This window comes from Nicotiana tomentosiformis, chromosome 8 (genome assembly GCF_000390325.3).
Source record: "Nicotiana tomentosiformis chromosome 8, ASM39032v3, whole genome shotgun sequence".
Lineage (NCBI taxonomy): Eukaryota > Viridiplantae > Streptophyta > Magnoliopsida > Solanales > Solanaceae > Nicotiana > Nicotiana tomentosiformis.
Genome location: NC_090819.1, coordinates 50,741,699 through 50,813,787, shown reverse-complemented (window position 1 = coordinate 50,813,787; position 72,089 = coordinate 50,741,699). Strand labels below are relative to the sequence as shown.

The window sequence follows — 72,089 nt, the reverse complement described above, 5'->3', positions numbered from 1 at the left end:
TACTCACATGTGTACTACACGCCTTGATTTGAATTGTATTTGTTGTTGACGAAGATGATGATATTTGAAATTAAAAAGATGAGCAGGAAATACTGAATATGGCCAACGTGCCAAGATTGATCTTATAATTATGGCCATTATTGCCAATGAAATGAAAAGATGTGAAAGTAATATGAAATGCGATGATTGATATAAAAAGGTTGATGTCTCAAATAAGACAGCCTAGCCGATCGGGTCGTGATCCGACACCATGCCACACACGTGGTGGTGATTGTGCTGGAAATTGTAATTGAAATGATAATTGTGGTTGATGTCCCTAATGGATAGCCTAGCCTATCGGGTGGTGATCGGACTCCGTGTTAAAGACGGTGGTATTGATATTGAGAGAAATTGTGGTTGATGTCTCTAATGAGATAACCTAGCCAATCGGGTCGTGATCGGACTCCGTGCTAAGAGTACGGTGGTACTGGTTATTGTGAATAATAGTATTGTGAATAATAGTATTGTGGACAATGGTATATCGATACTAAAAATATCCCAATGTGAGATATGGAAATTTATTTGAACAATGTCTTGATCCTAAATTGAGGTTTGATGTTGATTAAAGCTTCATTTGATATTATGATAATCTTGTTTGTATTATTTGTCATTCTATTGAGAGGATGTTTAGTTATACATACTAGTGTTATTCGACAGTACTAACGTCCCTTTTGCCTGGGGCGCTGCATCTTTCAATGGATGCAGGTGGTTCTACAGTATGAGATATTGATCAGTGATAGTAGTGCACCTTCTTCCAAGCTGACTTGGTGAGCCCCACTTCATTCCGGGGTCATGAATCTTTTGTACTTTGTGTATTCTGTTCGAGGTATAGCCGGGGCCTTGTTGCCGGCATTATCATTGCACTCTCCTTTATCTATAGAGGCTCCGTAGACATAGTGTGGGTAGTGTATTGGTGCTGGGGAAGACAAGCTATGCTATGTTGTGGTTGTATTACTTGTGCATTTGAGACTTTACAAATGGTGAAACTTATAGTAAGAAATTGGTAATTGCAGACATGAGCACTTTATTGTTTAATTAAGTAAAACATATATTCTCTTTATTCATGAATGAGTTTGGGTAGAAGGAATCTAACAGGCTTGCTCGGTCGGATTCACTCGGTTGAGCGCCGGTCGCGCTCCACGTCTTTGGGGCGTGACAAACTTGGTATCAGAGCCTAAGGTTTTAAAGTGTCCTAGGATGTCTCGGAGCCGTGTCTAGTAGAGTCCTTATTATCGGTGTGTTGTCGACCACATCTTTAATTAGGATGCTACATGGGCATTTAGGAATATTATCCTTCTTTGATATTCTGAATCGTGCGATGAAACTGGTTGTGAAACTAATCTTCCACCAACTCGTGCGTTAAGGTTCAAGGTAAGTTTAAATGCTCTTTTGGTTTATTCTAAGTAATGTTGTCATGTGACATGATGAAAGGGTAAAGGCTTGAATATTAAACAGATGGCACGTGTATCATGTTGAATGAATAATATGACATATGAGACAAGTATATCGTACCATGAGCATACTTTATATAAGAAGAGTGCTAGAAGTGATTACCCACCTCGAAAGAGGCAATGACGTGATAAATGAGACATAAGCTTAATTAGTACATGTGGATAGTGTGGGAACCATGTGTATGATTCTATGATGTAAACATGTTACATAGGCACGTGATATATGAAAGGCATGGCCTGGAGAGTAATGATAAATGTGTAGGTCTCTCATGGGAGACAAGAAGTTATGAAAGGAGAGTTGATTGAACCCACAATGAGAAGACCCTAGCACTATGAACGTTATAAGAATCCTAGGAATGTGCGAAGTGGTGTTACACTCCGAAAAGGATATTGACATGAGGGAGTTGGATCCCAAGCCTATGTGGATGAATAAGAGTAGAGAACGTATGAGGTTAATACCATGGTGACTTAAATCTCCCTAATAGTCGAACATATATATGAGGGATAGAGACATGAGACATATGTCCCTGAAGTTGCTAAATTCAAGACTTGTGTCAAAATGTGAATCATTTACCCCAAGTGGGGGAGGAAGGGCCATAGAGAGGCCACTTAAATACAATGAAACAAGAGTAAGACCATGTAGCTATGATGTTTGAATATTTTGTTGAAGACAGGTGTAGTCTAGAAAAGAGATAATGGGTAGCATAATTCTCTGAAAGGATATGCTAATGATAGAGCACTAGTACCCCAAAAAGGTGTAAAGTTAAGGAAGGTAAATTCTTCATACATGGCAATGTGAATGACAGGGTCAACGATCCTAGAAACTAAGAGTATGTTTACAAAGGGATTTTATAATTGTTAGGGGGTCAGGAACAATAGAACCCAAGGAAGTAAAATAGGTCAAATGTGAAAGGTTACGAGTTTTTAGAATGAGTTAATCATGGATTTGCGATTTAGATAAACCTCTAAGGCTTTAAAAAAGACAGAACGAGTGGGAAAGATAAATGTGATGTTATAATAACCCAAGAGTTCATCGATACTTGATGGAGAGTCTCTTAACAATCTTGCAAGAAAGGAAGTGTTAAGTGATACACGGATGAACACATTTTCCCACGGATATCCCAACAAGTGTCGAGAGGTGAGCAGGATGAATTCCCAACTAAGGGAAAAGACCACGTAACGTATGGAAGGGTGCATAGGTATTCAATAACTAGGGAGAATGAGGCGAGCAAAATTGGAAGAAAATCTATAAATTAAGATTGTCATGGTTATCACAAAATAGTTCGTATCAGAATGGTGGACTCGCCACAAGTGTTAATAGAAGATATAAAGGATCAACTGTAACGCAGCTGACTTGAGTGACGCCGAATATCAACTAAAAGATATAGAGAGAGTTCATGTCTACTTATCAAATTGGAAAGTGAGACTAGTGGTGATGAAGTGGTGGTGTTATAAACTCAACAAACCAGACACAATGATACTACGAGTTCATGGGAGGCAAACAAGTGTGTGGCACAATAAGGTTGTCAACTATGAATTAAGGGCAAAATAGGATGGGATTGAATGCTCTAGTCAAAAAGGAAATATAGTATTAACATATTGTCTAGACCAAAGGGGAAATGTTTAAAATAGATTAAGAGAGGATGAACACTTATTATGAACCAAACATGTTTAACATGATAGCTCTTAGGCTGCAATTCCAGGAAACACTATTGGTAACTACAATACGGGGAATAAGGTGAGTTACTCATCGAGGATGGAATCAGGTGGACTAAGTCCTACACTTATAAGGAAAACAAGAAGTCATCGTTGAAGAATTTAGGAGGATCTCAAGTTTCAGAAAAGGCCCTGTTCGGGTTAAATATATATAAAGGATATCGATATGTGTTTTGGGAAGTGTTTAGTAGTAAAGAGGAATCATGAGAATGTTCACTAGAGAAGTATAGTTGTTTCTTAAAATCCTATAAGACTTATAATGAGGAAAGAGGATGGCTAAGAAAGGTCTGAGCATGATATTGCTTAACATATTGAGGCAATGCCATGCAGGTTTATGTTATCAGGGTGAGCGCGCAAGCTAGTAGATGCTATTCATTTGAAACAGATGGTCCCATAAGAAAACTATCCTAGTAATGTCTCTTGTTGAGAAAATTGAAAAAATAAGTTGCAAGTACTAATAAGATCGTAACCGTATCAAGGTAATTTTTGTAGAACTCAATTTCTAGGAGGTCATATGAAAGAGAAATCTGATATAAATGTTCCACTAATGATGAAATATGGAAAGATAATCATTTATACCTCTAGGCAAATCAAGAATCGTGAGAAAAACAATCCAACACATGACTTAGGACTTGCGGCTGTGATTTATGCATTAAATTTTTGGCGTCATTAATTGTATGGGGTCCAAGTGGACATATTCACGGACCAAAAGATCCTTCAATATATTTGCAAAAAGAAGAAATTGAATTTAAGGTAGAGAAGATGTCATAAGTTACGTAATGATTACGATGTCAATATTCTATATCATCCGGGGAAGCCAATGTTGTGGCGGATGCTCTTACCCGAAAATCAATGGGTAGCTTAGCACACTTGGAGGCATATCAGAGGCCATTAGCCAAGGAAGTTCACTGATTGGCTAGTTTGGGAGTTCGTCTTGCGGACTCTAGTGAAGGAGGGGTAATTGTGCAAAATAGGGCTGAATCATCGCTTGTTGTGGAAGTCAAAGAGAAGAAAAAGACAATGATCCATTGTTGGTGCAGTTGAAAGAGGGGATTCATAAACATAAGACCATGGCCTTTTATCTTGGCATGGATGATGGTACAAAAAGGTACCAAGGGCGACTCTGTGTTCCAAATGTGGATGGTCTCCAGGAAAGAATTATGACTGAAGCTCACACTTCTAGGTATTTCGTGCACCCAGGTTCTACAAAAATGTATCATGATCTTAAGGAAGTCTATTGGTGGAATGATATGAAGAGGAATGTGGCGGATTTTATGGCAAGATGTCCAAATTGTCAGCAAGTGAAGGACGAACACCAAAGGCCCGGTGGGTTGGCACAGAACATAAAAATTCCAATGTGGAAGTGGGAAATGATTAATATGGACTTTGTGGTAGGATTACCGCGCACTCCGCGCAAGTTTGACTCAATTTGGGTGATCGTGGATCGACTCACGAAATCAGCACACTTTTTGCCGGTTAAGTCTACCGACATAGTGGAGCAGTATGCTTAGTTGTATATCAAAGAAATAGTCAGGTTGCATGGCACCCCAGTTTCCATCATTTCTGATCGGGGAGCAAAATTCACTGCTAATTTTTGGAAAAGCTTTCAGCAAGGTTTGGGTACTCAGGTGAATCTTAGTACAGCGCTTCACCCGCAGACTAACGGGCAGGTAGAGCGGACTATTTAGACGCTTGAGGATATATTGCGCGCTTGTGTTCTAGACTTCAAAGGTAACTGGGATGATCATTTACCACTCATAGAATTTGAATATAACAATAGTTATCATGCTAGCATTCAAATGGCATCGTTCGAGGCTTTATATGGTAGGAGATATAGATCTCCCATTGGGTGGTTTGAAATTGGGGAAGCAGATTTGATAGGGCTAGACCTTGTGCATCAGGCTATGGAAAAAGTTAAAATCGTTAAGGAGAGGTTGAAGACTGCTCAGAGTTGTCAGAAATCCTATTCGGATGTTCGTCGTAGGGATTTGGAGTTCCAAGAAGATGATTGGGTATTCTTGAAAGTTTCCCCCATGAAGGGTGTAATGCGATTTGGTAAGAAAGGGAAATTGAGTTCGAGGTATGTCGGACCGTACAAAATTATTTAGAGGATCGGTGAGGTGGCATACAAGCTTGAATTATCACTTGAGATGTCATTAGTACACCCGGTGTTTCATGTGTCTATGTTGAAGAAAGTAGTTAGACATCCGCCACTCATTGTTCCGGTTGAGAATATTGAGGTAAATGAGAAATTGACTTATAAAGAAATTCCAGTTTCCATTCTTAATAGGCAAGTCCGAAAATTGAGAAATAAAAAAATTACCTCCGTGAAAGTGTTGTGGCGAAACCAACAGGTTGAAGAGGCTACTTGGGAGACCGAGGAAGAAATGAAGAAAAAGTATCCTTATTTGTTTGAATGACCATGTATTTATAAAGTTGTGATCTAGGAATATTATAAGACTTACTTTCTATGAATTATATATGATTTGTACATTTGATGTTGAGGGTGTTCTGTTCTGGAAATATATTGCTTATAAGGCCACAGTTGGTGTTGTTTTGTATTATGTTACGTCGTTAGATTATGTATATGCTGTTAGAATGTGTTTCTGGGGCTCTCTGACAGGTGGATAGGCCTAGTTACAAAGGAAACTCTAGCGAATTATTTTTTGAAATTTAGGGAGTTAGTCAAATTTTGGGCTGCTAATTTGTGCTATAAAACAAACTAAGTTGCATAAGATTCTAATGACGGATTTTTACCCTCATTCGAGGACGAATGATCCTAAGCGGGGGAGAATGTTTCGTGGTGCCGAATTTCGAAGTACCTAAGTGTAAAGCCCCATAAAATTTTGCAAAAGAATGTAATGTTTTGTGATGCCGAATTGGTTTTACGTGTTGAGTATTATAGGAAAAATGCACCGGAAAGTAAAGGAAAATATTTGGCGGAAAGGTGCATTTCTGCGGTCCATTATGCGACCGCAGAATCACTCTGCAGACCGCATAATGGCCGCAGAGTGAGGCAGTTAATGGGGTCAGTTGGAAGCAATTATGCGGTCTACTATGCGACCGCATAACTGTTATGCGGTGCACTATGCGACCGCATAACAGTTATGTAAACCGCATAGTGACCGCAGACTCAGGCAGATTTTTGGTCATTTTGGACACCAATTATGCGACCGATATGCGGTCCACGTAACCATTATGCGCTAGCATATGCGACCGCAGAACCTGTTCCGAAGCTTCATTTTTGGGTTTTTAAAACCCGACCCTACTTCGTTTAATACACGTTTTGGGCCATTTTTAGATATAATCTGACATTTTAGAGGGAGAGAGAGTGTCCTAGAGTGAGAAAGTGTTTTTAAATAATTGTTCTTCAATTCTTGCTCAAGTTTTGGAAGATTAAGAAGGCAAGCTCACTAGGTCTTCATCCTAGAGGTAAGATTCTATACCCTAAACCCTAATTTCGAAATCATCTGAAAATGGGTAATTAGCAAGATAATATTTGGGCATGAGAGTTGATTATTTTACATGCATATGATATCAAGGGGTATAGGAAGATTGTTGAACTAAGCATGGAAAACATTTGGTTGTGGGATGATGGAGTCCTCCATAAAAAGACCTTGAAACCTTGTGCACACCTAGTGTTTGATAAAATGGTCAAATGAGCTAGAACCATTATCATATTCCTAATTTTGATTCAATTTGTTATATTTCTAAAATAGATTGAAGTTGCTAAGAATTCCGGAATGTTTTAGAGATTAAGGAAGCTCAGTTGAGGTATGTTGGCTAAACTCTTCTCTTCGAATTGAATTACATGATGTTGATGAAAAATATGTAAGTCCCGAGTGGTTCATTATAAAATTGGCTATTCCGAGTAAGATTGGGTTGAACGATATATATATATATATATATATATATATATATATATATATATATATATATATATATATATATATATATATATATATATATATATTCAACAAGTATCTCAAATGCTTTATTCATGTTATGTTATCAATTGAGGATGTGTTAAAATATGGTTGTGCATTAATAATATTTCGACTTCAAGTCAAGTTCAAACGAAGGCTATTATGCCAAATTTTGTGGAATATCTCTATGTGCCTTAGACTCTAAATGGCTTACATGTGTACTACATGCCTTGATTTGAATTGTATTTGTTGTTGATAATGATGATGATATTTGAAATTGAAAAGGTGAGCAGGAATTACTGAATATGGCCAACGTGCCAAGATTGATCTTATAATTATGGCCATTATTGCCAATAAAATGAAAAGATGTGAAAGTAATATGAAATGCGATGATTGATATAAAAAGGTTGATGTCTCAAATAAGACAGCCTAGTCGATCGGGTCGTGATCGGACACCATGTCGCACACATGATCGTGATTGTGCTGGAAATTATAGTTGAAATGGTAATTGTGATTGATGTCCCTAATGGATAGCCTAGCCGATCGGGTCGTGATCAGACTCCGTGTTAAAAATGGTGGTATTGATATTGAGAGAAATTATGGTGGATGTCTCTAATGAGATAGCCTAGCCGATCGGGTCGTGATCGGACTCCGTGCTAAGAGTACGGTGGTACTGGTTATTGTGAATAATGGTATTGTGAATAATAGTATTGTGGACAATGGTATATCGATAATAAAACTCTCCCATTGTGAGATATGGAAATTTATTTGAACAGTGTCTTGATCCTAAATTGAGGTTTGATGTTGATTAATGCTTCCTTTGATATTATGATAATCTTGTTTGTATTATTTGTCATTCTATTGAGAGGATGTTTAGTTATACATACTAGTGTTATTCGACAGTACTAACGTCCCTTTTGCCGGGGGCGCTGCATCTTTCAATGGATGCAGGTGGTTCCACAGCAGGAGATATTGATCAGTGATAGCAGTGCACCTTCTTCCCAGCTGACTTGGTGAGCCCCACCTTCTTTCAATGTACTTTGTGTATTCTGTTCGAGGTATAGCCGGGTCCTTGTTGCCGGCATTATCATTGCGCTCTTCTTTATCTATAGAGGCTCCGTAGACATAGTGTGGGTTGTGTATTGGTGATGGGGAAGGCAAGATATGCTATGTTGTGGTTGTATTACTTGTCCATTTGAGACTTTAAAAATGGTGAAACTTATGGTAAGAAATTGGTAATTACAGACATGAGCATATTGGCTTCCCCGGATGATATAGAAATTGGTAATTAAGGAAAACATATATTCTCTTTATTCATGAATGAGTTTGGGTAGAAGGAATCTAACAGGCTTGCTCGGACGGGTTCACTCGGTTGAGCACCGGTCGTGCTCCCCGATTTTTAGGCGTGTCACATACTTGAGTCGATTTTCTTCACAATCCCTCTAACACAAGCCAATCACGACGAAACACGTAATAGTGAGATCGAAATAGGGGACAACTCAATGAAATGCTCGAAGCAATAACGTTGCTATTGCAAGATCATCTTTGTTGAACCCTTCATTTGGAATTCAGATAAGAGTGTTCCATTCTTTTGTTAGGACTACACAATAAGACTATTTCTTGTTCTTGATTCAACTTAAAAGGTTGTATACCAATAAATGCAAAGCTGGTGAGATTTTTATGGTTCATAAGATATAAAAGAAAAATTATGGATATATGCATATGGCACATTTTCGTACGTCCACATTGTTTAAGCAAGACATAAAATGTAAACCACAAATGAATTCGGAAAGAAATTTAGAAAGGGAAAATCAACGAAAATGAGGCATCCAACATATGATCTCTCTTTGTTAGAAATGTCTTTTGTTAAAATTGATGTGGGCCCCACCTTGCAAGGTGACTTGGCCACATAATATATATATAAATGTGCCACCTTTCACTCATATATAAGAGTCATAATGTTAGGTCTTTGATCCTTGTCACTTGCTGCCACGTTTGGGAAGGCATACCAAACTAATTCAAAATCATTAATTAACCCACCAAAATCATTAACTATCCAAGATCCAATATTAGCTAATCCCCCACGAAAATTATTAATTAACCAATTACCCACATAATCAAGAATTATCTCAAATTACTTAAAATACTACTAACTTTTAACATACCTTATATACCTTACTATCATGGTCATGTGGTACCTTGTATTATAGCTTAGACCGTATTTTATCCCAAAACGTCAAACTTCGGCGAAATTTATTTTCCTTGATTTGTTTACCCTCTCACCTTCACGAACTTTTTCGTTACTTGTTTGAAATAGCGTAATACTTATAATCCCAAAATAATCTCATTCCCGAATTTACGTCGATTAACTTACGACAAACTTTAACGTATGAAATGCGGGATGTAATATCTCATTTTAAGCTTTCATCAATTTACTTATGGCGTATTTTTACGTACGAAAATATGGGGTGTAACATCATTTCCCCCTTTGGAACATTCGTCCTCGAATGTTGACTGATGCACTTATCATTCTCATAACCCATAGCTCTTGCAAATACTTTAATACTCTTCTTGCAATTTAGGCAACTGTTCTTTGAATAAATCCAAAGGCCAGGGTATTCCCCCCTTTAGGCCTCTTTCTCACACCACGGTCTGTGGTCGGAATTCTTCCAACATCATAACTCTTGCTACCTTCTGTCATGTAGCCTGTACGAATTTTTCCTTGTATGTGCACCTATGCGACTCTTTCTCCTTATTCCTCCAGTTTTTAGCCAATCCCTAGGCCTCACTTTGTAAGCATACACAGAGCTTGATAAGATATCTCTCTAGCATCTATAGGTATACTGAAGTTCTTTGCTTGATACTTTGTTGAACTTACAAATATTGCTATATCTTATTTCATAGACCCGGTTATCCATTCGTATGACTTTACTGCATCTAGGTAGGTCATACTTAACCATAACTCTTACTTCGATTTATCGTTAGTAAGGTCTGCTACCGAACTCCAGGTTACTTTCGTTGCTTATCCCATATATATAAATCTAAGTCCTTTATTGCTTCATCATTACTGTTCATCTTAAGAATGACGGCCTAATATCATCTCATACTTTGTGACTTTTGTCTATCCATTGTTGATTCACCTCAATATTGATCTACAATATACTACTGATAACTTGAAATGTTTTACGTAATACCTTGCCACTAGGGCTTACGTGCATTGAGGAATATTTGAAGTGATTTTCCTGAACCACTTAGCGGCGATACTGTACTTCAATAACCGTATTTTATAGCATCCCAATGTGATTCACTAACGTGGGTATTTTAATCCCGTATAATTCATGAAATCCTTTTCAAATCATTACTCAATCGAAGGCCCAATCGTCATCCTTTATCTATCACAATTACACCCTCATTGTACTATCAGGGCGGCATTCCATCTCTTCTAAATGCCATTAGTCTTAGACTTCTTTGAGTTCATTCAGGCTATACTGAGATTTCTATAACTTAGAGAAATCATCAGCTCTCTTGTTTTCATGGGCTTAATCCTGAGGACTTATCCATTCTCGTCACCTTCTCACTCGCCCTTTCTTATCTTTACTCTTGTCTTCTAAAACCTTGACGCTTTACCATACTTTAGCTTGCGACCTACACATATCTATTTATACTACTCGCAACCTTCCAACTTGCTAGCATCATAGATTTCCTTATGTGATTTTGGAACATCAAGCAAGACATCACATAGTCTCTAACTCTTCTTTACTCTCTTGGCTAGATCTCTTTGTACCTAGAAACCATAGGCTGGAAGATATGCTACTGACGACGCCGCTATCATTCCTGGATATTGAATCCCCACGCTTCTAGCCTTCTATTCAAGTATCTCGTACGTTGAGTATTCACAACCTTCTGCATTTGAGTATCTCGTACGTTGTTCACCTTTACCTTACTTACCTTAAAGTCTCACATCACATCTTCTATCTCCTTCATGACCTCCCTTCTGTATAGGTATAATTCACATCCACAACTTGAACTTCTATCATAATAATACTTGCACCTCTTTACATGATTCGATGAGAGCTTTATACTGACTTCTTATGAGGCTGGTATTCTTCTAACTGGACCTCTGATATTAAGAGTGACTCTGCAATTTTCTCAATCACGATGTCCATAATTTTCTGGGTCCAATAATTAAACTCCTGATTTACTTAGTTAATGTATCTCCTTAGGTTCCTCTTTCCTCCGATCAACCTTTATGTAGGCTTAAGCTATCTTCTGATCTGCGGCTCATGGTATTAGTTATTACTTTAGCCCTTCATGGATGCTATGGCACATCCAGGATACAATCTTGTAATAATTTAATCCTTGTTTATGCCCTGGGCTCAATTCTCTCTTTTAACTTATACCGGGGTCTTCTACAGCTGTATGATTGTCAACATATATGCTGCATGGATAATACTCTGAACTCTTAAGTGGAGCTAACTTTGGATCATTGATCGAATAATTCCTTTTGTTCCTTCTCAGCTTTCTTTAAACGTAAGCTATTACTTCTTCTGGTCGTTCTGCCGCTTGTTGCGTGCCTACTTAGCTTATCTTAGTTCCCACGCATGCCGTAATTTTCGTGCAACTCATACGATCTCAAGTATTACTTTTGATTATACTTCCCGTTCATTAGCCACGGTAAGTGCCACTTTCTTATGGAGTTCATACAATGTTGTTTTGAGACTATTGTTATAAGACCATTTCCTCTTTAGGTCACTGAGTTTAGGTTGAAGCCTTCTTCCTTATTTTCCTTAGCTAGTCTTTCATTGTAGTACTTAGGGAGGACCCTCTGTCTCTTGTAAAGCTGTGAGCTTATTACATTGTATACTCGACAGACCTTTTGATGTCCTTCCTTACCTATACTTATCCGTAGTTACTTACCTCCACGCCCTTGTGCCTGTAGGGTTGCTTCTGAACTAATATTTTGACTGGCTTCACAGTGACACTCTCTTTTATTTCCGTAACACTCATACGGTACCTTTTTAACTTCCCCAACTCCTATATGAATATATCTCAAGTATTATAATGTCATAACTGCGAGGGCGAATTCCCCATGTTGGGGTTCACTCTGTTTATATTGCACGATCTATTGATTTGTCTGTATCGTCTTATCTAGCCATAACTAGGCTCTTCCTGAATCAACTACTAACCATTCATTGGCCCACTCTCATATCAATTTCCGTGTACTCTTTCTTCAGTTATTTCCTTTGTCTTAACTTACCTCTCGCACTGGCTCCTTAATTATCAATAACATCACAGGCATGAACCCTTACTTCCTTTCCTTGACGTCGTGTTTGCATAATGTTCTGAAATTGTAGCATATCTGTAGGATTTGAATAAGTGCAATTTCGTTCCTTTCTCATTTTTATCGCATTCTTTCTTTACAATTCCATAGTTACTAGAACCACTTAATCCTGACTTAATATCACATCACTCCATATTCCCCCCTTTAGGGGTGTACTAAGAGTTAGAGCTACGACAATCTGCCTATAGATGTTTTACCTCTTCATTTTTGGCATCTTTTCACATTATCGATGACCCTTACTTTCTTTGCGGTAATCCTTCTGTACCAAGGATAACAAAATTCCTTACTCATGAGGGTGACACTTAGTGTAACTGGCACACATAGTCCCTTAAGCTTAACTTTGCTCACATTGCTTGCTTTATGGAAGCGTCTTCCTGAATTACCTTTAAGGGTTATTCTTCTGCCGTCCATTCTATTATTGCTAGAATGCAATCTCTGAAATTCTCATGATGCCGACTATTACTCAGTCCCTAGTTCATATTTAGTTTATCTTGTTCACCAGTCCATACTGATTTCTGTTACTCTGGGGTCTAATTTTTCCTTATGGTAGTCACGTTGGAGTCACGAACTGATTTCTCGAAATGAGGATATGACTTTATTGCCTTTACTCTTTTGTTGTCTCAAGGACTGTCATCTCTTGTCCTTTCCTTCACTTGACTATAGACTATGTAATACAGTCATCTTTTTGATCTACCGTTGTCATTCATGTATCACATCTTACTCATAATGCTTCATTAACTCTCTTCTTATTTCCTGTTAACATTTATGTCTATCACTTTATTTTAAAAACTCGACAAAGACATTCTTTTGTTTTTAGCTCCCCTTGCTCCATCTACTGGCTCTTCGGGTTGCCTAACATTCTTTTTCTAATAGAGACGGGAGCCACACTAAGGTAATATTTATCCCTTCAAGGCTTCTAGTGCCTATCCTTGTAGTACTCATATCTAGCTGTACTATTATAGAGTGCACCATCTGGGTGTCTCACAAGGAGATTTATTACCACATTTGAAATATCCTTCGGAAATGTCAACTAACACAAATAATCCATTCACCATTTTGGGTTACTCTAACCCCAACCGGATCCTGATATCCCATCATTCTCTTAAACTACACCTGTCAGCCCCCGTATGGCATAAATGATATGGGTGTGATCAATTGTATATACCTCTGTTACTATAGAAGGTAACTCACAATGCTTATATTTTTCTGCCGAAGTTGAAAATATCGATAATCTTCATTAACTAGGTATCTCGTACCCTTCTCATCTTGCTCCTTTTACTTGTTGAAACTTGTATCTATCTTCTGAATCTCTCATTGACTTTCACCATAGGAGTGGATAGATATTCTTTGCCTTAAGGCTCCTTATCAAGAGGCTTACACGTCTTAGTACACACATGATCTACTGAAGACCTTACATTTACTTATCATAAGCATGATGCAAAATCGAGTTCCTCTGACTCAACTCTTCCACAGCTATATCTCTTACCAACCGTCTTTCTAGATGTAGGCATCGTCGTATTATGAATAAGATAAGAGTTTAGGAAATTGAGTTCTTACAACTGAGCTCTACCATACGATCTAGAGTAAGAAGAAAGAGTGACAGTCCTGAATTCCATGTAGCCTCCTGCTTATAAGTGTGGTGTATGACACACCCATAAACAAGACTCTACTAGACATGACTTGTAGACTCCCTGTGACAGAATTGCTTTGATACCACTTTGTGATGACCCAAACTGATGGGCCGCGACGGGCACCCGATACAATACTCAACTGAGTACCAACATAATGTATCTTTCGTATCATTCCATCATAGGTAAATGAACCGGAGTAAAGCATGAGGGAATAAACTTATACATATGACATACTGCCTATAAGACCAAAACAATCACTTGTACACTGAACATAGGCCGACAAGGCCATACAATCTTTCATATACATGACATCTGTCTACAAGCCTCTAAGAATACATAATTGTCATAAAGGTCGAGACAAAGCCCCGCCATACCAAACAATACACATCTAAATCATACTGACAAAACAAGCAACTCCAGAGCAAATGGAGTGCACCAACATCTTCCGCTGAGCTGATCGCCTACTTGAAGGACTCTCGACCTATCTATCGAGACCTGCGGGCATGAAACGTAGCGTCCCCCAGCAAAGGGATGTCAGTACAAATAATGTACCAAGTATGTAAGGAATGAAAATCAGTAAATAATAGACATGAGAGGAACATGGAGTAAAAGACTTGACATGTATATCTAAATAAATCTGTGAATCACTTCATATTTATAATGTCACACATATGCATATAAATATAATACCATGCATAGGTATATGCGTTCATAACATCATCAAGCCTCTGAGGGCATCCCATCATATCATTTCAGTCACTGTGGGCAGATCATCAACGTATACCAGCTGATCAGGTGGTGGTGCGTATATAACGCCGTAACCTTTTCACATATCCCATATATATAATATACGCGTATATAACGCCATCTGGTCATGGGTCAATGTACATATATAAATGCATGAAATGCATAAGAAATACGTTAATAAGATTTCTCGGAATGTCATAAAATCAATATGCCTTACGGATAACTTTATCAAATATGTATTTTTCTGAGACGCATGAACAGATGATAGAATAATAATTCACATGGGGAATCAAGTATATAGACACCCCTAGTATTTCTATGAATAGAATCATTTATGAAAGTTGCTTATTTTGTTCGTTCCATTTGTATTATTTGGATCATGCCAAAAGGAAAGGAGGGATATCCTTAACATACCTGAGTCGATTTTCTTGACAATCCCTCTAACACACGCCAATCACGACGAAACACGTAATAGCGGGATTGAAATAGGGGACAATTCGTATGAAATGCTCGAAGCAATAATGTTGCTATTGCAAGATCATCTTTGTTGAACCCTTCATTTGGAATTCAGAAAAGAGTGTTCCATTCTTTTGTTAGGACTACACAATAAGACTATTTCTTGTTCTTGCTTCAACATAAAAGGTTGTATACCAATAAATGCAAAGCTGGTAAGATTTCTATGGTTCATAAGATATAAAATAAAAATTGTGGATATATGCATATGGCACATTTTCGTACGTCCACATTGTTTAAGAAAGACATAAAATGTAAACCACAAATGAATTAAGGAAAGAAATTTAGAAAGGGAAAATCAACATAACTGAGGCATCCAACATATGATCTCTCTTTGTTAGAGATATCTTTTGTTAAAATTGATGTGAGCCCCACCTTGCAAGGTGACTAGGCCACATAATATATATATATATATAAATGTGCCACCTTTCACTCATATATAAGAGTCATTATTTTAGGTCTTTGATCCTTGTCACTTGCAGCCACGTTTGGGAAGGCATACCAAACTTATCCAAAATCATTAATTAACCCACCAAAATCATTAATTATCCAAGATCCAATATTAGCTAATCCCCCTCCAAAATCATTAATTAACCAATTACCTACATAATCAAGAATTATCTCAAATTACTTAAAATACTACTCACTTTTAACGTACCTTATACACCTTACTATCATGGTCATGTGGTACCTTGTATTATAGCTTGGACCGTATTTTATCCCAAAACGTCAAACTTCGGCGCAATTCATTTTCCTTGATTTGCTTACCCTCTCACCTTCACGAACATACTCGTCACTTGTTTTAAATAGCGTAATACTTATAATCTCAAAATAATCTCATTCCCGAATTTACGTCGATTAACTTACGACGAAACTTTAATGTACGAAAATGCGGGATGTAATATCTCATTTTTGAGCTTTCATCAATTTACTTATGGCGTATTTTTACGTACGAAAATATGGGGTGTAACATCGGGGCTCCAAACCAAACATCCACACAAGTCTAAAAATATTATACAAACTTGCTAGTGCGATCAAAACACAAAAATAACATCTAGAACTATGAATCGGACATCAAAACGCATAAATTTCAAAGAAAAGTTAAAGAACCTCTAGAATTGCAACCAAGCGTCCGAATCCTATCAAATCAACTCCAAATGACACCAAATTTTGCAGACATGTTCCAAATAGCAATGTGGACCTTTTCCAAGTCCGAAAACCAAATTTTGAATACGTTAGACAAAAAGTCAACCTACAATTAAATTTGGAAAATCTTCTAAACCTCACATTGCCAACTTTCGGCAAAATAAGTCAAATCAATATATGGGCATATGAATTCAATTACGGTCATATACCAGAGTACCAAATTATGATTCAAACCTATCGAAGCCATCAAAATACTGTTTCGGAGTCATTTTCACAAAAGTCAAACTTTGTTCAACATAAACAATTCAGGCTTCTAAAACAAGAACCAAAGGATCAAAATCAACCTAAAGCCTTGACGGAATGGAACTAATCAACCCCGCAAGTCATAAAATCATGAATACACATGTGTGGATAATCAAAAGGGAAAACGGGGCTCAAATACACAAAACGACAGGTCGGTCGTTACACAAATATGTTAAGATATGATGTAAATAATGAGGACTGATGATACTTGGCTGCCGGCAAGCCGTTATTTGGGATGGGGGCGACATGATATTTGAATATGAATTCCCTGAGCTCTAGAACATTATTTGGGATGCCGAGGATGGGCCTTTGAATTTGACTTGATTGTTAGTCGGGTTGTATACTATTCCATAGTTGTCGGAGTTTTAAGTCTCCACGCAATAGGAGTATCTCCACGCGTTCAGAGTAGTTGACTTGAAAAATGTAAAAACCTCGGCGCGATGGGAGTAGTTGACTTTAAATGTAAAAACCTCGGCAAGATGGGAGTAGATGACTTGAAATCTAAAAAGCCTATAAGCTGCATAAAAAACGTCAAAACATTCAAGATAGAACAAAGAAATAAAGGGAGCATGACCAATAGATACTCTTGACTGCGAAACTAAATTGTGGTCATCGATCGACGAAACGTATGGCGGAATTGGATGGTCAATCCTTTGATTGGCGAAGTCGGCGATGAAATTTGCAACTATTTACTTGGAATCTCCGATAATGCAGAGTGACGATGCAATTTGTGCGAAATGCTCTAGTCGGCGAAGCGAACAATTTGTTATATACTGGGCTTTGATTGACGGGGCCGGTGGCTCGATATATACAGGGTGCTCTGATTGGTTTAGCATGTGGTTTGTTATACAAGCCTCTCATTAGTGGGGCCAGTGGCTTGATATGTACAAGGTGCTCTGATTGTTTGAGCATACAGTTTGCTATATACAACGTGCTCTGATTGGATCAAAGACTTGGTTCTAGAATACCTGCAAAGAATTTGAAGTTAGTCCTTAGCCATATGAGAAAAAGATCTGAGTAATGAAAGAGAGATAAGGGCTCATGAGATGGTAGCGGGTCCATCATTGTTCCTAGTATGCTCAAACATCCTTCGATTCATGTCAATCCTATGCTCAAAGAAAATTTCTTAGTAGGGGGGCGTTGGTTTGTGTTGATTGCAAGCCTGGCCTTGCCCCGGATCTAGTGGATTTTGCCGCGAATTTCGGTAGGCGAAGAGATAGAATATTCTAAAAACACTTTGAAAATCATTTTTTTTTACAAAGAAATGTCGTAGTTCCGAATTATGACATGTTTAGAGGTTCCCTTTGACGCAAATATTGTTTCAGGGTGATTCTGCCCCGTTGATGACATTTCTTGGAGATGCCTCTGATAACGTAGCTTCTTGCCCTTGCGATCGCGTCCTATTCTAACAAATTCATTACAAAGGTTTTCCTAGGGTTATGACCGAACCTTTTTAGCTTGCTTAATTATCCGAACAGAATCAGGTTTGAACGTAGTTTGATTACAATAGATGCAAAATGATAATAAATCGAAATGAAGTGGCCGAGTTTGACTCAGACTGCCTATGTATCCAATATAGAATCAGGCCAAAAAGTAGTTCAATTACAATAAATGACTGAATTTGATATGGATTGCCTACATATTTCCGCCAAAGGAAATCAAGTCGTGCCGTAGTTCTGAATACATACAAAAATGATATTTGTATTTTCTATTACAAAAAGGGAAAGGTAGATCGGACCCTACGTGGGTTGCTTACATATCCCACCATGGGAAGTCTGGTCGAGTGTAGTTCCCTTACAACCAAACCCTAATTCTACTGTCTTCAAATGTAGTATCTCTTGATCGCGTCTGAGTTGATAGGCTTCGTGCTGACTCTGCCATCCATTTCTGCTAAGATTAATGCTTCTTCCGACAACACTCGATAGACTACATAAGGACCTTGCCAGTTCGGCGCAAATTTTCCTATGGCCTCTTCTTAATGAGGGAATACCTTCTTCAAAACCAACTACCCTAGGTGTAAATTGCCGGGGTTTCACCTTTTTGTTGAACACATTGGCCATCCTATTTTGATACAGCTAACCATGACATACTATGTCCATTCTTGCTTGAGATGTATCCATTTTTCGTCATCTAGTTTAGCTTCCTGAATGACTCTTAAAGATGGTATCTCGACCTATACGGGTATGACAACTTTTGTGCCATATACCAAAATGTATGGTGTTGCCTTAGTGGACCTTCTCATAGTAGTGCAGTAACCCAATAACGCGAAGGATAGCTTCTCGTTCCATTACCTGTGATTTTCCACTATCTTCCATAAGATCGTTTTGATATTTTTTGTTAACTGATTTGATCGCTCCATTCATTTGCGGCATGTAGGCTCTGGAGTTGCTGTGGACGATTCTAAACTTCTCGCAAATCTCCCTCATGAGATCATTGTTAAGGTTGGTAGCGTTGTCGATTATGAATTATTCTAGGATCCCGAATCTGCAGACTATGTTATGACGGACGAAATCTTCCATGACCTTCTTCTTGATGGCTTTGTATGCAGAAGTTTCGACCCATATAGTGAAGTAGTCAATGGATACCAGGATGAAACGGTGTCCGTTTGATGTGGCAGGTTCTTTAGGTCCAATCACGTCCATGCCCCAAGCGGTAAATGACCAAGGAGAACCCATTATGTTCAACTTATTTGGTGGAACCCAGATGAAATCCCCATGAATCTGGCACTAGTTATGCACGTAATGGATACTATCACTTCCCATGCTCATCCAAAAGTATCCGGCTCTTAAAATCTTCTTGGCTAGACTGTAACCATTCATGTGAGGCCCACACTTTTCTGCATGTAACTCTTCCAGTAGTCTTGTTGCTTCAATGGAATCTACACATGTTAACAGACCCAAGTCTAGGGTCCTCTTGTACAGGACTTCCCCGTTAAGGAAAAAGTGATTTGCTAGTCTTTTCAGTTCTCGCAAGTGCAAAAATTTTAGTATGAGTAGAACCGACCCATGTATTTAGTAAGTATCCTGACTAACCTTGGTAAAGTAGTGACGACTCAGGTCCAGGATACTCAATGCTATATATATATATATATATATATATATATACACACACACACACACACACACACAACTCAATAATGTAAACACATAGGGAGGATGTGTGCAAGTCTCTTAACAGTTCAACATATAAAGAAGATATGCATTTGATATCCGCTATCATGTCAACAATATCATATAGAAAAAATATGCACAAATACTACTCAAGTTTAACAACTCAGCATATAGAGAGGATATGCGTCCAACAACATTGAATCATCAAAGCTTGCATATAGAGAAGATATGTGTAAAGTATAAATTATGTTACACATCATGTTTTCGTACGTTAGAGTACATCGTTAGTCAACTGATGTAAGCTCAGAAATGTGATCATCTTTGAAAGTATATAAAGTAAGTTAATCATATTACCATGGAGGTTACAAATATTTAATATCGTGAATAACAAGTACCAATAGGGTTGGAAGGCTTAGAAGCTAAACGAAATAAAGAAAATAAGTCTCGTCAAAAGTCGACCAGTTAGGAGGGTTATAACATGTACTTTTGGGGTGAGACTAGGGTGACTAACATTATAAGTAGGTTATGGTATGAGTTATTTTAGTCATATCATAGTCATGTGTTATGTTTTCAAGTCAAGAGAGTTGTGGAACAAAAGTTTGCAAAGGTCATCAGAAGTTACATTCATAAATATGATGAACATTAGGTCACATGTAGCTGAGCTTTTCTACAAATATACTTAGAATTACGGGATGATACACATATAAAATTGACTATCTACGAGTTTATTTTCTAACATATTAAACCGTTCATCGATACGACATCGGAGTAGAGAGATATTTGCAGTTTTGCGAGACTACACAGGTGACAAGTAGGTGTGTCACTAAAGCTTTTTGAGGAATACATTTTGTGTGTTATATGAGGTCTTTTTAGGACATTGTATTTACAAAATAGAAGGTATTAGAATGTATTTTCTAACGCTCTTAACCTTTCATTCATACGACATTCGGATAAAAATATATAAGCATCGGAAGAAGGGCCGATGTTAGGGTGCCAAGCTAGCACCTCTTTTACTTTTAAAAGTTGATATATATAGGTTTTAAATCGTCTTTATTTTCATTTTTTCATAGAACACGACCTGAGAACCCCCAAAAACTTACCCTTAAGCTCTCTACAAGGGTTCCAAAGAAGATTAACATCCCGGGTACGAAATCAAGAAGCGATAACATTAGAACGATCCCTACGACGTAAGTAGCACTATACTGCCTCTCTTTTTCTTTGTAGCTTGAGTGTTGAAAGTTAATTCATAGTTAATAAAATGCTTACTTTTTGTATTTAATCTTTTAAATATCAAGGAAGGTTGATACATTCATTTCCAAGTAGTTAGAACTCACGGGACCGTGATCGGAAGCAGTGAGTTTGATTTATTTCACTTTTAGTGGGCTATTTTATAGTCCACTCGTGTTGGCCTATTGTGCTGCTGATTTATGGAGTTTGGAAGGATAAAGGGCATGGAGAAATGCCACATGTGGTAGGGTAGTGGGCTAGTCGCTCGTCATTGCAATTTCAGGAAAATTAATAACTTGTTTGATTGGGTGTGTTATTGTATGCTTTGGTTTTTGTTGTATTAAAGGTCCCGAATTATAGTTAGGTTGTTTTTGAGTTGCTGGTTGTATTGTGTTGTTTTATCTCCTATAGTTTGCTTGATGGAATAGTAAAATCATGGGAAATACTGCCCGTTTTATTTTAGAATCGAGTTATTGTTTGAGATACGTGATATACTAACGCCATCTAATGGTCCCGGTAGGTCCGTATCGTAATTTGGGACCTGGGCGTATGCCCGGAATCGAATTCCGAGGTCCCTAACTCGAGATATGGAATTTTGATGAAAAATTAAAAGTTTAAAAGTTTAATAATTTTAAGAAATGATTGATGTTTGGTTTTGCTGATATCCGATCCGTATTTTGGTTCCGGAGCCCGGTACAGGTCCACTATAATATTTATGACTTGTGTGTCGAATTTGGTGAGAAACGGAGTTGATTTGATGTGATTCGGACGTTCGGTTGTGAAAATAAAAGTTTTAAAGTTTTCTTGAAAATTTCATTTGATTTGGTGTCTGATTCAGAGTTCTAGGCGTTATTTTGGTGTTTTGATCACGTGAGCGAGTTCGTATGATGTTCTAGGACTTGTGTGCATGTTTTGTTTGGAGCCCCGAGGGCTCGGGTGAGTTTCGGATAGGCTACGGGGTAATTTGGACTTAGATAAATCTGATTTTTTGCCTCAGTTGATATCTGGTGTGTTCTTCTTCGCGTTCGCGAAGGTACTCTCGCGAATGCGAAGAGTGAACTGGACTGGGGAAGATTTTCTTCATCGCAAACGCGGTAGATGGGTCCCGAACGCGAAGCAATGGGGTCCTTACCCTTCGCGAACGCGACCAGCTTCTCGCGAACGCGAAGCTTGAGGGACCTGGGGGAGGGGGCACTCATTCTTCTACGCGAACGTGAGCACTGGCTCGCGAACGCGGAGGCCAGGGGAAACAGCTTTCGCGAACGCGAAAGCCATTTGGGCTGCTGCACATCGCGAACGCGGCATGGCCTGACGCCCAAACCTTAAAACAGAACCAAAACGGGATTTTACCCATTTTTCATAAACTCTCCATTAGAGCTCGGCCTAGGTGCGATTTTAAAGAGAAAACTCAACATCAATTCATAGGTTTGTACTATTTAACTCATTTTCTTCCATTTCTATCATCACCCATTAAATTCCTAGCCCTAATCTTTGTTCTATCATGGTAGAAAACTAGGGATTTAGGAAGAATTGGGGGGTTTTGTAAATTGGGGATTTAGACCTTAATTTGGGGTCGGATTTCGAACTAATTATATAATCGGGCTCGGGGGTGAACGGACAAATAGATTTTAGTCCGAACCTTGAGTTTTGACCAAGAGGGCCCGGGGTCGATTTTTGACTTTTTGGGGGAAAGTTTAGGGAATCTAAAATTATGAATTGTAATTGATTTATTTAGCAATATTTGATATTATTGAGTCGTTTGTGGATAGATACGAGTGGTTTGGAGGTGGATTCTAGAGGAAAAGCAGTAATTGAGCATTGAGTGGCCTTTGGAGCGAGGTAAGTGTTGTGTCTAACCTTGACTTGAGGGAGTAGGACTTGTTTGTCTATTTGCTACATGTTTAAATGCTGGGAAACAACGTATATATGAGGTGACGAGTACTTTGCGTTGTACTCGGGTTAAAGCATGCGGGCGGGGGCTTGGTTTCTTGCAATTATAGCTTCCTTTGTTCATGTTATCCATGTTTAGACTAGTATTGTTAAATTGGTCGTTCTTATCATGTTTATGGGCCTTATGGTGATAATAGAGTATGGATTCCGAAGTTGAGGTTGATATTGTGGGACCAAATATTGAAGTAAGGGTTGTACTTATTATTCTATCTCCCTATTGTTAATTGTTCATTGCATTATGGTAAGGGAGAGTGTTAATGCACGAAGGGTGATGCCGTGCCATATGGTGAGTGTTAGTACACGAAGGGTGATGTCGTGCCATATTGTGAGTGTTAATGCACGAAGGGTGATATCGTGCTACATTATGAGGGTTAATGCACGAAGGGTGATGTCGTACCGTTCCTATTGATCTGATGGTGAGATTGAGAGAAAAGCATGAAGGGTGATGTCGTGCATTTTTCCTTTACTGTGTTTATTGATTCTTATTGATTCATAGTACATTGACTGTTCAAGTTAACATTCTACTGCAGTTCTCTATCTCGTATTTCCCTCAGCATGTTTCCCCCCCAATAGTACATGTTTAGCTATTACTGTTGTTTTCTTGTACATATACTGTTATTTGCACAGATTTATTATGTGGGTGTCTTGTCGTAGCCTCGTCATTACTTCGTCGAGGTTAGACTCGACACTTACCAGTACATGGGGTCGGTTGTACTGATACTACACTCTGCACTTCTTGTGCAGATTTTGGTACCGGTCCTAGCTGATCGTGAGGCTTAGCATCTTGTATTGCTGTCAGGAGACCCAAGGTAGATCTGCTGGCGTCCGCAGACCTTGGAGTCTCTTCCTAGTTTTTATCATTTACTGTTTCCTTACTCCAAAACAGTGTATTTGTTTCCTTTTCAGACTCTGTTTGTAGTAAATCATAGTAGCTCGTGAGTTGTGACTCCAGATCCGGGTGGTAGTAATTAACGAAGTTTTTATATTATTTCGCACTCGCTGTATTCCATTTTAGCTTATTTGTTGTTATTTCCTGAATTGAATAAGAATTGGCTTAATAATTCTCTAACGTCGGCTTTCCTAGCAAGTGGAATGGTAAGCGCCATCACGGTCCCGACGGTGGAAATTCCGGGTCGTGACAATGAGGCACATATATTTTGTATGGTTATAAATCATTGCATAAAATTATTTCCAAATAGGAAAAATGTTCATTATTTTTGGCACGGACAAAAAAGAAAATACGTTCACATAAATTCAAAGGGAGGGAGTTGTATTTAATTATTTGCAATGAAATAATAATAGTTCGTGTATTTTGTAAAAATAGGAATAATTATCAACAAATTGCATAAAAGTTAAAAGATGTGCAAAATACTATATTTTATCATTTTTGACTAGGAAGCATGCATAAGTTAATTTTTAAATACCGAGGGCCAAAATTAATTCTTAACGACTGTCACGACCCCAATTTTCCTCGGTAGGATGTCGTGATGACACTTAGTCTCTAAGACTAGGTAAGCCTAACACTTAATGAATTAAATGAAAGAACTAAACCAAAACAACTATTAAACATAAACCATATATTTCTATATAAAGCCAACAATCCCAACATGATACAATATCCCAAAGCCGGTAGTACAAGTCATAAGCTCTATTGAGTTCACTAGAAAAATTTCTAAGTACCACTTTTCCGAAATAAAAATAAACCGTACAAAATAACTTCAGAAGGTGACTCTAAGGCCTGCGAACGCGATGGCAGATATACCTTGAAGTCTCGACAGCAATATCTGATCAGCTATCTAATGATCAACAAACTCCGAAGTACCTGAATCTGCACAAAAATGTACCGAAAACGTAGCATGAGTACACCACAATGGTACCCAGTAAGTATCAAAATTAACCTCGCCGGAGTAGTGACGAGGAACAGTCAAAACACCTACTAGACATAATAATATGTACAAGTATAAATGTGAAACTAACAGGGAACAATATCAATATAAGGCTAAGCATGGTAAAACGACAATAATACTTGCAATATAAAACTAGAAGCAATAATTACCAACAAGGAACAAACAGATAATAACGCTGTAGAGTAAGCTGAATACAGTCAAGGTCCGGTAAACAAATTAAGGAAAACCAGGTAGCAACCAAATAAACAACTGCTTTCACACAAGATTTATACAAGAACTTTCCCGAGGTACCACACCTTTTCACCATAATTCGCGGGTCCCAAATCACGAATCCTTATCACTTGGCATCTTGTGCCCACATTACAAATCACAATCGCACGGACAACTCACATGTTGCACGGACAACACACGTGCCAATACCATTAATACCTCATATCTGCACGAACAACTCACGTGCTAAGGGAGTGACAATACCTCATATCCGCACGGACAACTCACGTGCAAGCAATAGCAATAACTTATAACCGCGCGGACTACTCACGTGCCAATAGTACAACTCTCACACAGAAGGCAAGTACCCGAGAATATATGTAAATGATCAATACACATCAGGGTTCATCTTCTTAAACCGATATGAGTGGTTAATTACGTGTATGTTTGTGCAAGTGTTCTATCAAAACTCGAGTCAACAGCTGAGAATATAGACAACAAATGACACAAAGTAAATAACATAAAAAAGCATAAAATGCATGACTCACACAAGGTAGACACACCACTACACAAATATCATCAAATAACAATGCCCCAAGGCCATCACAAATCATCCCCGACATAGCCTCTTTGTCTCGCCACGTGCGCAACAATAAAGTAAATACGCGTCTTGTCTCGCCGCATGTGTATAATAATATTCTCGCCTTGTCTCGCCACATGCGCAAACCCACATATATATATAGCCCTCCTTGTCATACCGCATGTGCAAATATCAATAATAACAATAGCACGGATAACTCATGTGCGAACACCCCGACAATCGTCTCAAAAGTATCACGTGTGCCAAAAATATAAGAACACAATATAACGCATCGCACCACATATGCGCATATGCCACAATATTTCCTTAAAATAATTTCAATACCATAACTACACATAGCCCCTGGCTCAACAACACTGAGTTCAACAACAACAATTGTCACGACCCGGAAATTCCACCCTCGTGACCGTGATGGCGCAAAATATTTCACTTGCTAGGCAAGCCAATGTTATAATAGTTTATCCATTTTTAACACTTCAGATTAAATAATAATAAAGAAAGCGAAATAACTAAAATAAATCTGAAGAAAAGTGCGGAAAACCATAACAACTGAAATATCTAATACAACTCGGAATATGGTGTCACAAGTGCACGAGCTACTAGAATACTACAGATAAAGGTTTGAATAAAAGTAAAGTTGTCTAAAAGAAAAATACATAGCTAAGACAAAGTAGGAGGGGACTTCAGGGCTGCGAACGCCGAGCAACTGTACCTAAAGTCTCCACACTGATAGTCAACCCGAGCAATCTACTGACCGCCGCTGGGACTGACTCCAAAATCTGCACAAGAAATGCAGAGTGTAGTATGAGTATAATCGACCATATGTACTCCGTAAGTGCCAATTCTAACCTCGACAAAGTAGTGATGAGGCTAAGGCGGGCCACTTACAATAACCTGTACGCAGTATACAATAATGACAGGAAAGAAAAATACGGAAACGAAAAAAGGTAGTTAACACATGAAAACAACTCAATCCTCGAAAAAACCAGTAAATGCCAGAAATACCAATCCTTAGAGTCTCGTATGAAAGTACCGAAGACAACACCACACAATAAGGAATAGAAACACATAAACTGTTGCGGCGCAACCCGATCCCACCGTACAACACTATTCTCCCTTATTCCACCATATAAATATCAATAATAGTAAGTAAATATATGTTGCAGTGCGCAACCCGATACCACCATATAATCAGAATCAATATCATAATTCACCCTTATTTTACTATATCAATCCACCCTTATTTCACCTGTTTTGGAGCGCAACCCGATCCCACTATATCAATGTAAAGCCTCCCTTATTTCACCTGTTACGGCACGTAACCCGATCCCACCTTATCAACATAAATAAACCAATACGTGCAATCAATTTAACAACTCGAATCACAAGAATCTCTACGATTAATCCAATATGAAAACAACACATCAAGAAGGAATCTCATACCAAATCATGAAAGGCTATACTTTATACTGAGCAACAAGACAATCAGATATATGATGGATAAAGGGGTACAAGTAAGACAATTAAGGCAAATATCAATTAAGCATAGAGGCATGAAGGAAATTAACATTTATAATGCGAGAATAATAAATGACAAGTAACAAGTTAAGGCATGGGAAGCAATTAAGGCATGTGACAATCAAGACACGAAATGCTATAATTAATGAAATATGGGTAGACATGGAAACAAGCAATTGACGGCGTATAGACACTCGTCACCTCGCATATATACCGCTACTCATGAAATTCACATAGCACATAGAATTAGGGGTTCCTAATTCCCTCAAGTCAAGGTTAGACCCAACACTTAGCTCACTCCGCAATCCACTCAAAATGCAATCATGTCCTTGCCTTTGGAACAAGCCTCCAAACAAACCAAATCTAGAAAATTATTAGCCAAACGATTCAAATTAAGCTTTAGATACTACTCACGGGTGAAAGAGGTTCAATTTAGATCAATATTGAAAAAGTCAACAAACGTCAACCTCGGGCCCGTTTGGTCAAAACCCGAGATTCTGACCAAAACCCGATCACCCATTTACCCCCAGCACGGTTAAACAATTATATTCGAAATTCAACCTCAATTCGAGGTCTAAATCCTAATTTTTTTAAAAAAACTCAAATTCTACCAAAATCCCTAATTTCTACAGTGGAAATCCTAGATTTGATGTTGAAATCTTATGAAATGTAATGGGTAGTTGAAAGAAAGTATATTAAAGTCACTTACCAATGAATTTAGGAAGAAAAGCTCTTGGGAAAATTGCCTCTAAGGTTTTTAGGGTTGAGAATTTGGAAGAATGAGCTAAAATCCTGTTTTTTCCCACTTTTAGTTGCTGCAGATGTCGCAATTGCGATATTCTTTTCGCAAATGCGAGAAAGAGGTTGCAATGCGAACCCTTCTCAGAAAAGACAATCATCGCAAATGCGATGTTTTGGTCCCAAATGCGAACCCATGACCTCGCAAATGCGGACCACCCTTCGCATATGCGAAGATTGCCCTGAAACACGTTGTGTCCCAAATGCGACTCTGCCTTCGCAAAAGCGGAAGAAGCAAGTTCACAAATGCAAACTTTCACCTCGCAAATGTGAAAGTCCCCCAATCAGCCCATGCTCGCAAATGCAAAGCCTTGTTCACAGAAGTGAGGCTCGCAAATACGAGCCAGATCTCGCAAATGCGAGACCTGCAGCAGAGCACCAGTAACAACTGGTTTAAACGGTTATCTATATTATACTATTGCCACACTGGTTCATCATATTCATCTTGTATTTCTTAATTCTTAAATTGGTGTTTAGTTTTCATACTAGTACTATTCGACGGTACTAACGTCCCTTTTGTCGGGGGCACAACATCTTTAAATTGATGCAGGTGGTTCCACAGTAGGAGACATTGATCAGTGATAGCAGTACACCTTCTTCCCAGCTGACTTGGTGATCTCCACTTCATCCCGGGGTCATGTATCTTTTATTCTTTATGTATTCTGTTTGAGGTATAGCCGGGGTCTTCTTACCGACATTATCATTGTACTCATCTTTATCTATAGAGGCTCCGTAGATATAGTGTGGGTTATGTACTGGTACTGGGGAAAGACAAACTATGTTATGTTGTGGTTGTATTACTTGTCCATTTAAGACTTTAAAAATGATGAGACTATTGGAAATGAATTGGTATTGTAGACATGAACACATTTTTGTCTAATTAATAAAAATATGTATTATCTCTAATCGTGGATGAGTTTGGGTAGAATAAAATATAACAGGCTTGCTCGGTCGGGTTAACTCGGTGGAGCGCCGGTCGCGCTCCTCGGTTTTGGGGCGTGACAAACTTGGTATCAGAGCCTAAGGTTTTAAAGTATCCTAGGATGTCTCAGAGCCATGTCTAGTAGAGTCCTTATTATCGGTGTGTTGTCGACCACATCTATAATTAGGATGCTACATGGGCATTTAGGAATAATAGCCTTCTTTCATGTTCTTAATCGTGCGATAAATCTGGTTGTAAGATTGTTCCTCCTTTAACTCTTGCGTTGCTCTAATTTTCAGTACATGACACCTAAGAAGAAGGCAAGAACTGGCCAAAGAGCCAATGTCACCCCAGGAGTGGCAGTTGATCCTATAATTGATGATGCGGGTGTGCACCCAAGGCGTGAGAATATTCCTCCAGTTACTACACTGCCTGACTCTACTACAATCGATCAGACCGCACCTGTCCCTACACCTACAGAAGGTGCAACGGTTCCTCCAACTGATATACCAGTTCCACCTCCAGCTCCAGCTTCCGATTCTGGTGTGTCTGATGTTGATCTTAGGGGAGTCATACAAATGTTGACACAGATAGTGGTTTTCAGGCCCAGAGATCGAGTGTTGGTCTTACTTCTTCCAGTCATCCAGGGGAACCTGCTAGTTCTAGGGTGAATAAGTTTCTTCAGTTAGATCCTCCAGTGTTTACGGGTACTGATCCCGAGGAGGACCCCCAGGACTTCATTGATGAGATGCACAAAACTCTTCGGGTTATGCATGCTACAGAGACGTAGGGAGTAGAGTTGGCCTCCTACCGCCTGAAAGGGGTGGCCTATTCTTGGTTTGAGTTATGGGAGGAATCCCGTGAGGAGGGAAGCCATCCGGCAAGATGGGGTGAATTCACAGATGCCTTTATAGATCATTTCTTGCCTGCCGAAACAAAGGCAGCCCGTGCCGCGGAGGTTGAAAGTCTGAAGCAGGGTAGTTGAATGTGTGGGAGTACTATATGGAGTTTGCGCGCCTGTCCAAGTATGCTATTCACATATTGCCCACTATGGAGGCTAGAGTGCGCTGGTTTGTACAGGACCTTAGCCCTTTGGTTATCAATGAGGCCTCTACAGCTGCCTTGAATTCTGATATGAACTATGGTAAGATGGTGGCATTTGCTCAAGCCACAGAGACCAGCAAATTGAAGAATAGAATGGAGCGAGAGTAGCAGCAAATCCCGATCCGCGGGCAACTTTGGTGGTTCTTCCGGTGGTGGTGGTGGTGGTAGGTCAGCATTTAGGGGAGCGTCATTAGGACCATCCCAATCATTCGCACAGTCATCTGGACCCAGTCAGGGCAACAAGGGACCCCACCAGCAGGGTCGACCCGACAGAAGATTTTGGTAGCGGAGACTTCCATGCCATAAGTATGGAAGGATGCACTTTGGGTCCTGTTTTATAGACCTACCAGTATGCTATGGGTGTGTTTGAGGGGTCACATTCAGAGCGATTGCCGCTCATCCCGCCGAAATATGGGCAGAGGTGTAGCACAGTCATCTAATTATGCAGCTACTACATCCAAAGCACCTCCAGCTCGAGGCACCCCAGCGCCCGCAGGGCGTGGTGCAGCTAGGGGTGGTGCACAGAACTCGGGAGGACCCAGCAGATTTTATGCTATGCGAAGACGTGGGGAATCAGAGGCTTCTCCAGATGTTGTCATATGTATATTGACTGTCCAATCTCATGATGTATATGCTCTTATTGATCCTGGTTCCACTTTGTCATATGTCACTCCTTATGTTGCTATGGAATTTGGGATAGAACCAGAACAGCTTCATGAGTCGTTCTCTGTATATACTCCGGTTGGTAAGTCTATTTTGGCCGCGCGGGTTTATAGGGATTGTGTTGTCACGTTGCATGATCGGGGCACCGTGGCTGATCTTATGGAATTGAGAATGGTCAATTTTGATGTGATAATGGGGATGGATTGGCTTTATTCATGTTTTGTCAAGCTTGATTGCCGAACTAGAACTGTTAGGTTCAAATTTCTAAATGAGTCAGTTATTGAGTGGAAGGGTGATGATGTAGTGCCGAAGGGTAGGTTTATTTCTTACCTTAAGGCCACAAAGATGATCAAAAAGGGATGTATTTACCATTTGGTCCGGGTTACGGACACCGATGCTGAGGCACCTACACTTGAGTCCGTGCCTGTTGTGAATGAATTTTCGGGAGTCTTTCTGAATGAACTCCCTGGGATCCCACCAGACAGGGAGATAGATTTTGGGATTGATATGATGCCAGACACGCACCCTATATCTATTCCACCCTCCAGAATGGCACCGGTAGAATTGACGGAGCTAAAGGAACAATTGAAAGATTTGTTAGAAAAGGGTTTCATCCAACCTAGTATGTCGCCTTTAGGCACACTTGTTCTCTTTGTAAGAAAGAAAGATGGGTCACTACGTATGTGTATTGACTATCGGCAGCTTAATAAGGTCACAATCAAGAATAAGTACCCACTGCCAAGGATAGATGACTTGTTTGATCAATTGCAAGGTGCCAGGTATTTCTCCAAAATTGATTTATGATCCGGGTATCACCAGTTGAAGATCAGGGAGCGGGATATTCCGAAAATAGCTTTTAGAACCCGGTATGGGCATTTTGAGTTTCTAGTAATGTCTTTTGGGCTAACAAATGCCCTAACAGCCTTCATTGTTCTTATGAATCGCGTTTTTAAGCCATTCCTCGACTCTTTTGTGATAGTGTTCATTGATGATATTCTTGTATATTCACGAAGTCAGGAGAACCATGCTGACCAGCTTAGGGTAGTTCCGCAAACCCTGCATCAGCACAAATTATATGCAAAGTTTTCAAAATGTGAATTTTTGCTTGAATCAGTCATATTCTTGGGTCATGTAGCTTCTAGTAAGGGAATTAAGATTGAACCTCAGAAAATTTCAGCTGTGAAAAATTGGTCGAGGCCTACAACTCCAACAGAGATTCGCAGTTTCTTAGGCTTAGCTGGATATTACAGAAAGTTTGTAGAGGGGTTTTCTACTCTTGCCTCTCCATTGACTAAATTGACGCAGAAGGCAATTAAGTTCCAATGGTCAGATGCTTGTGAAAGGAGTTTCCAGGAATTGAAAGCAAGATTGACTATGGCATCGGTGTTGACTCTACCAAAGGGTATAGATGGATTTTTGGTGTATTGTGATGCTTCAAGAATCGGTCTTGGGTGTGTATTAATGCAACATGGGAAGGTGATAGCTTATGCTTCTAGGCAACTAAAGAATCATGAAAAGAACTATCCAACACATGATTTAGAACTTGCGGCAGTGGCATTTGCATTGAAAATTTGGCGTCATTATTTATATGGGGTCCATGTTGATATATTCACGGACCATAAGAGCCTTCAATATATATTCAAGCAGAAGGAATTGAATCTGAGGCAGAGAAGGTGGCTTGAGTTACTCAAGGACTACGACATTGATATTCTATATCATCCAGGAAAGGCCAATGTTGTGGTTGATGCTCTTAGCCGGAAATATATGGGTAGTTTGGCTCACTTGGAGGCATATCAGAGGCCATTAGCCAAGGAAGTTCACCGATTGGCTAGTTTGGGAGTTCGTCTTGCGGACTCTAGTGAAGGAGGGGTAATTGTGCAAAATACGGCTGAATCGTCGCTTGTTGTGGAAGTCAAAGAGAAGCAATACTACGATCCATTGTTGGTGCAGTTGAAAGAGGGGATTCATAAACATAAGACCATGGCCTTTACTCTTGGCATGGATGATGGTACACTAAGGTACCAAGGGCGATTATGTGTTCCAAATGTGGATGGTCTCCAGGAAAGAATTATGACTGAAGCTCACACTTCTAGGTATTCCATGCACCCAGGTTCTACGAAAATGTATCATGATCTTAAGGAAGTCTATTGGTGGAATGATATGAAGAGGAATATGGCGGATTTTGTGGCAAGATGTCCAAATTGTCAGCAAGTGAAGGCCGAACATCAAAGGCCCAGCGGGTTGGCACAGAACATAGAAATTCCAATGTGGAAGTGGGAAATGATTAATATGGACTTTGTGGTAGGATTACCGCGCACTCCGCGCAAGTTTGACTCAATGTAGGTGATTGTGGATCGACTCACAAAATCAGCACACTTTTTGCCGGTTAAGTCTACCCACACAGTGGAGCAGTATGCTCAGTTGTATATCAAAGAAATAGTCAGGTTGCATGGCACCCCAGTTTCCATCATTTCTGATCGGGGAGCATAGTTCACTGCTAACTTTTGGAAAAAATTCCAGCAAGGTTTGGGTACTTAGGTGAATCTTAGTACAGCCTTTCACCCGCAGACTGACGGGCAGGTAGAGTGGACTATTCAGACGCTTGAGGATATGTAACGCGCTTGTGTTCTAGACTTCAAAGGTAGCTGGGATGATCATTTACCACTCATAGAATTTGCATTAACAATAGCTATCATGCTAGTATTCAAATGGCACCGTTCGAGACTTTATATGGTAGGAGATGTATATCTCCCATTGGGTGGTTCAAAATTGGGGAAGCAGATTTGATAGGGCCAGACCTTGTGCATCAGGCTATGGAGAAAGTTAAAATCATTAAGGAGTGGTTGAAGACTGCTCAGAGTCGTCAGAAATCCTATTCGGATGTTCGTCGTAGGGATTTGGAGTTCCAAGAAGATGATTGGGTATTCTTGAAAGTTTTTCCCATGAAGGGTGTAATGCGATTTTGTAAGGAAGGGAAATTGAGTCTGAGGTATGTCGGACCGTAAAAAATCATTCAAAGGATTGGTGAGGTGGCATACCAGCTTGAATTACCACCTGAGATGTCATTAGTACACCCGGTGTTTTATGTGTCTATGTTGAAGAAAGTAGTTGGAGATCCGACACTCATTGTTCCGGTTGAGACTATTGAGATAAATGAGAAATTGACTTATGAAGAAATTCCAATTGCCATTCATGATAGGCAAGTATGAAAGTTGAGAAATAAAGAAATTACATCCGTGAAAGTGTTATGGCGAAACCAACAGGTTGAAGAGGCTACTTGGGAGGCCGGGGAAGAAATGAAGAAAAAGTATCCTTATTTGTTTGAATGACCATGTATTTATAAAGTTGTGATCTAGGAAAATTATAAGACTTACTTTTTATGAATTTTGTATCATGTGAACAATTGGCATTAAGGGTGTTCCTTTCTGGATATATATTGCTTATGAGACCACATTTGGTGTTGTTTTGTATTATGTTACGTCATTGGAATACGTATATATTGTTAGGATGTGTTTCTGGGGCGCTTTGATAGGTGGATAGGCCTAGTTACAAGGGAAACTATGGCAAATACTTTTGAAATTTAGGGAGTTAGTCAAATTTGGGGCTGCTAGTGTGTGGTATAAAATAAACTGAGTTGTATAAGATGCTAATGATGGATTTTTACCCTCATTCGAGGTCGAATGATACTAAGCGGGGGAGAATGTAACACCCCGAAAAATTTTGAAGTTCTTAAGTGTAAAGCCCAATGAAATTTGCAAAGAAAATAATGTTTCATGGTGCTGGACTAGGCTTACGTGTTTGAGGATTGTAGAACAATGCACGAAGGAAACTTTTTGACAAAAAAGTGCATTTATGCGGTCCATTATGCGACCGCATAATCACTCTGCGGGCCGCATAATGGCCGCAGAAGTGAGCAGGAGAGGGCCATTCTGGAAGCAGCTATGTGGTTGACTATACGACCGCATAACTGTTATGCGGACCGCATAGTGACCGCAAACACAGATAGTTCTTTTGGCTATTTTGTAACCAATTATGCGACCGGTATGCGGTCTGCATATCGGTTATGTGATCGCATACCTTATTCCGGAGCTCCATTTTTGGGTTATTAAAACACGACCCTACTTTGTTAAATACACGTTTTGGGTCATTTTTGAGCTATAATCTGATATTTTAGAGTGAGAAGGTGTACTTCAATAATTGTTCTTCAATTCTTGCTCAAGATTTGGAAGATTAAGAAGGGAAGCTCACTAGGTCTTCATCCTAGAGGTAAGATTCTACACCCTAAACCCTAGTTTCGAAATCATCTGAAAATGGGTAATTAGCAAGATTATATTTGGGAATGAGAGTTGTTTATCTTACATGCATTTGTTATTAAAGGGTGTAGGAAGATTGTTGAGCTAAGAATGATAAAGATTAGGTTGTGGGATGATGGAATCCTCCATAAAAGGGCCTTGAAACCTTAATGCAAACCTAGTGTTTGATAAGAAGCTCAAATGAGCTAGAACCATAATCATCTTCCTAATTTTGGTTCAATTTGTTATGTTTCTAAAATAGATTGAAGTTGCTAAGAATTTAGGAACGTTTTAGAATTTAAGGAAGCTCAATTGAGGTATGTTGGCTAAACTCTTCTTTAAGAATTGGAATTCCTATTATCCTTGTAAGTTCCAAGATATAGATTACAAACCGAGTATTCCGATAAGTTTTGTGATAAAGATATATGTTCAATTTGTGTTTCAAATGCTCTTATCATATTGCATTATAAATTGAGGATGTAATTCAAACTATGGATTGTGTATCCACATGTTATAATTTCAAGTCGTGATTTATATGAAAGTTATTATGCCAAGTTGTGTAGAGATTGGGATTTTGATACACCTCCACCCACATATATTGGGGTGAGGCGGCTTGACCGCTTTGTGTAGGGATTATGGTATTATGGGACTGCACCTCCAGCCGCATGCATTGGAGTGAGGCGGTACGACCGCTTTGTGTATAGTTTGGTATTGTTGTGGCACCACCACTCACATATATATATTGGGGTGAGGCGGCATAGCCGCTTTGTGTTGGTATTGGTATCGTTGATGCATTTCCACCCGCATACATTAGGGTGAGGCGGCATAGCCGCTTTGTGTTGGTATTGGTATCGTTGATGCATTTCCACCCGCATACATTGGGGTGAGACGGCATAGCCGCTTTGTATTGGTATTGGTATCGTTGATGCATTTCTACCTGTATACATTGGGGTGAGGTGACATAGCCGCTTGTGTAGGTTCTTGGTACTGTGGTTATACATCCACCCGCAAACATTATTATATATACACCTCCACCTGCGTACATCGGGTGAGGCGGCGGGGCCGCTTTGTGTGAATATGGTTACAGAGGATCTCATCTTAAATCCTATAAATGTTATTGATAGCTCTTAATAAGCTTGTTCTGGTTTAAATGGTTATTTATATTATACTATTTCCACACTGGATCATCATATTCATCTTGTATTTCTGAATTCTTAAATTGGTGTTTGGTTTTCATACTAGTACTATTCGACGGTACTAACGTCCCTTTTACTGGGGGCGCTACATCTTTAAATGGATGTAGGTGGTTTCACAGCAGGAGACATTGATCAGTGATAGCAGTACAACTTCTTCCCAGCTGACTTGGTGAGCCCCACTTCATCCCGGGGTCATGTATCTTTTGTTCTTTGTGTATTCTGTTCGAGGTATAGCCAGGGCCTTATTGCCGGCATTATCATTGTACTCATATTTATCTATAGAGGCTCCGTAGACATAGTGTGGGTTGTGTATTTGTGCTGGGGAAAGACAAACTATGATATGTTCTGGTTGTATTACTTGTCCATTTGAGACTTTAAAAATGATGAGACTATAGGAAATGAATTGGTATTGTAGACATGAACACATTTTCGTCTAATTAATGAAAATATGTATTATCTCTAATCGTGGATGAGTTTGGGTAGAATAGAATCTAACAGGCTTGCTCGGTCGGGTTCACTCGGTTGAGCACCGGTCGCGCTCCTCGATTTTGGGGCGTGACATATGACGCAGGCTAATTTATTTTTAGTGGACCCAGCCACATCTCCGGTAGAAGAGGGAGCACAGACTCTTACCGCTCAGGCTCCAGGGTATGATGTTGTCGTCTATCGGACCCCAGGTACCCTACTTGTGGGCGGGGTCCAGCCAGTTATAGCGGCTATGCCAGAGCCTGGACCAGTCGCGACAATTGAGAAGCAGAAGCGGCTGGACAGGTGGAATAGGTTTCGCACCCCTGTCTTTTGGGGTGAACAGTCAGAGGAGCCACAAGATTTCATTTACTGGTACAAGGAGAGGCTACGTAACATGGGGATATTAGAATCCAATGGAGTGGACTTCACCACCTTTCAGCATGAGGGGAAAGCCCACAGATAGTGGTTTGAGAGTTTTCAAATGTATTTCCTTTTGATCTACCAGGTATGCCATCAAATCGGTATATCAATTTTGGCATTGATTTGTTGCCAGGCACCCATCCTATCTCTACTTTGCCTTATTGCATGGCTCCAAAGGAGCTGAGGGATTTGAAGGAGCAGCTTCAAGAGTTACTTGAGAAAGGGTTCATCAGACCAAGTATGTGGCCTTGGGGCACACTGGTGTTAGTTGTGAAGAAGAAGGATGGGAGTATGCAGATGTTCATTGATTATCGCCAGTTGAACAAAGTCACCATCAAGAATAAATACCCATTGTCGCACATTGATGATTCAGCTACAAGGTGCTAGAGTGTTCTCGGAGATCGACTTGATATCTGGGTATCAACAGCTAAAGATTCGTGCTTTTGATGTTCCGAAAACGGCTTCCCTGACCAGATATGGGCACTTGCATTTTTAGTGATGTCCATCGGCTTGACTAATGCCCCGGGGTGTTATGGACTTGATGAATAGGGTTTTCAGGCCGTATCTTGACTCATTTGTCATTGTCTTCATTAATGACATATTGATCTACTCACGTAGTATGGAGGAGCACGAGCAGCATTTGATGTTAGTGCTTTAGACCTTGCGGGAATAGAAGATATATGCTAAGTTCTCCAAGTGCAAGTTTTGGTTAGACTACGTGGCTTTCCTGGGGCATGTTGTATTAGGAGAGGGTATTAAGGTGGATCCCATAGCGACCGAGATCAGGAGTTTCCTGGGGTTAGCAGGTTATTATCAACGGTTTGTGGAGGGCTTCTCGTCCATTGCAGAACCTTGGATTAGATTAACCCAGAAGGGTGCTCCGTTCAGGTGGTCCAATGGTTACGAGGCGAGCTTTTAGAAGCTCAAGACCGCTATGACTGCAGCACTGGTGTTAGTGTTTCCCTTCGATTCGGGGATGTATATTGTGTAATGTGATGCTTCACGCATTGGCTTGGGTGGTGTGTTAATCCAGGAGGGGCGAGTTATCGCATATGCTTCATGTCAGCTGAAGCCACACGAGAAGAATTACCCCGTACATGATTTGGAGTTGGTCGCGATAGTTCATTCTCTCAAGATCTAGAGGCATTATCTTTATGGGGTGTCCTGTGAGGTTTACATCGATCACCGTAATTTGCAGCATTTGTTTAAGCAGAGGGATCTTAATTTGAGGCAGCGTAGGTGGCTTGGGTTACCTAAGGACTATGATATCACTATCCTTTTTATCCGGGCAAGGCAAATGTAGTTGCAAATGCCTTGAGCAGAAAGGCTGAGAGTATGGGTAGTTTCGCATACATTTTAGCATAGGAGAGGCTATTGGGTTTTGACATTCAATCCTTTGCTAACACGCTTGTGAGGTTGGATATTTCAGAGCCTAGTTGAGTTCTTGCATGTGTTGTGGCTGAGTCTTCATAATTTGAGCGGATCAAGGCTCGCCAATATGGTGATCCACACTTGGTGGTTCTTAGGGAGACAGTGCTATGGGGTGATGCCAAGGAGGTTACTATTGGTGATGATAGTGTTCTGCCACACCAGGGTTGCCTATAAATTTCTAATATTGATGGTCTGAAGGAGACGATTCTATAGGAGGCACACAGTTCACGGTATTCTATTCATCCAGGTGCTATGAAGATGTATTGTGACATAAGGCAGCATTACTGGTGGCGGCGAACGAAGAAGGATGTAGTCGAGTATTTGGCGAGGTCTCTGAATTGCCAGCAGGTTAAGTTTTAGCATCAAAGGCCAGGTGGCCTACTTCAGCAGATGGTTATACCGGAGTGGAAGTGAGAGCACATCACCATGGATTTCGTAGTTGGGTTTCCGCGGACGTTGAGGAAGGTCGATGATTTTTGAGTCATTGTCGACAGACTAACCAAGCCTGCACACTTTATTCTAGTGGTGACTGCGTACTCTTCAGAGAGGTTGGCCCAGATTTAAATCCTGGAGATTGTCAGATTGCATGGTGTGCCTATCTCTATTAGTTCAGATAGAGGCCTTCAATTCACTTCACACTTCTTGAGAGCAGTATAAAGTGAGTTGGGTACCCGGGTAGAGCTCAGCATAGATTTTCATCCGCAGACCGATGGGCAGTCAGAGCGGACGGTTCAAATTCTAGAGGATATGCTTAGAGCATGTGTTATTGACTTCGGAGGGCAATGTGATCGATTCTTACCATTGGCCGAGTTTGCTTATAACAATAGTCATCAGTCCAGCATCGAGATAGCTCTATTCGAGGCTATATATGGTCGGCAATGTTGTTCCCCTGTTGGTTGGTTTGAGCTTGGTGAGGCTAGGTTATATGGTACTGATTTGGTAAAGGACGTCTTAGATAAGGTTACATTAATTGATGAGCGGCTTCGCACCACACAGTCCAGACAAAAGAGTTAAGCGGATCTGAAAGCACGTGACTTATCATTCATGGTGGGTGAGAAAGTTCTCCTGAAGGTCTCGCCGATAAAGGGTATCATGAGGTTCGGAAATAATGTCATGTTGAATCTGAGGTTTATTGGCCCATTTGAGGTGTTGAAGCGAGTGTCTATGCTCTAGAAAAACCATGCTGACAGGTCACATGTGTTAGACTATATCACAGTTTAGCTAGATGAGATCTTGGGTTATGAGGAAGAGCCAATTGCCATTGTTGACAGGCAGGTTCGCCAATTGAGGTCTAAGAAGATTGTTGCGGTAAAGGTCCAGTGGAGGGGCCAACCAGTCAAGGAGGCAACTTGGGAGGCCGAGGAAGACATGCGGAGCAAATATAAACACTCATTCAGCACTCCAGGTATGATTCTAGACCTGTTCGAGGACGAACGTTTGTTTAAGAGGTAGAGAATGTAACGACCCGACCGGTCGTTTTGCTTTACAGATCCTCGTTCCCCTATTTAACTTCCCGTATGTGAATTTACTATTTTATGACTTGCGGGGGGTGGTTGGTTTGGTTTTGGAAGGGTTCGGGTTGAATTCGGAACACTTAGTTCCATAATAGTGGCCTAAGGTGGCCAAGTTTGACTTGAGTCAAAGCTTTGAGTAAACGACAACGGAATCAGGATTTGAAGGTCCCAATAGGTTCGTATGATGATTTTGGACTTGGGAATATGTTCGTATCGAGATTTGGGTAGGCCGAGAGCGTTTCGGCGCTTATTATTGAAAGTCTGCATTTTGAAGGTTTTAGAATTTTCTAAGTTTGACTTGAAGTGGATTTTGGCATTATTGGTGTTCGTTTGGGATTCCGAGCTTGGCATAGGTGCGTATTGTAATTTTTGACTTGTACATAAAATTTTGCATCATTCCGAAATGTTTAAGTGTGATTCGGACACGTTCATCAAAATTATAAAGTTTGGAAGTTTAAAGAATTATTTTATCATCGATTCGTGATTTTGATATTAGTTGTGGCGCTTCGAGCCTGGGTTTAAAGAATGATTTTATTGTCGATTCATGATTTTGATGTTAGTTCGCGTGGTGATGGTCGCGAACGCGCTGAGTTAGGTTGGGTGGCCTGGGTTTGGAAGGCTGTTCGTCGTGATCACTTGGTCATGAACGTGATCATGTAGGGTAATTTCTAAGGCTTGGGTTTATTGCCTTCGCGTTTGCAGGGATTGGTTCGTATTCATGTAGGCTCGTCTGGCTAAGCTTCGCGATCGTGAGCTATTTATCATGTTCACGTAAGAGGATTTTGGGGTGAGGTTTATGTGACCTTCGCAATTGTGTGGGCTTTTCCGCGATCGCGTAGAAGGGCGCCTAGGCAGATTTAATGTTAGCAAGGTCAGGATTTTCTCATTTTCAACTCATTTCAACCCTAGCTTTCACGATTTTTGGGCAATTTAAAGGAGCCATTTTCTTCATCAATCTTGAGGTAATTGATTTCTACACATTGTGATCTAAAATCATGGATTATATATGGATCTAAACATGGAATTTGTTGAAATTTGGGGATTTTGAACGAAAACCTAGAATTTGATTTTTTTGGATTTTGACCACAAAATTGGAGAAGGGATTAGGAATAAATTATATATTTTAGTTCGTGAGGTCATGGGTGACGTTTTATTCAAAAATTTCCGAAATCCCGGCACGTGGGCCCAGGGGTGACTTTTATGGACTTTTCGAATTTGGTTGGGAAATTAGTTTGGTAGTTAAATTATGAACTTTTGAACATATATTTATTATTCTATACAACTTTTTATTAGTTTCGGATTGCTCGCCGTCATTTGAGGAGTTCTAGTGAGGTTAAAGAGCCGGATTGAGGACTTGGAAGCGAGGTAATTCTCTTGACCAACCTTGTAAGAGGTAATTTATCCCCTTAGGTGTTGTGTGCTACTTGTTGTGGGGAGATACGTACGCAAGAGGTGGCGAGAGTCCGTATGTATCTATATCTATGTTATGCCCGAGTAGACTTAGATTCACATCATGCCTTAATTGTGTTATACGTACTCATCCTACGTACTTGATTTCTTTAATTTATGACTGAGATTGAAGTTAGAATAAAATATTGTCTTAGCCTCTTACTATGGAAAATTGTGAATTACTTGATGAGCTATAGATCCATGTCTTCTCGACTCACATGTATTTTCGCAAGCGAGGTAATTTATCTACTCTTATGGGATCGGGATATTCACCCCGGCAGGGATGTAAATTACTCTTATGGGATCAGGTCATTAGCCTCAGCAATATAGTTACACTTTTCTTATGGGATCGAGTCGTTCGCCTTAGCAGTACTGAGTATCACTTTCTTATGGGATCGGGTCGTTCGCCTCGACAGCTTCATGCTTAATACTTGAGATATGAATTGGTTATGATAACAATTGAGTTAGAGCCTTCAAGGCTAGTTATGACATTTAGTAATTTGATATAGGTCCATCTTGGAGATTTATTATTGATGCTTTGTCTGTTTCATTGCTACTTGTTGTATATCCTCCATGTCCACTTTATGTATTTTATTACTGTTTGACAATTAGTAAGTGTCAACTCGACCCCTCGTCACTACTTATTCGAGGTTAGACTAGATACTTAATGGGTACGCATTGTTTTACGCACTCACGCTACACTTCTGCACTGAATGTGCAGGTACTGAGACAGGTACTTCCAATGGTCACACGGGCGCATAGCCGCACTTCCACGGAGACTTAGTGGTGAGCTTCTTGCCTTGCTTCGATCTGCAGCACTGAGTCTCCCTCTACATTGTTTATTGTTTCTCTCTATTATACTTTAAATAGTAGTTGTATGAGTTTTGTATATTCTCTAGATTACTCATGCAATTGTGGCACCGGATTTTGGGAGCTTCTAGTGTTTATGTACTGTTGTACTTATTATTACTATCACCATGGTTTATGTATTCCTCACACTTGAAATATTTTAGAAAGAGGTATGTACGGTTGCATGAGATCTTACTTATTTCGGTGTTTTAAAGGAAACTTCCATTTTTAAAAATTTAAAAAGTCATAATTAAGTTGGAGGTTCACGCGTGGGCTTGCCTAACGGCAGTGTTAGACGCTATCACGACCTATTACAGGTTTTGGGTCGTGACACAAAGAATATACGACTTGAAATATGTGACACAATGAATATACTACTTGAAGCATTGTGATACAAAGAATAGAAGTTGCAGTATTGGAGAACCTGTAATCCCTCAAGTAATTGATCATGTCCGCTATGGTTCGAACCTGAAGATATCCCTAGAATAGTCGCCATGTTGTTGTACTCTATTTTGCACAAGTCAAAACAACTTACAACATACAGTACTCTACAAGGTTATTTAAACTTTAGAGTACCCCGCAGGTGCGACCTCGCACCTACGCTTCTCATATGGAGAAGCAATAAACTCCTTGGCCACCTCATCTTCGCCAAAACGATAACCTTTCCGCAAAAATGGCATCGCACCTGCGACCAATCCTCCATAGCTATGAAACACCAGTAATAGCTGTCAAACAAGATCAAAATAATCTGAAACTCATCCGAAACACACCAGAGCCCCTCGGAATCCCATCCAGACATATCATCTAGCCCCAAAACATAACACATGCCTAATATAGGCCTCAAATCATACAAAATAACACCAAAACCACATACCGTACCCCAATTCAAATTTAATGAACTAATCAAACTTCAAACTTTCAAAACTCGTGCCAAACCATATCTAACCAACTCGGAATAATCCCTAATTTTGCACACAAGTCCCAAATGATATAAAGAACATGTTCCAACTCCCAGAACAACTATTCGAACCTGGTAGTCATATGGTCAACTTCGATCAAACCTATGAACCTTTTAAATCTTCAAATTGCCAACTTTCGATAAATAGAGTCAAATCCTTCTAGGAACATCCATAGTCAAATCCGAACATACCCCAAAGTCTAAAATAACCATACGAAACTATTGAAACCATCAAATCTCAATTCTGAGGTCGTTTACTCAAAAGTCAAACCTTGGTCAACTCTTTCAACTTAAAGATTCCAAAGTAAGAAAACACTCTATCAAATCAACCTCGAACCACTGGAAAATTAAAACCAATCCTGCACGCAAGTCATAATGCATCATATGAAGCTGCTCGAAGTCTCAAATCATATAATGTAATGCCAAAACTCAAAACGACCAGTCGGGTCGTTACAAAACCACAATAGGAGTCTGATAATACCAAAGCCAACTCCCGATCAAACCTTGAACTCTCCAATTCATCAAATTGCCAACTTTCGATAAATAGATTCAAAATCTTCTACATATATCTAAATTCAAATCCAAACGTATGCCCAAATCTAAAATCATGATGTCAACCTATTGAAATCATCAAATCCCGATTCCAAGATCGTTAACTCCAAAGTCAAACTTTGTTCAACTCTTTAAACTTAAAGCTTATTGAGACTCACTCATATCTAATCAATTCCGAACCTTGCAAACATCAAAACAAATTATATACACAAGTATTACTACATAATATGATGCTACTCAAGGCCTCAAACCATCAAACGGAATGCTAAAGCTCAAAACTACTGGTCGAGTCGTTACACAAACATAAGACTTAGATATTATACACCTTCAAAGCTTTTCAAGTATTTGTGTGTCTAACTTAGAGCCTTAACAAGGACATAGCACTCACCCTCGCATTTTCGAAGAACGACCAGCCCCCAACCCAAGTTTCCCCTTTGCGGTCGCGAAGCACAATGCACTAGACAACAGAAACAATAGTTTTACAAGTTCAAAATGGTCTGAAGCCTATCTGAAACTCACCCGAGCCCTCGGAGCTCCAAACCAAACATCCACACAAGTTTAAAAACATCATACGAACTCACTCGCGCGATCAAAATACCAAAATAACATCTAGAACCACGAATCAGACCTCAAAACGCATGCAATTCAAAAGAAAACTCAAGAACCTCTAGAATCACAACCAATTGTCCGAATCCTATCAAACCAACTCTGAATTGCACCAAAATTTTCCAGACAAGTTTCAAATGAAAGAATTGACCTATTCCCAGTCCCCAAAACCGAAATTCAAACCCGATAGCCATAAAGTCAACCTACGGTCAAGCCTAGGGTATTTCCAAACATTCAAATTGCTAACTTTCGACAAAACAAGTCAAATTATCATAGGGACCTCCGAAATCAATTTCGGGCATACGCCCAAGTCCAAAATTACAATACAAACCTATAGGAATCATCAAAACATCGATATGGGGTCGTTTACCCAAAATGTTGACCGTAGTCAACTCAAGTTATTTTTAAGCCAAAAATCACATATTCTTTAAATTTTACGTAAACACGTTCCAGAAAACAACACGGACTGCACACGTAAATCAAGAAATAACATAGCTAATAGAGGTCTTGAAACACGGAAATAAGGGCTAGTACTCAAAACGACCTACCGGGTCGTCATAGTTTGCCACCTCGCATTTACGTCGCTTCTTACACTTTTCAATTAGGCAAACAAAGCCACATCCTAAGAGTTATTCCTTCAATAAGATTAGGCAAGATACTTACCTCAACTAGGCTAGTCCGAAGTTCCAAAATCGCATTTCTTGATAAATCACCTCTAACCGGCTCAAATCTAGCCAAACATCAACCAAGGAAGTCCAACAATGCCATAGGAAACGACCCTAATCCATAAAGGCCTGATCTTTGATAGATTTCCAAAAAGTCAGCCCAAGCTCGTGCGGCCGAAATTCAGAATTAATACCAAAATTCGATGATCCATAACCTGTCGAGTCCAAATATATGCTTAAATTCCAAAACCGAGTCCAAAACGATACTCAAATCCTCAAAATACACTCTCTTAAAGCGTAGGCAAAAATTCCAATTTTTCCTTAAACATTTCGTGATTAAAGTTTGTAAATCCGTGGGAAATCAATGTATATAGTCAAAGCCAAGTAGAATTACTTACTCACAAAGTAGTAGTAAAAATCTCCTCCAAAATCACCTCTTACAGAGCTCCAAAACACAAATAATGAAATATAAGCCAATCCTCGAAATATAATAAGCTGCCAATGAGTCCACATCTACGGAAAATGACGTCGCACCTATGACCACACATTTGCGAGCCATTTCTCACATCTACGAATCCCGCTGAGACTACCCAACCTCGCATCTGTGGACCGAGCATTGCATCTGCGGCAGCGCATGTGCACATAAACTCTTGCATAAGGGCCTTCGCATCTGCACCACAAGCTCTACAAAAAGCGACCTCTCATCTCAGGTCTCAATCCCGCATCTACGAATATATACCCCGCAGGTGCGACCTCGCACCTACGCTTCTCATATGCAGAAGAAATAAACTCCTTGGCCACCTCATCTTCGCAAAAACGATAACCTTTCGGCAAAAAAGGCATCGCACCTGCGACCAATCCTCCACAGCTGCGAAACACCAGTAATAGCTGTCAAACAAGATCAAAATAATCTGAAACTCATCCGAAACACACCAGAGCCCCTCGGAATCCCATCCAGACATACCATCCAGCCCCAAAACATAACACAAGCCTAATATAGGCCTCAAATCATACAAAATAACACCAAAACCACATACCGTACCTCAATTCAAACTTAATGAACTAATCAAATTTCAAACTTTCAAAACTCGTGCCGAACCATATCTAACCAACTCGGAATAATCCCTAATTTTGTACAAAAGTCCCAAATGATATAAAGAACATGTTACAACTCCCAGAACAACAATCCGAACCCGGTAGTCATATGGTCAACTTCCGATCAAACCTATGAACCTTTCAAATCTTCAAATTGCCAACTTTCGACAAATAGAGTCAAATCCTTCTAGGAACATCCATACTCAAATCCGAACATACCCCCAAGTCCAAAATCACCATAGAAACTATTGAAATCATCAAATCTCAATTCTGAGGTCGTTTACTCAAAAGTCAAACCTTGGTTAAAACTTTCAACTTAAAGATTCCAAAGTAAGAAAACACTCTATCAAATCAACCTCGAACCACTCAAAAATCAAAACCAATCCTGCACGCAAGTCATAATGCATCATATGAAGCTGCTCGAAGTCTCAAATCACGTAATGTAATGCCAAAACTCAAAACGACCAGTCGGGTCGTTACAAAACCACAATAGGAGTCTGATAATACCAAAGTCAACTCCCGATTAAACCTTGAACTCTCCAATTCATCAAATTGCCAACTTTCGATAAATAGATTCAAAATCTTCTACATATATCTAAATTCAAATCCAAACATATGCCCAAGTCCAAAATTATGATGCCAACCTATTAAAATTATCAAATCCCGATTCCAATATCGTTAACTCTAAAGTCAAACTTTGGTCAACTCTTCAAACTTAAAGCTTATTGAGACTCACTCATATCTAATCAATTCCGAACCTTGCAAACATCAAAACAAATTATATACACAAGTATTACTACATAATATGAAGCTACTCAAGGCCTCAAACCATCAAACGGAATGCTAAAGCTCAAAACGACTGGTCGAGTCGTTACACAAACATAAGACTTAGATATTATACACCTTCAAAGCTTTTCAAGTATTTGTGTGTCTAACTTAGAGCCTTAACAAGGACATAGCACTTATCGAAAAAACTTTTGGGGGCGTTAATAGTAGCCATGTACATGCCAACCTAAGCTGAAATTTCAATCAATTACTTCTGGAGTTATATATATAAAGAATTTAAAATTTTTGATAAAATTTAAACGATACAGAGAAGATTAGCATAATCATTCTGCAAGGATATGTTACATGACGCCTTCCTAAGATTTCTTGGAACGACGACGTAAGGCTAAGCAACTGATGTCCGTACGATTACTATCCGCCAACTGGGTTCCCCTCCGTACACCAGATGAGACTGTCAGTGCCGTACGAGAAAATCAATGTTAAGAGCAATTGAGAGAACAGAAAAGAGAATGAGAATGAAAGAAATCTTGAATGCATTAATAAAAGCTATTATAGAAAAGCAGCACGATGTCGAGGGGAAGAGACACCAATACAGAGAATTGTTTGTTTTCTTGAAAATTTGACTACTTGATTCCCCCTAATAATGCTTAAAAAATAAACCAAAGTTACATGACTTGACATAACTAAGCTAGAGAGACGTAATGAATACAAGAGGTAAACTACTTTATATTTATAATAAAGAGGACTTAGATTCCTACAAGGTAGAAGCAGGTCCGTTGGCAGTGACTTTTTCTTTAGCATTAGAGTCTATGCGCGTGAAGCTATTGCTATCTGCCTGTGGCTGGGCACTGGCATGAGATATCAATGGGGCGACATAGGCACGGGGCCATCCATAGTACTAGGCATTATGAGGCTTGCTAGTACGTCATGGGGCGCGTGTAAGGGGTCATGGGGCATGGTTGGAAAGCCGCCCATGACATTCTCCCCCACCTGAGTTGGCGATATCGCCGGCACCTTACTTACAAGGTATTCATCTATCATGCTCTAGTAAGCTTTGAGGTTTGTTCCCCTCTCCCAAGTATTCTCCTCTATATCACAACCATGCCATTTCTCTAGGAACTCTTGGTGATCTTTTCTTGAAGCATGAATCACTCGATCATCGAGAAAAGCTTTTACACGCCTTTTCCTGGTTGAATTAGGGCCTCGAATATTGGGTATTTTGATTTGGATCTGCGAAGGATCCTCCATGTCTTCTCGAAAAGGTTTCAGAAGGCTGACATAGAAGACTGGATGAATCTTCCACCAGGCTGGGGTATCCATCCGGTATGAAACTTTCCCACTGCGCTTCTCAATAGATAAGGGTCCAATGTACTTTTGCAATAGGTGAGGGTTGTGGACCTCTGCAAACAGGTATCACTTTGGGATTTCCACCATTACTTTGTCTCCTACTTGGTATTCAACAAAGCGGCAATTTTGATCAGAGTGCTTTTTCATTTGCTTTTAGGCTTTGACAAGATAGCTCAGCACTATCTCTAAATTTTGCTTCCATTCCTCGAGAAGCTAGCAACTCGAGGAGATTTTGACATATTTGGGGAATTCACAGTGTATATGAGTAGCGATTGTTGTCCGCTAACAATTTCAATAGTGCTTCTGTTTGTACTATAGCTTTTTTGTAAATTGAAACATAGTTGAGCAGCATCCAGAAGCTTCAGCCAATTCTTCTACTAGTCGGTAACAAAATGGTAGAGGTATTCCTCCAGCATGCCGTTGAAACGGTTTGTTTGGCCATCAGATTGAGAATGAAAACTTGAACTGTGGCTCAACTTGGACCCGAGGCACTTAAAGAACTGAGTCCAAAAGTTGCTAGTGCAGCGAGAGTCGCAATCACTAACGACGTCGTTAGGTAGGCCCCAATATTTGACAACATGATAGAAGAAGAGTTAAGTTGTATCTTCTACTGATATATATTTTGGAACTGCTATAAATGTAGCGTAGTTGGAAAACTGATCTACCATAACCAAGATAGTTGTAATATCTCCAACTAAGCACATCAACAACTTGGTTGGTCTTCCCACTTCGGTACTCTAGGTTGAAGTGAAATTCTGCTAGGAGTTCCTGCCACCTAGCATGTCGGCCATTCAGTTTTAGCTGGCTCATGAAATAACTAACAGTTGTGTTGTCCATCTTGACCACGAACGGGGTTCCAAGTAGATAGTGCCTCCAAAGGCGTAAGCAGTGGACGATAACCAATAATTCTTTTTTGTGGGTGGCGTAGCGCTGTTCTGCATCCTTCAACTTCTGGCTCTCGTACGCAAATGAATGCCCCTCTTGTAGCAAGATTCCACCCAGGGCATAGTCAGAGGCATCCCTTTATACTTCGAACGACTTGGCCAAATCAGGAAAGGCCAAGACGGGGCTACTAGACATGGCTACTTTCAATTTGTTGAAGGTTTCCGCTCGCCTGGGACCCCAATCCCAAGGCATGACTTTCCTTAGGAGTTATGTCAACGACCTTACAATGAGAGAGTAATTTTTTACAAATCGCCGATAAAAGTTGCATAGGCCAAGGAACTCCCTCAAGGCGTGGATATCCTTAGGTGGCGGCCAATCTGTGACAGCCTGAATCTTCTGTTTGTCCATCTTGATCTGCCCTTCCTTGTTGACATGTTCAAGGAAGTCAATCTGTTTTTGGGCGAAGGAGCACTTGGATAGCTTCACATAAAATTCGTGTTCCACCAATGTTTTGCTATATACCACAATGTCATCCAAGTAGATCACTATGAATTCGTCAATGTATTCTTGGAAGACTTGGTTCATCAAGGTGCAAAATATGGCTGGAACATTCGTCAAGCCGAATGGCATGACAAGGAAGTCGTACGACCCATATCTTGTCATAGAGGTCGTCTTATATTCATCTCCCTCAGCAATTCGGACTTGCCAGTAACTTGTCTTTAGGTCTATTTTGGTGAACACTATAGTGCCACTTAGTCTGTCGAACAAGTCTGCTATTAGCGGAATAGGATACTTGTTCTTCACAGTGGTTTTGTTTATGGCCAGATAATCCACATAGAGTGGAACAACACAGGGGACCCATTGGGGGACTTGGAGGGTACAATGATTCCCGTGTCCAGCATTTCCGTGAACTATCTCTGAACCTCGATAAGTTCGGGTTGTGACATTCTGTAAGGTCCGGGTGGGTGTTCGCACCCGGCACCAACTCAATCTCACGGTCCACAGTGTGCCTAGGTGGGAGTCGCTTTGGCATGACATCTTCAAACTCCTTTAGCAGCTCCTTCACAGGTGCAGGAATGGGACCTGAAGAGCATTAAACATCTTCAATACAAAGGGTAGCCAAGGACGTAGCTTCATGTTTTTTGACTCCCTTCTTCAACTGCAAGGCGGGATGTTCTCCACGACCATCTTTATAGTTGTACATGGGATAATGCAGGGCTTGGCCTCGTTTGCTCCCATCATCAGTAGCATATCTGTATAAGGTACATGAATGGTATTGGTTTGCCTCATGAATTCCAATCTAACTATTAGCTCGAAGTCATCTATGATCACCACACGCAAGTTGAATTTTCCTTCATATGGACCAAGCTTCACTGGCACTCCTTTGGCTATTCCACTCACTGGATGAGGTGGTGAGTTAACAGCTTTGACACGACCTCTGCCCTTTCCCACAAGTTGACCAAGGCGCTCTACCTGAGTTGAGATTAAGTAGTTGTGAGTACCGCCCGTGTTTATCATCGCCTGGATGGGCTTGCCATTAATATTCATTTTGACGAACATCAGGGTCTTCTCTTGGTTAAGAGAAGGCCCCTCATCCGCCTTCTTTTTCCCTTTCTTAGTGGTTGGGCATGGGTCCTTATTCTTACGGATGCCGGCATCGGTTCCCGCTAAGGCCTCAGAAATAGAACAAACAAGTGCATTGAAGGCACCTATTGCTTCTGTCTGGTCGGCATCATCTGTGTCGTCATCCGTCCCTTCATCAATATTTTGATGGAAGTTTATTTGTGTCTGTGAAAATTCATTGTTCCAATGTGGCCCGCCGTAATGACGACATCCTAATGGAGGCTTCCACTACTAGAAACACATCTTTTTCCCATGGAAATTTCCCACGAAAAAATTTTCAGTGGCAATTCCCACCGAAATACATTGGGAAAATTAAAAAAAAAATTCTAGAAAAATAATAACATTTTCCATTGACTATCCGTGGGAATGTTTTGGCACAAAAATGCGCGTAATTTAGTTTCCTCTAATTCTGTGGGAAAAGTCATTAAAAAAATAATTATATAAAAAATGAAAACATTTCCTGGTGAAGACAATGGGAACTTAAACAATAAATAAAAAATGTTTTACATATTCCCAAAGACTCAGTGTGAACGGATATTTTTAAATTTTTCTTATAATTATGAAAAAGATTTCCCACAGAGATTTTCCAGGGTAGTATTGGGAAAGTTTTATTATTATTCACATAACCTTAAGTTTTTACTCATTCTATTCACATCATATTTTTTCCCTCTGTATCTTCCACTCCACAGACGCCTACCTCCATCACTCTCTCTCTCACTTTACTCCATTCCCAGGTAATTCGACCCCTCCCTCCCTCCCCCTTTCGATCTCTCTCTCTCACTCACCCTCTCTTTTTTCATTTTTGATTTCCCCCAAAGTACTTTGAAACTTAGGGATTTTATATTGTTTCAAACCCTAGGTTTAAAAAATTTAATGTGAAGCAAATCAAGTTGCCCTCTTTCTTTTCTTTCTCGATTTCTTTAATTTCTAGGTCTCATTTTTCAAATTTCCGTAGTTGCTGATGGAGTTGTATAGAGATAATGTGACTTTCACTTTCAAAATCAAACTTGCTTCTGAAATGCAGCTGTACATTCGATTTTTGTATGCTTTTTGAAGAATCCAAGCAATAGAAAGAAAAAATCATAAACTAAATCATAGATGATATGAAATAGCTATTCGAGAATCTGTAATAGGTAAACGCTCAAATCATAGATGATAGTCTTGAATGGATTTTTAAGAAACAATGGCCCAAAAATCAAATAATATGAAAGGAAATTTAAGAAAAAATGCCCCAGAAATTGGATTTTTATTGTCATGATTCTGTGATTGATGATAGTCTTGAATTTCAAGTCTAATGAATTCCTTCTACTTAGCCACAGTAAATGAAGCAACAATTGTTCCTTTTGTCAGTGGCCAAGTACGTATGCTTTCGTATCTTTTTGGTGTCATGTATATTTCTGTAGATGCATTTCTAGTACTGTAAAATTTGGTAATCTATGACCATGAAAGACATAAAATTTTGTATAAATTTTATTGCAGTTGAATAATCTTGAGTTTGCTGTCAATCTTGCCAAAAAAGGAAACCTTCCTGGTGCTGAGAATTTGGTAAGTTAAAATCCTGCTTCTCAAGTCACAATCTTTTGAATTGATTTCTTGATTGGATGGAGATTAGAGTGTCAAATGGTGGGATCTCTTGCCTCTTAAAACTTTTCATACTTCTAACTAGTATGTGCTACAAATCATGGTTTTTGCTCTTCAACATGCATCTCCTTTTTCTAGATCAAATGTGGACTTAGTTAATTGGTTGTATTGATATCATCTTCTAGAACAATATTTGACAAGGCTAACGACTTTACATTATCTGAACTCTCTTATTTTGATTGGTGTGGTTAGCAGTTGGTAAATTTATTAAAATCAGTGGTTCTGATGGATTCAGCATGTTGAGAAAAGTCGTTTATGAACCTTATCTGATTATTTATAATGGGTTGGTTTTGCTGCAATCTTGGTAAATTTTCTGCATCCAGTGCGTAAAGATGTCATTCTTTTCTATATACCTGAATCGTGTGGTTAGTTATGTATAGCTCGTCAATAGCCATATTGAAATCTGTTGGAGTTATAGTATCCTCTAATTTTACATATTACCTATAGATGCAAGATACCTCTAGTTTTATTAAGAACACCTTTAGTTTCCTCTATATTTTTCTTTCATCCTAAGAGATATACCATTCTGGAAAAAATATTCTAATTAGGCTTCCCTAGAAAATTATTTTTGGATATCACTTATATTATATACAAAAAAAGCCAAGACGGCTAAGATGATATGCAGGAACTACATATTTCTTCCCTCTTGGAAAATACTTAAATTGTATAAAGTTTTTAGTTAGGAAATGAGAGGTATTAGCACAAACTAGTAAAGAGAATATTTTTTGATACATAAACTAGTAATGAGATTCTTTTACAATAATCATAAAATATATATGGGTATTTGGAATTGTATATGGGTATTTGGAATCTTTTTATATGGGTATTTGGAATTGTAGCGTGAATTAAAGGTGTGAATGACCCTAAGTCCATTTGCAGCGTCGGACCCTAAGAGAATATTTTTTCTTGATTTATAACTATTTTAGTTACTATTTTTTAATATATTATTTATTTTTGCAGGAAAAGGCTAAAGGAAGACCAGTAACTCATGATGAGGTGTTTGAGGAAACCCACATGAAGAAGTTGAAGGATGGAACAAAAACCACTTGGATCGAGCCGCGCGCAGAGACAACCCATGTAAGATTAACAACATTCTTCACATATATGAATTAACAATATCGTTCTCTTATTAACATTAAGCATAATAAATTAACAACTTTTCTCTTGTCATAAGCATCAAAAATAGATTTCTGCTCATGGCATTCCGAAATGCTCTATCATATGCTTGGTTTTTAAGATGTGTTTGCACTTATTAGTGCAATGAGCTTAAATTGTACAATGCAGGCTTTGGATATTATTTCTTAGGATGTCAGATTCAAAGAGAAGGTTTCATAATTATAAAGAAGTTTCCCATCTCGCAACATAAACTATGAATTCTAGGACACAAATTTAAATTAGTTAGTAGTAGATTTACTATACCTATATAGGCTAATACCTTAAGAAAAAAAGTATTTAGTGATTTTCATGTATACATGCCAGCTTTAAAACCAGGTTCTTTACATCTCAATGCCTTATGAATTTTTCCTTGACCAACAGTTATATTCCCATATAGAGAGCTAATTCTCGATAAGGAACACCCCTAGATAGCAGCAAAACACTCATCAAATTAAGAGGATCAATCATGCACATTTTAAGCAGCTTTCTTTCGTGGGTTCACATAGTAAATTTGTTAGCTGCCAAACATGAAGAGATGGATGATTATAAAGGTTGTCAATGTCATTATATTGAGTCTTGGTTGGGATTTTAGTACTAATAGATGTTTGTGTAATTGGATTCTGCTCAAAGAAACCATGATAGGAATATAGTAAAATACCTTTAAAACTGTAGGAAAAAATTGGCATGACAACGATCATTATATTTTGACGTTAAGAAAAGTTCAGAACTATATAGGAAACACTCAAAAAACGAAAATCACTTTTCTAATCCAAGTACTTAACTTTTTAGACAGCCTAATTGACCCATTGTCAAGTTTATTGCGTTAAAAACATCGTGATTTCTGGGCATATCATTCTACTGCATCTCTTTGAATATCGTGTGCATATTTATTTGCCCTAAATATCTAAAGCAACAAAATATAGTATAGGATGATTAGATAAGATTTTATTTGATAAAAGTGGCAAAGGGAAAGGTTTTATATAAAGATGCTAGGAAGAGGATCTGTTGAAATCTGGAGAGACAACTAATGTTTCAAGAAAAGCCTATTATTGATGTTTTTGACAGTATGCTACAGCAGAATTACCAAAATTTTGGAGAACAGATGGTTCAATTGTTACAGCTAGCAATTTTCCTTTTAGTTCCTCTTAGTTTATCTAAATTTCATTTCATTACATTCTGTTTTTAACTTTCTTCTTCTATACTAGTTTGAGAAAAAAAGATACTTTAAAGTGATTAAGTCCAGCTAGGCTGCTACGCTTTTTATCTTTCCGTGTGTTTCACTTTAAAGTTTAAGAAATAAAGATACTTACTTGCATAAATTTTCTTTAATAAAATTTACTTTTATAATAATTGTAATTTTTTTACAGGATAATTTCAAACGAATCTTGGAGGAGTTCATTCAAAGCCAGCCGATTGATGATCAAGGTAGGCCAATCCAACTAACCCAAGAGGAGATCATGGACATGTGGATTAAGGCAGCTGGTGGTGTGCATAAGGGGAGAGTCTACGGCCTTGGATCAGAGTTTAGTCTCGGCCGTCGTACTTCTGGATTGTCTGGTTCTTATTCTTCGTCACATTGCTCGGTTGATCTGGATGAGTTTGAGCAACTGAATAGGAAGGTAGCAAAGATTACGGAGTTGTATCTTCAAGAAAGGGATGCAAGGGAAGAAGAGACAAAGCGAAGGGAGGAAGAAGATAGGCGAAGAGAGGAAGAGGAAAGGCGAAGGGAGGAAGAAATGAGGCGAAAGGACGATGCATTAAGACTTGTCACTAGTGATGTTAAATGTCTCAAGTCTCAGATAAACTCCCTCTTAGCATCTGGTACATTTCCTGTGCCTTCTTCTCCGGCAGCATCTGATGATAACTAAGGAGTAGTTTCTTTTATTAATTTGTCTTGAATGGTACTTGGATGTTGAATATTGAATGCTGGTTTTTTTGAGTTTTTGTTCTACTCTATGTTTTGTTGGATATTGTTTATGAAATGGATTGAATTAGATGTTGTTTATGAAATGGATTGGATTGAATATTGAATTTAGTATTTGAATGCTTAATTGTATTTAGTCTTGTATTGGTGGTTGTACTTTCTGTTTGACAGGTGGTGTAGTTCTAAAAATAAATTTTGTCATGAAAATATTTTCTAGATTTCCCACGGATTTCCCACCAACTCCGTGGGAATTTTGCCCATATTTTTTCAAGAATTTTAATATTTTCCACTGATATTCGTGGGAATGTTCATAGATTTATTTTCGGGTTATGCATATTTTTCACTGCTTCCATGGGTAAAATAAAAAAATAACTAAATTATTTTTAATATTTTCCACAGATTCGGTGGAAAACTTAAGAAAATTAAATTATTATATTTTCTTCCTTTTCCCACGACGGTCGTGAGAAAATACACTATGTGACCCCCACCAAGTTCTCGTGAAACCTTTTATGGGAAACTTCCTGGGAATTACCCACGAATGTCCTGGGAAATTAGTTTCCCCAGCCATTTTTTCACTGAGCGCCTCCCCTGTGAATATCGTGGGAATATTCAAATTTCACATAGATTTTCTATCGATTCTTCCGTGGAAAAAGACTGTATTTCTAGTAGTGTTCCTCCCCCGTTCCTTGTTGTGAGAAGCAACACTATTGCTGCTTGAGGAAGGAGTCTTAGATTTGGTTGCACTTCAATCTCCCCCATTTCTGCTAGGTCCACCATTGCTAGGCTGGCCCCCTTTATATCCTCCTCGGATAGGCGGTTGAGGCCTATCTTTCCGAGCTTCCACTTGGGAGTCCCCAAGGCATTCCGCTACTTGGATCGCCTTGGGTAAAGTGTCTACCCTTTGTCTCTGCAGCTCCATACGGGCATAAGATTTCAAACCTTCCAGGAATGTGAAGAGTTTGTATTTGTCCTCTATATCCCGTATGTGTAGCATGAGTGCGGAGAATTTCCGCACGTAATCCCGGATTTACTTGGTCTGGCAGAGCCCCTGGAACTTTCTCCGCGCATTGTACTCAATGTTTTTAGGGAAGAACTGTAGACGTATGGCTGCCTTCAGGTCTCCCCATGTCTCAAGAGTATCTTCACCTACCCTGATGATATTGTATTTCACCCACCACAGAGTTTAGCATCACCCTAAAGATACATGACAGTAGTTGCTACCTTTTTTGCTTCTTCTAACTCCCCCACAGCATCGAAGTACTGTTCGATGTCGAAGATGAAGTTCTCCACTTTCTTGGCATTCTGAGCCCCATTGTAAGGTTTTGGCTCAAGAATCTTTAGCTTTTGTGGCACAGGGGCGAGGTTCACAACACCCCTAATCTGGTTTCCGACTCCTCGAAGTAAGCCTTGTAACGCAGCATTGACAATATTGAACTTGCCCGTCAAGTTGTATATGGTTTGCTGTATGGTAGTTACCCTGTCTGCCTCTTGTGACCTATAGGCTAAATCCTCGGCCTGCTCCTGTTGGCGGCCCTCGAATTTAAAGAAAATTTTGGCTGCCTCTGTGGCTTCCATTTGCCGGTCTCCTTCAGAGTCGTGACTGATGTTTGCAATATCACGTTTTGCCTGCCACATCCTGCGGTCCAAGTCGTCCAACCTTTAATCGTCTATTCAAGGGCCGTAATGCCGTCCCCATGATTCACCATGGTCAGAAATGGTGGTAATGGCAATGTGTTCTCTTGTCTGATGTCGAGCCTAGGCTCTGATACCAATTGTTACGCGGCGCCTTCCTTAGATTTCTTAGAAGGGCAGCGTAAAGCTAAGCAACCGATATCCATGCAATTACTATCCACCAACTAGGGTCCCCTCAATACGCTAGACGACATGGTCAATGTCGTACGGGAAAACCAATGTCAAGAGCAATTGAGTGAACAGAAAAGAGAATGAGAATGAAAGAAAACTTGATTGCATTAATGAAAGCTATTACAAAAAGGCAACATAGTGTCGAGGGGGAGAGATACCAATACAGAGAATTGTTTGCTTACTTAAAAGTTTGACTACTTGATCATCCCTAATAATTCTTAAAAAAAATAAACAAGCATTATAAGACTTGACATAACTAAGCTAGATAGACATAATGAAAATATAGGAAGTAAACTACTTTATATTTACAATAAAGATGGCATAGATCCCTATAAGGTAGAAGCAGGTCCGTTGACAACAACCTTATCTTTAGCATCAAAGTCTGCGTGTGCGGCGTTGTTGGCAGTTGCCTGCCGCTGGGCGTTGGCGAGGGCTCTCGATGGGATGACATAGGCACAGGCGCGCTTGTCACTTGGCGCGATCAAGACCACGAGACCGTCCATAGCTCTAGGCGTTGGGAAGCTTGTCATGTCGTGATGGGACGCGTCCAAGGGGTCATGGGGCATGGCTGGAAAGCCACCCATGACAGGATAACACGCACAATTCAAAAAATGGTCCAAATATTTTTTTGTATAGACAAAGAATTTAGCGACTGTTACATGCAATTCATAAATTTCCGTTTGAATTGATATTAAGGCAAACGAGGATAAACTACATTAGTTCCATTAACAGTAAATTAGGGTGCGGGAATAGTGTTTATTTATTGATATGGATGCTGATGTTCATGAAGGGTATGTGTTTGCACATGAAAGATGATATAACTTATAAACAGCCACTGCCAGGTTATGTTAATACTTTCACCAATATAAGAAAATTGTTATAAAATAAAAGCAACTTAGTAAAACATGAACAAGATATGTTGTTATGAAATAAAAGCAATTTAGTAAAACATGAACAAGAAATGGAGATAGAGAGAAGGAAGAGATTTTCTTCTTCAATTATGTGTATTTTCCTATATATTACAAGGCCTTTATATAGGCATGAAAAGTGAAGAAAAATATGTCATTGAATATGTCATTAAGCATAGAAATATGTCATTGAATATGTCATTATGCATTTGAGAAGATCATGGAGGAAGAGTAGACATCCACCATAATTTGATTTTTCTTATAACACTCCCCCTTGGATGTCCATAGATAATGTACCTCGTTAAAACCTTATTAGAAAAAAAATCCAATGGGAAAAAAAAAATCCTAGTGAGGGAAAAAAAAATACACATATTTAGAAATACGCCTTTTGGTTGCATCGTTAAAAACCTTGCAAGGAAAACCCAGTGGGACAAAACCTTGTAAGGAAAAAAGAGTACAACGCGTATTAACTCCCCCTGATGAGAGCATCAATTCATATCCTTGAGCCTTCGCATCCCAATCTTGTACACTAGTTTCTTGAAGGTTGACGTCGGTAGAGATTTGGTGAACAAATCAGCCATATTATCACTTGAACGGATCTGTTGTACATTGATATCACCATTCTTTTGAAGATCATGTGTAAAATATAACTTTGGTGAAATGTGCTTTGTCCTATCCCATTTTATGAATCCTCCCTTCAACTGGGATATGCATGTTGCATTGTCTTCATACAAAATTGTGGGTGGTTTGTCACACTTCAAACCATATTTGTCTCAAATAAGGTGTATTATAGACCTCAACCATACACATTCTCGACTTGCTTCATGAATAGCAATTATCTCATCATGATTAGATGAAGTAGTCACGATTGATTGCTTAGTCGATCTCCAAGATATGGCAGTGCCTCCATATGTAAACACATAGCCTGTTTGAGATCGAACCTTTTGTGGGTCATATAAATACCCAGCATCGGCATAACCAACAAGATCGGGACTGCAATCATTTCCATAAAATAATCCATACCGATAGTCCCTTTTAGATAGCGCAATATGTGTTTGATTCCATTCCAATATCTCCTTGTAGGAGCAGAGCTATATCTTGTTAAGACATTAACTGAAAAAGTTATGTCAGACCTTGTAATGTTAGAAAGATACATTAATGCACCAATTGCACTAAGATATGATACGTCGGGACCAAGAAGCTCTTCATTATTTTCATGAGGTCGGAATGGATGTGCTTTATCCATATAAAATCGCTTTAAAATCATTTTAGTGTATGTTGATTGATGGACAAAAATTCCATCTTTCATATACTCAATTTGTAGACCAAGATAAAATTTTGTCTTTCCAAGATTTTATTACAAATTCTTTCTTTAGATAGTCTACTATTTTAGGAAGCTCTACTGCTTTAGGAAGCTCCCTAAGAGTTCCAATGATATTTAAATCATCAACATACACGGTGATTATAACAAATTTAGATCTAGATCTTTTTATAAAGACACAAGGACAAATTGAATCATTCTTGTATCCTTCTTTTAACAGGTACTCACTCAGGCGATTATACCACATGTGCCCTAATTGTTTCAATCCGTATAGGGATTTTTGAAGCTTTATTTAATAAATTACTTGGAAACCTTAATATGCTTCAGAATAATTTAAATCCTTCAATGATTTCCATTATGCGCATATCACGTTTTTCTTGTATTGCCAGATTAAAACCTGAAATGGCGACATCCACCACAGGAGAACATGTCTCTATATAATCAATGCTAGGATATTTGTAAATCTTCTTGTGACACAAGTCGTCTTTATGCCTATCGACTTGACCTTCTTTTTTTTTCGCACAAGAACACATTTATACCTCAACTGGCTTTATACTTTCAGGTGTTGGGACTATCCATCCAACTTCATATTTTTCATGTGAAATCAATTTTTATTGCGTATTTTTCATTTGGCCAATTATTTATCTGTCCAAATTTCATGACAGATTTGAGCTCAAGATCCTCGTCAATATTAATAATATTGAGCGCTACATTATATTAACAATATCGTCGACGATCATTTTATATCGGTTCTACTATTATTCAATAAAGACATAACTTATTGAGATCTCTTTATCTTATTATTTTCAGGTACCTGAGCCTCTCCCATGAGATCTTATAAAGTGTTATGTCGTGGTGCTCTTCTAGAGCACTTGCCTCCTTATTATGACCATCTTGAACATTTGCTCATCTCCTTCTTCAAGGAGTTTTATCTTTGGAACCGATTAGTCTATTATGTTTTATGCATGCCATGGACTCTATTCATTATGGACTTTATTTTATTTGGAGTATTAGCAGCTGAATATGACATTTAGCTTTGGGTCAGCAAATACGTCCGGCAATATTTTGCAAATGAATTATCACTTGAACTTCAAGTTCACATTTTCTCGTACGAGGATCTCGATGTACTCATAATAATTCATTACATGCATTACTTTTTCAGCTGCCCATTTTTCCCCCTATTATTGGGATCACCAACACATATCCCTGATCTTATTTGGAGATCCATCTTTGTGCACTGTGGTGGAACAATTAAATCATATAGCACATTCATATTTCTAGATGAAAATTATTTGGTTCCTGACCCTGAACCGATTGTGATAGGGAGAACTTATCATAACTTGGCTAGATGCTTACAAGTGCTGTTGTATATTAAATAATACATCAAATACCAAAATTTATTTTGGCAATTTTGTTCTCATAACCAATGGTTTAGATATAATTGGAGGCATACAATTTCTACTAAACCAACTTGGATTTAAACCAGTATTATTAAGATAAATCATCATAATTTATATTCTGGAACTGTGCTCTAATAATTTGAGTAATCAATCTTGCAAAAGCCAAACTACAAGTTGATAACAAATGCACATGTGGCCATAAAATATATGCATCTATGAAAATCATATAATAGTAAACGGTTCACATGGAAGGTGACTGGGCCCATATATTTATCACCTTTTATTCGTTCCAGAAATCAAGGGATTCAATCCCTAACCTTAACTGGTATATCATGAGAATAAGCAGCACAAGAGAATTCTTGAAGAATCTTATATTTCTTCAATATATGCCAATGTAATTCTCAATTAATTTTTTCGCATCATAATTGAACCGAGATGGTCAACCGGTCATGCCAACTAATATTTATTTCAGTAAACCTCTAGTTTACTTGTGGCTTGTGATTGCATCATCATGCTTATACTTGTGTAGTACAAATAAAAGAAAAGTCAGGTAACCTTTCATATTTACCCGGTATGATTATAGTAATATAAAGATATTCAATCTTCTTTTCATTTATAGTCTCAATATGCCAACCACTTTGGCTAATATATTTGTAAATCAAAATATTTCTTTTGAGACTTACTACAATATTAATGTTATGAACAATTTCATTCATCTAGGTTAACAAATTAGTTCTTTCAGAGCTCTTAACTATTTTTGTACTACAAGATCTTTTATCACACCATCCATATAATGAATGTCTCCTTCACAAAGAGAATCATATCATAATAATTGTAATGTTCAAAATCATCACAAGCAAAATAATTTTTTTTTTTGCTTTAATTTTGCTTTTAATAACTTTTATAAGGTATGACAAAATATATTTTGGCGTATCATATGCATGCGACCAATGATATATTTATGTAACAATAATATTCATTATCTTTCTTTGTCTCAAACCTCCCTTAGAGGTGAGTTGTAGTATTTATCCAACTATGCACAGTACATTATTATGCATAATCTTTATCATATATATATTTTCACATTCACTTTCAGGAATGAGTATGCAATCTCAATGTTTATCACAAGTCACATTCTTTTCAAAGAATTTCTCCCTTTTTATAATTACCATAGTGATAACTATTATTATTTTGGCCTTTCGCACGCCCACATTCATTGGTCAACTACTTGTATTTATTTAGACTTATCATGCACTGCTATCACATTCACTTCAAGAATGGAGCAAATCAAGTGGGACAAGCTTCATGCTTTTTCATGAAAATTACATTATTTTTTCTTTAGTTATTATTATTATCAATATAGTGCATTAGGACTCAAACCCAATGCCTTACCCATATAAAGGCATGCTAGGCCATAATGCGTTGGAACTTGAATCCAATATCTTTTCATCAACATAGTGCGTTGGGACTTGAACCCATTGTCTTACCCTCAAACTTTGGCATAATGGGCCAAAATTCACTAGGACTCGCACTCGAGCCTTTAAAATATTATTACTTCATAATTATAGGTATAAGTAAATTAACTTTCAAGAAGACATATATAACTATTTTAATCTTGAAACAGTTCCTCTGCAACAAAAATGCTAGTTAGGATATATTCTATTTTGTTTTCAAATGATACAATCACTTTTATATTTTAATAAATTAATTAGGGAAAAGGTGCAGATAACCTATAACCACTTATATTTCAAAGACTATAAGAACTTCACCAAAAAAATCCAATACGGAGGAATGAACCTTATGTTTCCAGCAAAAATATTTAAGGCTTAATGCATAACTGTGACTATTATAAATTATAACTATAATGAGTTTATATTGATTGTATATTCGAATGCCAAATTTGCAAGGTACTGTAAAATCGCCTACATATTTGATAATTTTGCTTTCAATGAAATACATCATGTGATGGTAAAAATATTATTACTAAATTATCTTAATAATTATCTATCATAGTATGTAAAAGGTCAGAACATATATATACGTTAGAATATTATCTTTGTCCTATAAGAGATGTAGCAAATACAGACATACCTTTCCAGTTCTTTATTTCACTGGATATAATTGAAAAAAATATTTTTACTAAACATTGCACATAATGTTAATGCAAAGATATGAAAATATGAATGGGTTTAGATGGATGTAAAACTTATCTTTGTATTATCATCCAAGACATTTTTCATTGTACTTGATCTCATTGCCTGCTTATAACTTACATAGTCTTGACATAGAAGATTATGAAATGAGCAATTCGTGCTGATAACGTGTTATAAAATAAAAATAACTTAGTAAAACATGAACAAGACATGTTGTTATGAAATAAAAGCAATTTAGTAAAACATGAACAAGAAATGGAGATAGAGAGAAGGAAGAGATTTTCTTCTTCAATTGTGCGTATTTTCCTATCTATTACAAGGCCTTTATATAGGCATGAAAAGTGAAGAAAAATATGTCATTGAATATGTCATTAAGCATAGAAATATGTCATTGAATATGTCATTATGCATTTGAGAAGATCATGGAGGAAGAGTAGACATCCACCATAATTTGATTTTTCTTATAACAAAAATAAAATTGTTTCTTTGTCAATAACCCAATTAATAATTAAAAACTAAAAATAGTATGTGATGAAAGAAATTTACCCATAAAATGACCCCACATCATAACATTGACCATATATATTGACATGTCCATGATTAGGATCACACCGTACCTGACCTTTCTTGATTGGTACAAGAATCTTGTGGATGGGGCACAATAGAGTAGGATTTGATTGTACATTACCCTTTGGGGACAGTCCCATATGGAGCATAATTTTATTAAATCAAGGACACTTTCCATAAAAATAGAGGAGGCAAGAGGACCCTTTCTGTAAATTGATCAGCTTTTGATGAATATAGTATTAAGAGAGGAAGACAAAGAACTTGCTGGAAATGGGAATCGATTTAAGCAACACTACGGTTTTTCTTACTAATAACGCGAATTAATGTTAATCAGGACCCATTATTAATAATGGATACCGACTGAGAAATATGAAAAAAAGAAGTTGCAACTATATAAAAGATACAAAGATCAAAGAAATAGGAGAATGGCATGGGCATTCTCTATTCTTTCACCTAAAGATAAGCCTCCATCTCCATATCCAAACCGTTGCTGCCATTCCCATTTTCACTTTTTCCCTACCCACTTTGAGCTCTGATCCTAAGACTTTAATCCATCACATAAAGAAGTAACGATATGACGATATTTAAATTTTTTGGCATCATAGTCGGACCTAGAATTTGAGTGCAATGACGGTACCAATATTTAGATAGGTCAATTACTAGCAATAATGTTTGAGGTATGGTTCTTTAAAAACTTAATGATTATGATATCTTATCAGCAAAGCATAACCCACAAGAAATTTTTAAAGAAAGAGAAAACACTAAAGAGAGAGTGAAATTATTTCATAAATGAGTGATACAAGAAAGGAATGCGTTTGATTTAAGTCTATTTTAAATTTCATAATTTCTAATTTTAAAAATACAAAAGGGTCATTGATAAAAAAAATATTTCAACCTTCAAAAATTATCAAAAACTTATTCAAGTAAAATTAAGATTAAGGATATGTTCAGCAATCAGAGGACTTAAAAAGAGTCTCAAGCTCTCGGTCTTGATAAGTCAGAGTCGACGGAAACCCACTATTTTGTTGAAGTGATTGTTGAAGGAAAATTGTAGCGAAATGATTTGTATTTTTTCATTAGTAGAGAGAAAAACTGAGATTTGAAGCTTTTAATGTTGAGGGGACAATTTGAAAAAGAATAAAATTAACTAAGCGGACTAATATAATTGAATTTAGAAACATTAGTGAATTAAAAACTAGCGTTGACTTGAAAAAGTACTAAAAACTATCATTGACATAATAAAGTTTAGAAAAGGAGAAGAAAAAAGGTTAAGAAGCTAGAGTTGGCCTCGAAACCAGATCTGTCCAATGAGGAAATAAGCTTAAGTTAAATACCCAAGCAATTCTCCTATCCAGCTTTTGGTGTTTGAGTGGGCCAAGTAAATTATTTAGGGGATATATATATGATTTTTTCCGAGTAAACCGGATTTCGGACCCCTCAACCCCTATGCAGGTCCGCCTCTGTTTGGCATCTCTTTTGGTAATATTATTGATTCTCTTTCCCCTAATGGAAATTTCTTTTATTTCAGTTTTCATTAAAAAGATTTTTCTTCAAATAATGATCGTTTATTTTCATTAGCCGCAAAAAGCTATTTCTAAACAAGTTTTCTAATAGAAGAAAACATGTCTATTTAGTAGCATAAAGCAATTATTATTCACGTAAAGCAAAGCAAAATACATAGTTTATCCATCGACTTTGCAGCGAAATCCAAAAAATATTTTACACACTCAATCTTTCAAAAGTGTGTCTAAGACACACCACTTTTGTTCTTGACCAATTTTTGAAAGTCACGCCTTAATAGGGTCGTGACACGTGTCATTGACTTTAAAAAGAAAAAAAATATTAGATATTACAATTAAAACACATCTTCCCATTTTCTATCTTAAGCACCATTGTTGCTGCCACCTAGTTGTTTGTGAGAAAGTTTTCAACAACACCAAAATTCAACCACACAATCTTAACAGCTAGCTGAAAATAATCGAGCAACAAATTGAGTTCAACAACTCAATAATCAACAAGACCCAATTGAATTTTCAAGCTTTTTCGATACCACAACAATAGTGGATTCTAGATTTTTTCACCAAACCTTCAATACTATTGTTAAAGCTTTTAAATCTATCACAAATAAATGGTTTTCACAATATTTGAACAATAAACCAATAAAAAACGCTCAATTTTAGATCTAAATCCAAAATTTTATTTGGGGAAGAAGATGAGGGGGAGGGTGGTATGAGGAAGAAGACCAGAGGGAGGGGGAGGGGTTCATGTGGGGAGGGGAGACAAAAAAAGGGATTTTTTACGGGATTCACGCACTTTTTTTGTGTAAACACGCAAGTGCTATCTGGTCAAAAGTAGTGTGTCTTAGACACACTTTTAAAATGTTAAGTGTGTAAAGGTATCCCATGAAGTAGAGGTGTGTAACAGAGATTTCGCATAGGTAAACTATGTATTTTTGTCTTTAATATAAAAGAAAACCTTTTTGAGTGTTTTGATTGAAACCAATTCGAATTAAGGTTTGCTTCCGCAATAGCCAAACTTATAAAGAGAATTGGTTTGACCTTTTCTCTTTATGTATTTTCTTCTAATTTTCATATATTTCCTCCATATTATCATGTTCTAAATTTTCTCTATAATTATTTTCATCTTTTACTAGTCTAATCTCAGTTTCTCCACAAATACTGTTAGTACAATGTTTAAATAACGTAGGTAGAATTGATATTGTGGAAGTTTAATAAAAGAATTGCTACCATTTTAACACCCCAAACTATACAAAAACTAGCTAGCCTGATCTCAGGTACTTAATAGGAAGCTGTAAGATTTCGCTTGTTTGATATGAATATTAACAAGTAATTGGCTGATAAAAATAGCTAAGAGAGTAACTTCAAACACACGCTAATATAAGAGGGGAAATAATTGGTGAGTGCAAATGGACAAACAACTATAACTGAAAAAACTGGAGAAGTGAACCAATCAAGAGGACAAACTAAAACAAATATGCCACAAGAAATGAACTACTCAGAGAGAATTGACAATCAACAATAGCCTTTGTACGCAATCTAATCGTAAATGGTCCCCACTTTCCATTTACAAGTAACTAACATCTTCACCCTCTTCAGCACTTCTTGCAATTTCTACTGCTCATAATTTCAGTCACATTATATGTGCAAGAACAGCAATACAAATAACAAGTCGGTTACTCCAAATTTTTGAAAAATCGTAGCTCACATGTTAACTACAATTCATATAATAGGAAATATTGTGGGAATTGGACACTTGGAAATGTTACATTAAATCTTAAGAAATGATAAATGTTGAAAAATTAACACTAAAGTTACAAGCTAATAGTTGTAATTTTTTAGAAACAATTTATTCTAATTTCACTATATATACAACTAAGTGGTTGCGGAGTTCAAATTTCACCTTATGTGCCTCTCCTTGTTCTGGCTTCCTGTTCCTTTATTCAAGACCCACGCTTCTCCCAAAAACAATTTAAGAAATAGTGATTAATAAGCTGATCAGTTCGAGAAAAAAAACAACTAAAGTTTCCACTTTCTCTTGAAAAACAGGACTCCATATACAATTGAAGCTAAAAGAAGAGACCATTTCCTTTTCCTTCTCAGAAAATGAAGTTACAGAACGCAAACAATATCATTCATCTCAAGATTCTTGATTCTGTGCGTTACCATATAAACCAAAATTCTTTCTTTTTATGAATCCATTTGGCATAAAAACACCCACAAAAGGCAATAGAAAAAGAACCAAAAAGAACAAGAACATTGACAAAGGAAAAAAAAAGAAGAACAATTTCTTTTCTTTTCTTTTCCTTTTTGTGATTTGGATTATTCACATCATTCACCTGTGACTCGCATCACCATCATCACCAGCAGCAGCTTCACGTGCCAAAGTTTCTGTTACAGTAGCCAACTTCTGAAGGTTCAACTTGACAACAGTATCAGCAAAAAGACGGGTATCTTCCTCCGTATTCCCTTCAGGTACATCAACAACGTAAGATTCCAAAACAACGGTCCAGATCTCCCCATCACGTTCGAATCCATGCACCGTCGTAACAGACCGGTAATTCCTCAGCCGGTGGTCACCACCAATGATACTAAACCCGGTTACGTGCCGGTCATCGTCCAAGATATCGAGCCGTTCGGTACTGGTAGCAGCCGGTAAACCAGAGATGACGCTGACGTCACGGGTGGACTCCACTGCTATCCGAAAGTCTTCACTTACCGAACAGCTCTTGATGAAGTGCTTGTACGTTTGGGGCTTGTCGAACCGGCGGACCACGGTCCAGACGGTAGCTTCCGGCTCGTGGATGCGCTGCGCAAGTAGGGAAGAGCATTGGCCCGAGTTGACTCGGTAAGAGTGGAACTCAGTGATGGATGGACTCAGTTCTTGGAATTCTTGTGAAGTTAGACCGGGCGGAACCGTTAAGTGGTGGGTTATGATTGTTGTTGATGATGATGAACCGGTTCGAGATTCCGGTTCGGGTTCGTTGAATGAGGTTTCTGGTTTATCCATTGAAGAAATATACAGAGAAGATTGAAGAAATGGAGAGGAGAAAGCGAGAGAAAGAGAAAGGAGGGGAGAGAACGTGGGGGAAAGGTCAGATTTTATTTTTTATATGAGTGAGGGATAAAGAAAAAGGAGAAGGCCATAATGGTAAAATCAAGTGTTAACTTTTCTGAAGTTTGTTCTAAATATAAAATTAGAGAAAAATAAAGATTGCAAAACAATTTGATAACATTTCCAGTGAGAAATTGTGCAAAGCAAATTATATGCTCAGTGTAATTTGACCAATCCTAGTAAAATATTCATTTCTTTTGCAAGTTATCAACTTTTTTAAAAGTTCAACTTACTTTTAAGTGACATGATTGTTTATATTTATTTATATTATATCATCAGTGATAAATCTTATATTCACGAAGTAAGTAACATATAAGTAGCGTTCCATATTTGTGAAGAGGAGTGGATATTTCACATTAATATATCCCTACTTCTAGTACTGGTACAGGAGGCTTACCTTGTGTAGGGAATATCTAGTCTTTAATGTGCTAACCTCTAGTCAGAGTTGTACTATTTAAACAAAGAAAGAAAAAATGTGGGGTGTAGGAAAGATGTCACAAAAAGAAATAGAAAAAGAGAAGGAAAAGCCATGTGGGTTCCAGTCCCCCTAGCTGAGCCAAGTTGGTGGCCAGCTCGGCCTACTGCAAGTCAAGCCAAGATTTCATTCTCTTTTTTTATTTAACTGGTATTATTATCCGCGTGATACGCGGCTATTATTAAAGAATATTAATCATATCAAAGTATGATTTGATTTATTTGATCGCATTAGATAGGGTCTTACAAAATCGTTATTTTCCTCTTATCTACGCAATAATAATAGTTCAATTAAATAAACGGCTAATAAATTCATCGAATAACTTTTGGATGATAGCCAAATATCATAATTATATTGGCTGCACTACAAGTAATCTGAAAATATAACTTCATTCAAAACGAATAAGAATACATTATAATAAAATGAATATAAAAATTTATTATTTACTATTTTTCTAACTTCATTTGTTATTTGTTCGTCATCATCATTATGTAACGATCCGGCTGATCGTTTTGTGTATTTGAGCCACGTTTTTTCTTATGAAGCTTCCCGTGCATGTATTTGTTGTTATGTGACTTGAGGGGATAGTTGGTTTGATTTCGGGGAGGTTTTGGATTGATTTGGAGCACCTAGTTCCTAGTTTGGAAGCCTAAGTTGTGAGAGTTGATCAAGGTTTGACTTTTGTAAAAATAACCCCGGAATGGTATTTGTCGCGCCCCTTTTTCTCTCAAAAGCGGGTTTCGACATGTGCCACCTTTATAAATGGGTATTAAAAGAGGAGAGTCGCCACCTAACAATTTTTAAGGTGCGTTAAGACACCTATTTGCAAATAACTCAGTTTAACTAGTCTACGTCACCAAAGATCGGGTAAGGGCTCAAATTACCTCAAAGAGAAAGTGTTAGGCACTCTTCGAGGTCCACAACTGTGGGTCCCAGTCGAAGTTTAAATTATGTGGGATTATCGAATTATAATTGTCCTAAGTGATCATATAAGTGAAGGAAGACAAGGAATTTAAAGGTTTTATTCTGAACAACTGTAAAGGAAATCGGGAAAAAACCAGACTATACAAGTCTTTGGAGGTTACAAGGTACACCTTGATTAGTCTATATTTGATGACTAAGTGTGAAAAATAAACATATAAAAGAAAAGGGGGTCCTGTGTTTTTTAGCCTAAAGGATCACCCCGTGCAACATAAATAATACTTTGCAACTCCCTTAAGGTAGGGGTTGCTCGTATTATTTAGTGGGCACAGACTATCATCTTCTGCTACCCGATTACTACGTTAAAGTTATTTACTTAAAGGCACTCAAATTCAATTCTAGGTCGTGCCCTACGCGTGCACCACCTGTCTCTTGCCTATGGTCCATGAGGCTTTGGACCTACTATTAGGTGGTTCTAGACTCTACTTAAGATGCTCGAAATGGTAAAACTAGCGCACATTCAAAACATATAGGACTTCACATAAATGCAATAAAAAGCTCAAGTTAACCCACACACATAAACAGTGAATGCACGCGGAAGATTAGGCAGTAGACAATTTCACGATTAAGAAGCATTATAGTCGTTAAGTCATATAGGTATGGTTTCTAGGTGATTCTGATTTCCGGCATTGTACATGCAATATTGCAACTTTAGGCTAATGGATTTGCAGATTAAAGATATTATAAACCTATAGGCATGACATCTACGTTGTTCGTGCAGTGAGATGATAAGACTGTTCAAAAGCCCAAGATTAACGACGTTGATTTATAGGCACGCTGTCTAAGACGAGTAACAGTATCCTATAGGTAGGATTTCTAGTGATTGAGAATTGAAATTGATTTTTATAATACTTGATCTCTATAGGCATGCCATCTAAGTGTGGCAATACAATGAAGTAACCAAGTAATAGATTAGTTGATTAAAATTCTATAGTCATGATATATAGATGAGCAGCGTGCTAAAAGCAATATGAGCGATTGATTGATTTATTAGTTGAAGCCTTATAGAAATGGTATCTAGATGAGTATCAATTGAAGCCAGTCTCAATTACTTAACGCAATCTTATAGGCATGATATCTAACACACAGCAATAGAGCAAATAGCCAATGATGTTTGAATTCTATAGGCATGCTATCTAATAGCATATAGAAGTGGAATATGTGAACAAGTGAAGCACTTAGATTCTTATAGGCATATAGAAATAGAGCATGTCAAATAAGATAGTAAATAAAGCACTTAGACCCTATAGGCATGTTTTCTACCCTTTTATGCAAGAATAGAGTACACCTGTTTCCCCTAATTTTACTAACTCCCTAATTGTTTGTTTACACATTAGAGTGTATTAGCTGCATGACTCAAACTTAGACACGGACCCATACCAGGACTGAGGGGGGACTAACTTACCCAATAATGCCAAACTTAATCACACGAGTAACAAACTATATATGGGATTAATTAAACAGCTTTTGAAGTCTACACACTGAATTCTCAAAGCTATAACTAACAGCAGTTCTTACTAAAATATATTGACAAGTTCATAGGGCATACATAATACAGGTTCATACTTGCATTTTCAGAAGCTAAGGTGACAGGAATGACCATCATAGGATAATAAACTACTTCAAGTAAAGTTTCAAAGCAAAGTATAGTCCATAATTAGCATAAAGAACTTTAGATATGAGAGTTATGTAGAATCATAGACAGGAAACCAATAGAGTACAGTCCTCATATGAAGATGTCTAGCATGAGAACCAAATGAAAATGGCATAACTATGCAGGTTGGTGAGCATGGTCTACAAACAAACATTAATTGAGCATGAAGAGACTAGAACATGCTAAATACCAGTCATAATACAAAAGCTTAAACAACACCAGAACTCATAGTAGGCAGGGATACCTCAAGAACTGGATTATCAGACTACACACAAGAGAAAAGTCTTGATATTGCATTGTTTATCTTGTAAGCCATAAGTGGGACTAAACAACATAGGATTAAACTAGGCATGGAACACACATTAAAGTTCACAATTAGCAGGGTAACACATTTTGGCTAACATAGTTGAGAATTGACTTTAGTAGAGTATTAAGTTACACAGGAATGATCCCAAC

The 72,089-nt window shown here is 38.4% G+C and overlaps 2 protein-coding genes across 2 annotated transcripts; one reads left to right on the top strand and one right to left on the bottom strand.

Annotated features, from left to right (window-relative positions):
* The first annotated feature begins 50,984 nt into the window (after positions 1-50,984).
* LOC104096620 (uncharacterized) lies at positions 50,985-55,765 on the top strand. The gene is made up of 6 exons (XM_009603014.4): positions 50,985-51,061; positions 51,593-51,693; positions 52,273-52,316; positions 52,439-52,504; positions 53,561-53,677; positions 55,123-55,765. Exons 1-6 carry the CDS (start codon positions 50,985-50,987, stop codon positions 55,621-55,623), a joined length of 906 nt encoding a protein of 301 aa, XP_009601309.1. The 3' UTR covers positions 55,624-55,765.
* Positions 55,766-67,471: 11,706 nt separating this feature from the next.
* LOC104121106 (abscisic acid receptor PYR1) lies at positions 67,472-68,670 on the bottom strand. The gene has a single exon (XM_009633000.4). The coding sequence runs from the start codon at positions 68,416-68,418 to the stop codon at positions 67,744-67,746; it is 675 nt and encodes a 224-aa protein (XP_009631295.1). The 5' UTR covers positions 68,419-68,670; the 3' UTR covers positions 67,472-67,743.
* Between the last annotated feature and the right edge of the window lie 3,419 nt (positions 68,671-72,089).

Bases quoted from the DNA above. Each gene is read 5' to 3' on its own strand.
- LOC104096620 (XM_009603014.4), top strand. From the start codon at position 50,985: ATGCCGGCATCGGTTCCCGCTAAGGCCTCAGAAATAGAACAAACAAGT. The intron at 51,062-51,592 runs GTCGGCATCATC...CATAACCTTAAG, and splicing joins GCACCTATTGCTTCTGTCTG to TTTTTACTCATTCTATTCAC. The intron at 52,317-52,438 runs GTACGTATGCTT...ATTTTATTGCAG, and splicing joins TTCCTTTTGTCAGTGGCCAA to TTGAATAATCTTGAGTTTGC.
- LOC104121106 (XM_009633000.4), bottom strand. From the start codon at position 68,418: ATGGATAAACCAGAAACCTCATTCAACGAACCCGAACCGGAATCTCGA.